Raw genomic sequence first — 72,089 nt, 5'->3', positions numbered from 1 at the left:
AATCCGAAGCTGGGGTCCCTAAGGCAGTTTGATGTTGTTTACACCTTCACTCTGGCAACCTCTGCGACAACACTGGTGGCAAGCTGTATTGGCGCTTGCCCTTTCCTTGGACTGCAACAGTGACGTGGAGGGGGGGAACAGAGTGAATGGGAAACAGCCAATTCTTCAAAACTTCCCGCCCAGGCTTGTGCCCTGGAGAGGACACAGTCCACCAGAGGCGCAAACTCATGATCCCCTGGGATCGACGGCTGCCTTCTTGCCCAATCATTGAAATGTTCTCACAACTAATGGACTTAATTTTAAGGACTCTTTATCCCATGCTCTCAATGTTTATTTATTATTATTTTTGTCTTCTGCACTCTGGTTGAACATTGAAGTTGGGCAGTCTTTCATTGATTCTGTTATGGTTATGAATTATTGAGTATGCCCACAAGGAAGTGAATCTCATGGTTGTATCTGGTAACATAAATGTACTTTGATAATAAATTTACTTTGAACTGAAATGTATCAGAATTAAATGAGAACTTGGGGAATTGCATTGGATCAAATGGGATTCAGATGTTAGTATTGGATTATCTGATTTGGATTGTTTGTGCATTACCCACAGAATGGAGAACTGTGACTAGTGGGGTGCCTCAGGAGTTAGTGCTGTACATACGGGCTCTGTGGTGAAAAAGGCACAACAGCACCTCTCTCATCTCAGACTGTTGAAGAAGGTTGGTATGGGCCCCCAAATCCTAAGAAATTTCTACAGGGGCACAATTGAGAGCATCCTGACTGGCTGCATCACTGCCTGGTAAGGGAACTGTATGTTCCTTAATCGCAGGCCTCTGCAGAGAGTGGTGCGGACAGCCCAGCACATCTGTAGATGCGAACTTCTCACTATTTAGGACATTTACAAGGCAGGTGTGTAAAAAGGGCCTGAGGGATCATTGGGGACCCGAGTCCCTCAACCACAAACTGTTCCAGCTGCTACCATATGGGAAACGGTACTGCAGCATAAAAGCCAGGACCAACAGGCTCCGGGACAGCTTTTTCCACCAGGCCATCAGACTGATTAATTCATGCTGATACAATTGTATTTCTATGTTATATTGACTGTCCTGTTGTGCATACTATTTATTATAAATTACTATAAATAGCACATTGCACATTCAGATGGAGACATAACGTATAGACTTTTACTCCTCATGTATATGAAGGATGTAAGTAATAAAGTCAATTCAATTCAATTCAATTCTGTTATTCATTATTAAGGTAACAGATTTGGATGTGAATGTACATGCATGGCCAGCAATGTTGCAGTTGCTACTAAATTAGTAGGTCTTGTGGATAGAGAATTAGGTTACAATGAATTATGAAGATTTCTTGGTCATTCATGGAAATACACTGAGGAATGGCAAGTGGTTTTCAACTTTGATCAATGTGAGGTGACGCATTATAGACATTCAAGCTAGGGTAGGATGTATACAGTGAATAGCAAGGCACTGACGGAGAGCTGCGGACAGAGGGGGCTGGGAGTACAAGAGCACAGTTTACTGAAAGTGGCTGCACAAGCAGAGAGTGGTGAAAGCAGCTTTTAGCATGCTGGGCTTCATTGAGTTCAGAACTGGGACGTTATGTTGTAGTTATATCAGTTATCGTTGAGTCTGCCCTTGGAATATTGTGTGTAGCGTTGGTCACCCTGTTGTGGGAAATATATTGCCAAGCAGGAGAAGGTGCGGAAGACACTTATGAGGATGATGCCTGGACAAGAGAGCCTGAGCCAGAGGGAGAGGCTGGTAATGCTGCCTCTTAATTCCTTGGAGTGCCGGAGAATGAGGTGTGAACTCTTAGAAGTTTATAAAATCAAAGGAGTATGGATCCGATTCATAGAATTTTTAGCAGAGTTGGGGAGTCCAAAACTAGAGGGCAGGGATAGAAGAGAGGAGGGAAGAGATTTAAAAGAGCTGAGAGGTGAGTTCTACACATAAGGGCAGTGAGTCCCTGGAATGAGCTGCCAGAAGTGTTCGAGGTGGGTACAACTGCAACATTTAAGAGACATTTGGATAGAAACATAGAGGGGAAGGGCTTGGAGGGTTATTGACTGATCACGGGCAACTGGATAAGCAGGGAGGGTGCTGTGGTCAGCATGGACTGGTTGGACTGGACGGTCTGTATTACTCTATATGGGTCCATGAAGACACTGTGCGTAAAACAATGGAGCTGGAGGGTCTCAGCATCTATGGAGGGAAAGTTTCAGCTTGAGACCCTGCATCTGGGCTAAAGGAGGGGAGGCTGCTGGTATCAGAAGGAGTGGTGCAACACCTGGGTTACAGATGGATCTGGATGAGGAGGGGGCAGTGGAAGCAGTGACAGTGGCTGGGAGGCAAAAGCTGGGGGTGACAAAGGGCTGCAGCTGGTGGGATCTGAAATGAGAGAAAGGGGAGCAGGGAATAAAGGAATGGAGGTGGGAGGGAGGATGGAGAGGGGCCTCAGTGGGAAGACGGTGAGGCTGATCGGCAGATGGAGTGGAGGGAGGAGAGGGGAAGAGATTACAGATGGGAATTGTGTTCTGCTGTACATCTGAGAAAGGAAGTGCCGTCTTAGGGGATGAGGTCCCAGTGTCTGGAAGCGTGCATGGGAGTGAGTCCTTCAGATCGACAAGAGACCGGGGGATGAGACCCATTGTTCGGCTTAGGCTGGAAATGAGACATTCAGTCTGGCAGAGATTGGGAGTGAGACCTTCAGTCCAGCAGAGATGGGGAGCTGTCAGCAACCCCACCTCCCCCGCTCCTTTCAAACACTTATATGTGCTCCTGTGTGCAGACCTCCCTTAGCACAAGTAGAAGAGAAGCTCTGTTGGAAGTCCAGAAGGTACAAATGTACAGAGGTGACATTTTCAAGTATCCCAGAGAAAATAATCATGTCAGTCTTTAGGTCCAATTATTGAGCAGCTTTCAGGTAGTGATGGCAATGGTGTGATCACACTCATGTGAATATTGAGTGGGGCAGTGATCTGCACAAGAGACATATTGATTCAGCTAGCCATACCGAGTGCTTCTCAAAAGATGCTTCTATCATTATAAACTGCCTTAGGTGGGAAGAGTAGAATGAAAAGGTCATTAAAGGAGATGGGAAAGAGTTTCTATCAGGGCCCAGTCCCCTTCAAGGTTTTCAAAACTACTAGAAACCTGACTACCCCACACCCTCAAGCAACTGAAGCCACACCAGAGCCTAAATGTAGCGGGAGCCAGCTTAACGCAAAGGGGTTGAGATTAGTGTTAGAAGACGCAGTGAAATTTGTCACTTTGGTACCAGGATACCAGCACATGCAGGTAATTTTTACTCTAACTGAAGTAATGGTGCCTGAATGGAGCTGACTTATAAGAAACAATTTAAAACTCATCTTCTTGGGAGATAACTAAGCAGGAGCAAGTTTAAACCAGTCAAAAATAAGATTACTGAATTGGTGGGAGCAGGTTATGGAGCAGGGGTAGCCATAGTCAATAACTTCAAAAAGAGCAGAATTAGAAACACAGATAGAGACTTTTGGGCAGAAAATACGGATGTCACTGGAGAAAATTATCAAAATCAGATACAGGCTAATCAGATTGGTCAGGATGCAGGTCAGGTGACTCCAGATGCAGCTAAATTTCTGAAGCCCCTTCAAGGTACACCGATTCTGATTATTGACTGCATAGACTTATCTTCTAAGAAGACATATATAAGCCATGATCAGCACAAATTTATTACAACTTGATGCATGTCAAGTACCAGATTGGCTATCAGATGAGCAGCTAAAAGAATGGCTTGGAGAAAAGGTATCCTTATGTCACATTAGAAGCGTTATTCCAACTAATATAGTACTGGGCACCTGTGACGATGGTAAAAGAAGGTTTTACGTTGATGCAGTGTTTCACATTGCTCAACATGGAAGTAACCTAACTTACCTTTTAAAAAGTGTTCACAATGTGGGCAAAGATCATGAGAAGACTTAGATATCCTTAAGTAACCCACCAACACACATTATTGTTATGAATATTACAGGGAACAGGTTAGATTTATCAAAATGCCATCAAGGGGGAGTCCACTGAGGTTGCCCAGAAGAAATAACAAGACAGAAACTTCTGTATTGTGGTTTCAGTACTTCTGAAAATTGTTCATTATCTATTTTGAGAGTAAATAATCAGTTTTTCTTGCAGTATGCATCGGTGGGACAGACATATTACATAGCAACAGCAGCCACAAGTTATGCCAAGGGAAGGAAGCAAGGTTCTTTGGGAAGTCACAAAACCACCATTGGACTTTAGATCTGTCTATTGGAGGACAAACTTTGCCTCAGCCTGCAGTAGACACGATATCAAAGGCGAACCTCATATTTCAATGCAGTGATAAGGATAAATATTTGTGGGACTATTTTGTTACTGATTCCACACTTGACTGCAGACTGGACATGTGTTGTGGAGTAGGCAAGGGAGATATTCCATCGATGACTAAACACACTAAAGTAATTAAAACGCACGCTGATAAGGGTAATGAAATAGTGAGTGACTCAGACTTTTGGGGTAAATTTTGGAACTGGGGATCAAATGTTTAAATACATCTATGGGTGAGGGTGGTACCCCATGCTGCTGTAATATTAATTTTAAGTACGTTGATAGTTGTATTGCTTAAAGTGTATCAACAGAAGGTGGAAGGCTGAAGTATTGCAAAAGGTAAAGGATGATGTTCTTATAAAAGAGAAGAGATGATTGTTGGTATAAAGAGTGTGTAAATTTCAATAAGTAAATATTACCTTTATCTTAATAAAATGGAAATGTAGCACACCTGCCGATGGTCCATGGCTGTCCTATGGGTCATCAACAGAATGAGAATGGTCCAAAGATAAATATCCTTGGATCAGAAGGAGGGAGATGTTGGCCAGAAACCTAGTAGGTGTGGAAACAGCCAGTTTGTGAATTCACATGTTTGTTAGGTGAGCTAATGGATACATGTCAGTAAATACAGATTCTCTCTGTGCCGAACTGATCATTACTACTAAGTGGTAATCCCTGTAACACCACTTACTGCTTCAGAGAGAAATCACTATGCACTCCCTTTGCAATCATGAGCTTCAGCCTCAAAGAATCTGATGTTTCCATCATTAGTTAATGAGAAGAGTAGTCTTGGCTCAAGACTGACCTTAAAGGAACATTCATTTTTAAATGAAGCAAACTGAAGCTGCAAACAACTTTGGTTTTATGCTGGAGTAGAAAAACTGTCAGTTCCTCCAAATAAACAACAGAGTACAATATTCTCAGTGTCATACTGGAGGGCCATCGTGGTTTATGCACTGGTCTTGAAAGTGTCCCAACTCAATTTTTGTCAGCACTGTCAAACTGGATTTAAGCGACATACGAATGTAGTGAGAAATCAAGATGAGAAAGAAACCAGTTTAGAAATTAGGCAACAAATTTGAAGACTCTGGATTTCAAGGGGTTAATTTTCAGAAAAATTGATAAATTAGTTCCACATACCAGGATACAGTAAAAAACTTGTCTTGCATACTGCCTGCACAGATCAATTCATTTAACAGTCCATTTAGCTAGTACAAGGTAAAACAATAACAGAGTGCAGTCTAAACTTGTAGTCTGTCCAGCCTCTCCCTGTACCTTCTGTCCCTCAAGTCATGGTAATGGCCTTGTAACCTTTTTCCATACAGTACACTTTCCTGTCCTGCAACAGGGTGACCAAAACCGAACATAGTACTCAACTGTTGAAGTGCAGCCTCAGCAGTATTCCGTTCATCTGCTCATGGTAATACACTGCCATGGATTGAGGATTGGAGAGATGGAGCATAGGGTGGGAATAAATAGATCATTCTCAGGTTGGCTGTGACTAATGTGGTATCACATTGGTGAGTGCTGGTCCCCATTTATTCCCGATCTCCATCAACCATTTGAGTGAGGGGAAGAAATGCTTGTGTTCCCTGTGGACTGAGATACCACGTTATTAAAATCTTTGAAGCTACTTAATCATTTAGTGAGTTCTAGAGTCAAACCACACAGAAATTGGGTCCTGCAGCTCAGCCGGTCAAGATGTGCATTCAATTCAACCCATTTGTCTGCATTTGGCTTAGGTTCCTCTGAACCTTTCCTATCCATGTAATTACCAGAGTGTCTTTTAAATGGTGTTAATGTACATGTCAGAACTACTGCCTCTGGCAGCTCATTGCATATACTGACTTCCCTCTGGCTACAAAACTTGCCCATTGGGTTGATATTTAAATCTGGATTGGGGAGAATTTGTTGGGTACATGCAAAAGGGTATTTTGAAACAGTACATGGATAGTCCAATGAGAAGTGGGGCCATCCTAGACTATCCATGTACTGTTTCAAAATACCCTTTTGCATGTACCCAACAAATTCTCCCCAATCCAAACCTGTTACACTAAGGAAGTCTCAATCCATGTTGAGGATGTTAAAAATGACCTGCTACAATAACCCACAAAATGCTGGAGGAACTCAGCAGCCCTGGCAGCATCTATGGAACAAGAGTACTCTCACAGCCATCTCTATGCAATACTAACATTTTCATAGTTCTATGCACTGGTGCAGGCACTAATTTCATCTCAGACTCAGCAGAAAACAGCTGATTGGGCAATCGAGGTCAGGTGACCTTGCAGCTTGCAAAGCTCAAGCAAATAAAAAGAGGGAGAGCTCTAGCGGAGCGGCCTGGTCGAGGGAAGTGCCTGGTGTGAAAAGTGCTAGTCTTCGGCGAGGAGGCTGAGGGAGGAGACTACGCCAGGCACAATTGGAGAGGGTGAAGACATGACCGCTAAGCTGATTCAGTGTGCTACGTGCATGATGTGGGAGGTCATGGACACTGATGGTGCCCCTGGCTGCTACAGCTGTGGAAAGTGTGTCCAGATTCAGCTTCTGAAGGAGCATGTTGCAGCACTGAAGAAAGAACTGGATGACCTCGGGTTTATCTGCGAAAACGAGGGTTTTCTGGACAGGACCTACAGTGAAGTCGTTACACCGAGGATACTGGAAGAGAGAAAGGGGGCGACGATGAGGAAGGAAAGGATGCTTGAAGTACAGGAGACCCCAGGGGATGTACCTCTCGTAAACAGGTTCACCCTCTTGGAAGCTGTCAGGACAGAAGATACTGCCAGTCTGAGAGGCGGACAGGTCTGCGAGCCGAAAATTGGTGCAGAAGCAGAGCCGAGACATCAGGAAGAGCCGTAGTAGTAAGGGACTCCATAGTAAGAGGTACGGAAAGGGGTTTCTGTGGCAACAGGCGAGATTTAAGGATGTTGTGTTGCCTCCCTGGTGCTAGGATCCAGGACATCACGGACCGATTGCAGGGAAACCTCAAGGGTGAAGGTGAACAGCCGGAAGTGGTAGTGCATGTCGGCACAAATGACATCGGGAATACGAGGAAGGACATTCTGCAGCGGGACTTCAGAGAACTCAGAAGAAGGCTGAAAAGCTGGACTTCCAGGGTGGTTATCTCTGGTTTGCTTCCAGTTCCTCATGCTGGAGAGGGCAGGAACAGGGAGATAATGGATCTGAATGTGTGGCTGAGGAACTGGTGCAGGAAGCAAGGATTTACATTCTTGGACCACTGGGATCTGTTTTGGGGTAGGGATGAATTGTACAAAAGGGACAGGTTGCACCTTAATAGGCGGGGGACCAGCATTCTGGCAGACAGCTTTGCCACTGCAACACAGGTGTGTTTAAACTAAGTAGTGGGGGGGGGGGGATGAACTGGAAATATAAGGATGGTGTTAAAGGGAAAGTGAAAATAAGAAAAGTTAAAAAGGACAACAGAATCAATGGAGTAGAAAGCTCAAGAAGAGATCATACAGTATGGCCAAGTGAAATAGGAATTGATAAGAAAGGAGAGGGGGGTAACGAATTAGAAGTATTATATATGAATGCACGAAGTATAAGGAAGTATAAGTACAGTGCAAAGGTCTTAGGTACTCTAGCTATATATATATATATATATGTAGCGAAAATGTTTGCACAGATCTATATATATTTCTCTCACCTCTTATGGGTGGTGTGTATGTGTATTTTCCTTCAATCTCTGGTTTTCTACCAGAGCCTGGTAGCTTGAGGGTTCAGCCAGTACACTTGCTGTTCCTAGTAGTGAACTTTTCTGAACCAAGATCTCATGTGTTATTCCTGGGATTTGATGGAGCCACTCTCCCAACCCAGAGACACAGCTCCAAGAGCTCCTATCACCACTGGGATTACTCTGGCTTTAACCTTCCCCATCCTTTCTGCCTGCTCTTTGGTATTTTTTCAGCTTCCCATATTCTTTCTTCCTGATGTTACTGTCATTCAGGATTGCCATATCTCTTACTATTGCTTACTTCTGTTCCTCTTTTAATATTACCATGTCTGGATGGTTGGCCACTACCTGCTAATGAGTCTGTATATGGAAGTCCCACAGGATCTTAGGTCTGTCATTCTTCACGACCTTCTCGGGGGGTTTTCCCATTCAGCTCAGTGCAGATGTTCCTGTACAAAATCCCTGCAAATTGGTTGTGCCGTTCAGTGTATACTGTCCCTGCCTGCATCTTGCACCCTGATACTATGTGCTGGATGTTCGCAGCAGATTCCTTGCACATCCAGTATGTTGGACTTTGGGTGGAATCCTCCATGTATTGTTAGTAGTTCAGGGTCTTGATGTCTGCGGCTTCCAGTTCGCTCTTTGGCCAGCACGTTATTGGAGCTGGGTATCTGCTGACTGGTAGGGTGAATCTGTTGATGGCTCAGATCTTGGTCTTCCCATTCACCTGGCTTTTTAGGACCTGTCTCACTCTTTGGTGCATTAGTGAGTCAGTCTCTTTCATTTTTGGCATAGAGCTTGATGTCATCCAGGAGGTGTCTGATAGTCACTACACCTGGACCCATGTCCACTCTCTGAGATGATCTGGCTGAGCAGGTTCAAGCCTGTGCAGAACAGCGGTGGGGATAGTGCATCACCCGGGTATATTCCACGTCTGATGGGCTCTTATGCTGTTGGCGTTGAGTTAACTTCTCGCATTGTCCTCCATTGAGCTCTTGAAGGTCGTTAGCATCTTGTTGACCTTGTATAGAGACAGACATTGCAGGATCCATGTGTGGGACATTGAGTCATCAATCCAGGCTGTGCTCAGGTTGGTTTGCCTGTTCTTGGAGTCTCACATGACTGCTTTGTCTAACAATAGTTGGTGCTTGGAGCCTCTTGTTCCAATATCAACCCCTCTCTGAGCAGGGGCTTAGGGACTTATACACACGTTCTTTCAGCTTGCTGGCTATGATACTTGATAGGAGCTTCCATGTTATTAACAGGCAGGTTATTGACCAGTAGTTTGATGGTGTTGCTCCTCTGTGAGGACCCTTCATTACGAGTACAGTCCTTCCTTGAGTTAGCCAGTCAGGGTGGAAGCCTGCTTCAAGCAGCTGGCTCATTTGAGATGCCAGCTCTGTAAGTAATGCTGTTAGTTTCTTCAGCCAGTCTGAGTGGATCAGGCCCTGGTGATGGCATTTTCTTCTTGCTTGCTACCCGTTTCAGGATATCTGCTGCTGTGATGCTGACTGGTTCTTCCTCTGGGAGATTTATTAATTATATCAACAAACTAAAAAAAAAAAGTTGAATTTCCCCATGGGGATGAATAAAGTATCTATCTATCTATCTATCTATCTATCTATTTTCCAAAGGGGTATTCTTGACAGTGATCTTTACCAGTCGATGACAGAGAAACAGAGCGTCTCTCCGATTGGTGCACATTAGCACAGGCTTCTTTACAATCAATGCTTAGGCCTCTCATTGGGCGGAATCCATGTAAAATTTCGGACTGTTTAATTGACGCCATGAGCATGGGGCCAGCTGAGAGAAGACAGGGTATAAAAGATGGCGGCTCTCGAGTAGAGGTATGTTGGTGTCGTTTGGTATCATGCGCGTTTCTCGTGGGAGGTTTGTTGGTTTATTGCTGTTGCTCTCTGGAGCAGTTTGCAGATCCGATGTTTGGCAAAAGTTTGGAAACCAGCGGTTTCCGTGGAGAGAAATGGAACCTGACGTTGAATCAAAATTGAGCTCCCACATCCATGCAATTGAGGTGCGAAGTGAATCTCCACTGAAAACTGTAACAGTACAATGTGGGGAGCGCAATATATTGGTTTGAGTGGACATGGATTTAATTGGAACAAAACACCTGGTTAAAGCTGCTGATCTGACTCTGGGAACAGCAGGTTGCCGACCAACAGCCATCTTCTCTCAAAATCACACTATTTTCTTTGATTATGGACTGCACGAGTGTGGCAGTGAACTCCAGGTAATGTGTCTTTCCAAACCTAGTGTTTCTGCTTTTGACTAGTCATATTTCAATATGAGCACATCTCCGAGTTCTGGTACTCTGTTTTTCTTTGAATGATATTCTACAGTATCACTGCTCTCCGCGGCCACTTTACCATGTGGCCTTTTACTGAAATTTGACTTCTTGTTAAACTTCGTGAGTGTTCTTGCGTTTAATCTGTACATTGAAAATCTTAATGTACACATTTGTAGAAAGCCCCAAGAGACTACGAATGCGTAATTCCTGGTGAATGGCTTGACAATTCCAACTCCGTCTGAGTTGGTTGAAGATAAAACCCGGCAGCATTAATGAAGATGCGTTTGGTATGAGTTCAGCTTAAAATGTAAAACACCAGCAGCGGCTTTGCTCCTGCACACTGCACAAATGCCTAAACACTACACCCTCATTTAATGTCTAGCAATTGTATTTTGGAAATTATTGCTTTTAAGGATTATAAGTAGCAGTGAGTGATTTTAATTGAAGTAATTTCTTTCAGATTGTTGAAGAACTTCTTGTCTACACCACCCACCTGGTTCATAAACCCCAAGCTCATGAAATGATTATTGTGTGAACTAATGGAGCAATCGCTCCTATTCAATGTTATTTCAGGTAACACTGCGAAGTTGCTGCATAATTCATGACCAAATGCATATTCTCCAGTCTCATCAATACCCTCTTGCTTCCTTCCAGGAAAGCTAACGTGAGCAGTAACCCAATCCACCCCACGTGGATCCTGTTCAGCTCCACCAGATCTGGGGAGGGGCAATTATCTTTCTCCCTGCGGCTAATGAATGGTATGTGTTGGGCATAGTTTCATGGGTTGGAGTAGTGGAGTGTTTGTGCAAGATCTCTAATTCTGTCTCGTCTCGTAGATGACTGGCTTACAGAGTGCACCTCCTCCACCTACTACCTGGGCGAGCTCATTCACATCGAAGCTTCTGTTTCTATGATTAACCACATGCCCCTGAAGCTGTACATTGACCGCTGTGTAACCACCCTGAGCCTGGACAAGGACTCCACCCCGAGATACAACATCATTGATCACCACGGGTAAGTGTCCTTTGGATTTCTCCAAATAATATTATTTATGACTGTTCCTCATGTCCATCTTGTTCAGGTGTCTCCTGGACAGTGTGGCCGAGGGCTCCTTTTCCACCTTCGTGTTGGCCGGGTCTGACCGTGAGGTGGACAAACTCTGCTTTGATCTGGATGCTTTCCGTTTCTTTGGAGATGAGCGTTCCCTGGTAAGGAATTAAACAGTGGCTTGTATATGTTGGCAAAGTTTCACGGAATAACCTTGTTCAATGTGTCCCTCAGATTTTCATCAATTGTCACTTGAAATTTGCTGCAGTTAGTCAGAGCGATTCCGTAAACAAAGCTTGCACTTTCCAGAAGACGCAGAACATGTAAGTTATTTTTCATCTCGGAGCTTGGTTCTGGTGACTGACCTTAATGATAATGACGGTTTCTTGGTCAGATGGACTCCACTGGAAGAAACAAGCCTCGATGTCTGTGCTTGTTGTCGCCTGGGGGATTGCGTAGCCATTGGAGAGGGTGTAGTTTCTCCCAGAGGACGGAGGGAGGCTCGGAATGAGGCTGGTAAGTTTTTGTTCCTTCTGGATATGGGGGGGGGGGGGGGGGGGTCGCTCTGTCTGTTACTTGACCAGTAGTTTGCATTGCAGAGAAATTCAATCCAGTGAAGTGGGAGGGCGAGGGGTCGCTTGGACCACTGGTCATTCTGGAGAACAGCGTGCCTGACCTGGCAACCCAACCCTTCAATCAGATCGAGCGACCTGGAGGGCAAACTTCACGTAGGGGTGAGTTCAAGGTTCTATCTCTGTCGCTTTTGATAGTTTCTCTCTCTAGCCTCAGCTTCTCTTTGTAGGTGTCATATATGAAACGGTCTTGATCATTACCCTGGCCATAACGGCTGCCTTTCTCGGTGCTGCCACTTCTATCATTTTGCTCTTGTGCAGGAAACGCAAGCAAGCTCTGTTCAACTACTTTAACTGCAGAATAAAGTGTGAATTGCACGATTCTTTCTCATACTGAGACCTGAGAATATTAATCAGTTTGCATTTAACCTTGTTGCAGGGTCTGTTTGACATAAAGCTCTACAAATGCCACTCCCCAGATATCTGTACTTTGATTTTGACGTAAACTTTTCCTGCTTATCACCTTGTCAGTCTTTTGTATCTAGCACGAGTTATTTAATGGCTTCAGTTTACACTAGTTTTAGTGTCAAATTTTATTTTTAATCGGATTAACTCTTGCTGCTGACCTAGACCTGGTCTATGGTAATCTGTCTAATGATATATTATACGCCCTTCCCATATTAAAGAATTATAGTGTGATCTATTAACTAGTAGATTGGGCAATACTTGTAAGCAAAATTAAACCAATGCCAATTTCAGTACCGATGGCTGCAATCTACCAAAACAATTAACATGTTAGTCTTAGTGCAGGATGTCAAATAGTTGGTAGGAGTCTTCACAGGTAAAGCCTCGTGGCATAATTAGAGGTCAGTGTGACTTTGTACAGGCATGTCATGAAAAGCTACGTTGTTCAAGGAGGTGATTGAAACTCTTAACTGTAGATGTCCACCTGAATTTTGGTAAAGAGTTTGACAAGGTCCATTGTGGAATGTTCATCTATAATATTAAGTTACATGAATTCAGTGGCTTGGTTATTTGATTAAAAATTGGCTTGTATATTGAAGACAGTAGTAATTAATAACATTATATTGGCTGGAGGTGTGATTGGTGATGTTAAGGGTTCCACTCTGTTTATGATGTATTTAAAAGACCTGAATGAAAATGTAAATGGGTCAGTAATGTTCATAGATGATACATAGATTAGTGGTGTGAATAATTTACAAGATTGCCAAAGGACAATGGAGTATATGGATCAGTTGCTGATGTAGATTGAGTGGCAAATTGAGCTTAATTCAGCCAAAGGTAGGGTGTTGCACTTTAGCAGATCAAATACAAAATATGTGTATGTTGTGCTTCAGTTAGGAACTGTTTTTGAATGCTTTCTTACAAGGTTACACAAAATAAAACTAGCTCTCAGTGTATCATTATGTCCATAACCAAACTGGCAATGCTCAGACAACTTGTTCAATTCAGCCATGTATGCCAAAATAGAAGGCCCTTTTTCATTCCACTTATGAAATCTAAAGCACTCCGTAATCAACAATGGTTTTGGTTCTAAATGTTCCTACATTACTTTCACAATATTGGCAAAGCTCATTTTGGCTGGTTTGGCTAGCACAGACAAACTGTTAAGCAAACTAAATGTTCATCCTCCTATTACACTCTCAAAACTGACACTTGCTTTGATTTGGATTTTTCATTTGCTTTCAAATAAAACTCCATTTCCTCCATATACAATATCCAGTTATCTGTTGCGTAATCAAATGCATCTATCTGATATAGCCAACTATTTCTACTTAAAATTTATCATAATTGGCCATATTCACTGCACTTCAATAGGTCTTTGATTTGTTTAAAACTTGCTCATCACCACTGTCATATTTTACAACTTAAAACAGAAAACTAATCAAAAGAAAAATGTGGCCAGACCATGACAAATGTGTACTTTTTTACTTTTAGTGAGGTGTGTACTTGCTGAAGTGGTGGCATAATATGTACCATTTGTGTACTTTTAGATATAACTCATAATTATTTAAGTAAACGAAGAATGATTTCAGGATAGAACCAGACTACAGCGCACAGTGAGGACTGCCGAGCGCATCATTGGAGCCTCCCTGCCCTCTATTGTGGACCTGTACTCTTCCAGGTTGAAGAAGAGGGCGGGGAACATCATAAAGGACTCCTCCCATCCTGCGCATGGACTGTTTGATCTGCTTCCATCTGGTAGGCACTTCAGATCCCTCCAGACTAAGACTAATAGGCATTGGAGAAGTTTTTTCCCTACTGCAGTCACTTTGCTGAACAGTTAACTGCCGGTTAACTGTTGGCTAACTATTACTTGGATTGCACTACCTGTATGTATAATCTATATTTTCATTTATATTTATCATTATTATTGTTATGAGCAGAGAGACAACATCTGCCAGAAGTAAATTCCTTGTATGTGCATAGGTACTTGGCGATTAAAGTCTGATTCTGATTCTGATTCTGATTAATCATAGAATTACAATATTGCTTAGTTATTAAATGCACAATATTATTGGGAGAGGTTAGAGGAAAATGATCAGATTGATTCAAGCTGGCAGGAAGATAACAGTAACTCAAATAACCACATATTACAACAGCAATATACAGAAGAGCATCTGATTTGCAGCACATAGAACCTTGAAGTGGATGGGCTGCAGTAGTAGGCCAGGAATATTCACTCATTGGCCACTATTGGGTATATGAGGTAACTCATAGTGGTCACCTAGTGTATATGGAAAGAGTAGAGAAAGTGGTTGAGGCAGGTACAATAACAATATTTAAAAGATGTTTGGACACCACCAAGAAGGGTTTAGAGGGATAATGGTCAAAGGTGAACAAATGTGATTGGCTTTGTCGGGCATCTTGACCGGGCTGGGGTAAGTGGGGCTGAAGAATCCATTCCATGCTCTTATGACTTTGAACTGAATCCCACTTAAGGGAAACTCTGATTAGACTGTCTGGTCCGGTCTGTCTGTGCACTGTGACAAGGGGTAGTCCTTCTGCATTCCTGTTAGCCCATGGAGGAAATTATCACTGAATTAACAAACCAATCTCTATAGGAAAATGCAAAAAATGTGACCAGGCAGGAAAGATTAGGAAAAGGCTGCATTAAATACTTCAAAGTAGATCAGGCTCATTCCTTGTATTTAAAAGACATGTAATGCTTTTCTATCCAATGCTTCTCATAGAAGCATAGGGAAAGATCTGTATACTATCAAAACCATACAGTGTCTCCATTACAATTGTCTGATGGCACAATATAGAGGGAGGCTTACTGTCTATAGCGTTCAGTGAAAACATCACCTGCTAGCTTGTACTTCCCTCCCTACCTTCATCTGTCTTTGTCCCCTTCCTATCCAGTCAGGGTTTTGGCGTGAAATGTCAACTGTTTATTCCTCTCCAAAGATGCTGTCTGACTTGCTGAGTTGCTCCAGCATTTTCAGTATGATGTACATAGTTTTGCTCATATGCAAACTGCTAGAGTTAAAGTATAAGTTTTCATGAAGAATGTACTTCTAGCAGTGATGAAATCACTTATTTCTTGGGAGAATTGATCAGTATTCTCTGGAAGAGGAGAGTTCATTGGTTGAAAATAAAGAATGTGTAAGAGTCCTGAAGAATAGTTTCAACCCAAGATGTCGACTATATATTAATTTCCATATATGCTACTGACTTGCTGAGTTCATTTTGTGTGGGATCTGCAGAATTTCTTGTGTTCAAGCTGAAATACAACAATGTTCCACTAGGTGGCGCTTTTGTCTATCTTGAGGGAAAAATATTGATTGGAAATGCTGTACAAGAGACCAACATGCAGGATATTTTTTAAATGATAAAATGCTGGGAAATTATTTCCCCCAGGTCTTGTGTTTTTAATCATGTTCAGATTCAGATGCAGATTCAGTTTATTGTCATTTATAAACCACAAATACAATGCAGTTAAAAAACGAGACAACGTTCTCCGGATGATATCACGAAAAAGCACAAAACAGACCACACAAGAAAAACCAGATAACGTTTGGTAATCCCCAATCCAGAGTCCGGAGAGGTTGCTGCATATCGATATCGTGCAAACATCTTAGCACATTCCCCGGAAAGGAACTACAAACCCATCAGACAAAACTAAAGCTACAAGACCTACACAAAACCACATAGATTACATATAGTTATGGTTAACATATAGTTTCAACCGTGCAGACAATACCATAATTGATAAAAGACTAACTGACAAAGACCACATATTTATAACACATAGTTTCAACAGTGCAAAGCAATACCGTAATCTGATAAAGAGCAGTCCATGGCACGGTTTAAAAGAAAGTCTCAAAGTCCCCAATAGCCCATCATCTCACGCAGATGGTAGAAGGAAGAAAAACTCTTCCTGCCAGGAACCTCCAGCGCCGCAGCTTGCCGATACAGCACTTTGGGAGCTCCGACCACAGCCAACTCCAACTCTCAAGGATGTGCTTTGTATGCCTAGAAATGGTCATCTCCCACAAGGGAGAAGCTAACTGCCTACACTTACTTTCCATGATTCAGTGCCCCATCAACATCCAACCTACTTTGCCCCTTGTGTCTTCTGGTGTGGTTATAGAGCATGCAGACAGGCCAGTCAGCTTATCCATGCCAAACAAGGTGCTCTCCTGCACTAGTCATATTTGCTGTATTTGGCCCATATTCTTCAAAACCTTCCCTATCCATGAACCTATCCAGAAAATGGCATCATCATTAACGTAGTCCTAACCAGCTCCATCATGGCCACAATCCTCCACTCCATCAATACATGTTCAAGAGGCTGTGACTCAAGAAGGTAGCATCCATCAGCAAGGACCCTCACCATTCAGAATATGCCTGTTTCTTGTACAATCATAAGCAAATATCCTCTCTTCTGATCTAATGATAGAAATAAGGTAATTGGTAGAGATGGTTGGTACCAGAGATGGGATGATCTTTCCTTGTGCACAGTTAACTCCAACTAGGGCAGTATTTCCTCCTTTGTGTTAATTTCCTTCATATCACTGAATAGCTTGGTACCATGCTCTGTCAAATTTGCACTTTATTTCAAGGCAGTTCCATTTAAGATTCAAGATTGTTTCTTGTCACTCTTCAGTACACGTGTAGAGGAGAATAAGACCAAAAGATATAGGAGCAGAAGTAGGCCATTTGGCCCATTGAGTCTGCTCTGCCATTCAATCGTGGGCTGATCCACTTCATCCAGTCATCCCCACTCCCCTGCCTTCGCCCCATACCCTTTGATGCCCTGGCTAATCAAGAACCTATCTATCTCTGCCTTAAATACACCCAATGACTTGGCCTCCACAGCCACTTGTGGCAACAAATTCTATAGATTTACCACCCTTTGACTAAAGTAATTTCTCCACATCTGTTCTAAAAGGACGTCCATCAATCTTAAAGTTGTGCCTTCTTATCTATAGACTCCCCTACCGTGGGAAAAAACTTTGCCATATCTAATCTGTTCAGGCCTTTTAACATTCAGAATGTTTCAATGAGATTCTCCGCCCCCCCCCCCCCCCACATTCTCCTGAATTGCAGGGAATACAGCCCAAGAGCTGCCAGACATTCCTCATATGGTAACTCTTTCATTCCTGGAATCATTCTCGTGAATCCTCTCTGAACCAGGAATGAAATGATTGTTACTCTGGATCCAATGCAGCATAAGAAACGCAATCAGTCTAAAGAACAAAGTCTAAATACACAAGATTAGCTTATAAACAGAGACCGATTGTATGCCCATAACATGACACTATGTACAAGAGCATCTGCACATAACCTACGTACAGGAATAATAAGTGGTGGGTTAATGGGTGGAGGTGTTGATCAGCCTGATGGTTTGGGGGAAGTGACTGTTTTTGAGTCCGGCGGTCCTGCCTTGGATGCTGTGCAGCCCCTTCCCTGATGGGACTGGGACCAACAGTCCATAAGCAGGGGTGGGTGGGATATTTCACGATATTGCTGGCCTTTTCCACCACTTTTCTGTATAAGTGTCCTTGATGGTAGGTAAGCTGGTGATGCATTGGGCAGTTTTAACTACTCGTTGAAAAGCCCTCCTGTCTGCGGCAGTGCAGTTCCCGGGCCACACAGTGATGCAGCTTGTTCGGATGCTCTCAGCTGAGTGTCTGTAGAAGGCTGTGGATGCATAGTCCAGCTCTCTAGTGTCCTCAGAAGGTAGAGGCATTGAGCTTTCTTGACTGAGGGCGGTTTTCTGGGACCACGAGATTGTGCAAGATGTGCACTCTCACTACTTTAGTCCATTTTTGTTCCACGTCTTTTAGGGGTTTGTATGATTCTAGCAAGACTAAATACCAGTGATTACATTATTGGTGAGTAATTATCACTTATTAATACTGTTAATGGTAATTCCATCACTATACTGAATACTGGCCAGTAATGAGCAAGGAACTGCCTCTCGTGGCCAGGAAATATTTGGGCAAATTTCCATAACATTGAGTGTTGTAATTGTACTGGAGTAATAAGGCTCAGAGCTGGTGATTAACTTAGAATGTGGAGCAGTACAGCAAAGGGACAGACCATTTGGCCTGCAGTGTGGTGCTGAACCAGTTAAAAAGCAAATCAAAACCACTCAATCTCTAAACCCTCCTACCTACAATGTCCTCATCACTCCACTTTCCATACATCCATGTGTCTCTCTAAATGTCTCCTAGAAGCCTCTGATGTATTTTCCTCTACCACCACACCAGGCATCCACCCCTCTGAGTAAACACTTGCCTCTTACATCCCCTTTGAACCTACCTCCTCTCACCTGCAATGCATGCCCTCCGGTATTAGACATTTCAACCTTGGGAAACAGATACTCCCTGTCTAATCTGTCTCATAATCTTGTAAACCTCAAGTAGATTCCCCTTCAGCCTCTTCCAGAGAAAACAGCCCAAGTTTATCCAACTTCCTGTGATAACACATGTCCTCTAAGCCAGGCAGTATCCCGGTAACCCTCTTCTGTACCCTCTCCAAAGCCTCAATTATTCCTATGAGGGGTGACCAGAACTGTATGCAATACTCCAGGTGAGGCCTAACTGGATTTTTATAAAGTTGCAACATAACCTCTTGACTTTTGAACTCAGTGCCTCTACTAATAAAAGCAAGCATTCCGTAAGCCTCCTTAACAACCCTATTGACCTGTGTAGCCACTTTCAAGGAGCTATGAACGTGAAGGATTGTGGGATTAGTTTGGAGATTGACAGTGTTTTGGAAACAGTGGGTACTGTCATTATTTAGACATCAACACAGTGCTGTGGGAAAGAGCTAGGCAGAGATACATACTTGGAGAGGGAAGGCCAGTGGTATTAGTTTGACACAGGACATTTGTGAGGGGGCAGGGCAGTGGGATTAGTTTGGAGATGTCACAGAGTTGTATGTAGAGAGCTGGTCAATGGTATTAGTTTGGGGACTGATACAGGGCTGTAGGTAGAGAGCAGGGCAAAAGGATTAGTTTGGGGGCCAACATGGGGCTGTAGAATGTGAGTTGGGCAGGGGGTTTAGTTTCTCATTGACAGAGAATGGTGGGAATTATGTTTTTGGACTGGCATGGCTGTTTGATAGTTTGACAATGGTATTAATGCACTGAGGGATGGAGGGCTGTGCGTGTGGCTGAGGTCAGTGGGAATAGTCTAGGAATTGATGTAAGGTTGTAAGGAGAGTATAGCATTGGGATCAGTCTGGGGTTTGATACACGGCTGTGGAGCCAGCACACAGCAGTGACCTTCATTTGAGGATGAAGATGAGGCTGTGAGAGAGAGGGTCACTTGGATTAGTTTGGGGATTGACACAGGACTGAGAAGCCTGCTAGGCATTGGCATTTGTTTGTGCTGAAGTAGTGGGTGGGGAGAGAGCAGGGCCAGAGGGATTGGTTTGGGGATTGACCTGAGGTTTTAGGAAGGGAGTGGGTCTGTGACCTTGGTCTGGGCTGGAGGGAGAGTGTGGGCTGTGTTGTAAGCTTTGGGATCAACATGATGCTTTGGAAGGGAGTTGGTCTGTGGGATTTACTTGGGGTCCGACACAAGGATGTGGGTTAGAGTAGGGAGGGGGACTAGTTTAAGGACTGACACAGCAAGTTCCTGTGTCTGATTTTAGGCTGATTCATAGTTCTGAGCGAGTTCCAAGTTCTGATTTCTGAGTAAGCGTGAAGACGAGAGATTGGGGTTGAGAGGATAATAAATCAGTCAAAATGGAACAGCAGAGTAGACTTGAAGGGTTGAATGGCCTAATTCTGTGCTCACCTCTTACGATCCAAGTTAAATTCTCATCCCTTTCTAAACTTTTTATCTTATTTATTCTGAAGACCTTCAAACTCCTGCACTTTTCCTCCCACTTTTCATTCTAACTTCTCCAAACCGCTGAACTGTTGAAACTACTATTCAGTTTAAAGTCAGACTTCAACCCATCCCTCTGACTGCAATTTTGCACAGTCAACTGACCATCCTTCCTCAGTCTCACTACACACTTTATCTACTTGTATACCAGCTGCCTCATCTGCCCTATCGCCTCACCTGGAAGGACTGTTTGGGGCCCTGAATGGTAGTGAGGGAGGAAGTGTAGGGGCAGGTGTAACACTTGTTCCACTTGCAAGGATAAGTGCCAGGAGGGAGCTCCTTATTACCCAGGCCGTGCTCTTTTCTCACTGCTGCCATCAGGTAGAAGGTACAAAAGCCTCAGCACTCGCACCACCAGGTTTAGGAACAGTTATTACCCCTCAACCATCAGGCCTCATGAACAAAAGGGGATAACTAACTCACTTGCCCATCCATTGAGATGTTCACACAACAAATTATCTCACTTTAAGGACTCTCTATCTTGGTTATTTCATTTTCTCATTATTTATTGCTATTTAATTATTATTGCTATTAACTGCGAACTTTGAATATGTCAAGAGGAGTCTCCTCTTTTGTGAATGTTTTCAAACATTTCTTTTTCTAAGGGTGAACTGGACAGTCCATCAGCATTCCCATGGTTAGTTGTTCTCTTGAAATTGATCTTATAACTGAGCCCATCTTAACATCCATGCTGCTGCTCTTAGTGAAACATACTTCTGTGGATTGAAAACGTACACTGGTGGTTGATGATCAGCAATGAGGGTAAACATTCTCCCAGACAAGTACTTGTTGAAATGTTTTACACCCCAAACCAGACTCAATGCCTCTCTGTCAATCTATGTGTAATTTTTCTCCATGGCAGTGAGGGAACGTGGTGCAATGGGGTATTCAATGGTAAAGCCATTATCCAATTCCATTTTAGTTTATTTGCTACAAGTATCTGGGAGTACAGTTGGACGAGAAGCTAGACTGGACTGCCAACACAGATGCCTTGTGCAGGAAGGCACAGAGTCGAATGTACTTCCTAAGAAGGTTGGCGTCATTCAATGTCTGTAGTGAGATGCTGAAGATGTTCTATAGGTCAGTTGTGGAGAGCGCCCTCTTCTTTGTGGTGGCGTGTTGGGGAGGAAGCATTAAGAAGAGGGACGCCTCACGTCTTAATAAGCTGGTAAGGAAGGCGGGCTCTGTCGTGGGCAAAGTACTGGAGAGTTTAACATCGGTAGCTGAGCGAAGGGCGCTGAGTAGGCTACGGTCAATTATGGATAACTCTGAACATCCTCTACATAGCACCATCCTGAGACAGAGAAGCAGTTTCAGCGACAGGTTACTATCGATGCAATGCTCCTCAGACAGGATGAAGAGGTCAATACTCCCCAATGCCATTAGGCTTTACAATTCTACCGCCAGGACTTAAGAACTTTTTAAAGCTATTATTAATGCTTTTTGAGATGGTGATTTAGATGCATATCACTTTTTTTTTTACTGAGTTAAGTATTGTATGTAATTAGTTTTGCTACAACAAGTGTATGGGACATTGGAAAAAAGTTGAATTTCCCCTTGGGGATGAATAAAGTATCTATCTATCTATCTATCTATCTATCTATCACTTCAGGTGTAAGCAATAGTCTTGTCTCTTGTTAGTTTTGACATCTTAAATCTCAAGGCTACCCAGTCCTGTGTCACTTTCATCATTATCACATTTTCTTTTTATTAACAGCATGCAGATCGGTGCTGTTTTTGAAATGGCAACTTGACTTTTATCTTTTTCTCTTCCCTGTGTAGTCTATTTATTTTTGTCTACCCGATGTGCTCTTTGAATGTGTCCTACTCGGTTGCATTTTCTGCAAGATTCACCTTTAAGTCTGTGTAACATGCTGTAGGGTTTCACTGCTCTGTAACATGCCATAAGGTTTCACTGATAATGTAATGGCTTCTCTGTAGCAGCAATGTTTGGGTTATGACTAAAGATGATGGGGTTTGGAATGCTGTTGTTCTTTCTTGTGAGCCTGGAAGAGAGATTTTTGTGGTCTTTTTGCCAGGGAGAGATGAGGAGAGAAGATGTGGATGGAGAGAGTTGGTAGACCGCCAGATGGGGCAGACTTGAAGCGAGGGTCCGAAGGACAGCGACGATAGGAGGAGGTCGATGGTGGACGATCAGCTTATCAGTGAGCTCCAACATTGCGCAATAGACTGTTTCATAAGATTGGACCCTTTTTCTTTTTTGTCGTTTTCTTTACTAACCATATAGTCAAAGTAAGAATTATAAAGCTTAATCGTTTAATCGCATATTATGTACTGTTTGTTATTTTGGGGTAATGATTTGTAACGGGACACATCACACAGCATCCACACAAACGAGATTTCTTAAGTTTGGCCAGGCCGGGGGCTATCACCCCCTATATTAAGGCATTAGCCGAAGCGAGAGTTACACCTGCATTGGTCTGGTGTTTTTCAGCCGCTGCCAGAATGGTAACACAATTTGTTCAGCCAAGCAGATTTGTGGTCAGACAATGTCAATTCTTTTTCATGCTCACTGTCCTTCCTGACTGCACTCAATTGCGTCTCTGGATGCTGTTTCCATTCACACAACAATTTCAACTGCTGTGTTAAATGTGAGTTGTACTTCATTGAGGAGCTGTTTTTGAAAGCATTTTTGTAAGATTCCACAAACTAAATGATCTGAGTGCATCATTTAGGAAGGCGGGCTCTGTCGTGGGCAAAGTACTGGAGAGTTTAACATCGGTAGCCGACCGAAGGGCGCTGAGTAGGCTACGGTCAATTATGGATAACTCTGAACATCCTCTACATAGCACCATCCAGAGACAGAGAAGCAGTTTCAGCGACAGGTTACTATCGATGCAATGCTCCTCAGACAGGATGAAGAGGTCAATACTCCCCAACGCCATTAGGCTTTACAATTCAACTGCCAGGACTTAAGAACTTTTTAAAAGCTATTATTAATGCTTTTTGAGATAGTGATTTAGATGCATATCATATTTTTTACTGAGTTAAGTATTGTATGTAATTAGTTTTGCTACAAGTGTATGGGACATTGGAAAAAAGTTGAATTTCCCCATGGGGATGAATAAAGTATCTATCTATCTATCTATCTATCTATCTATCTATCTATCTATTAAGCCATCACTGAACTGTCAATGCTCGGACACTCTCACAATGTGGTTGAAATGTACTTGCGTTCCTTTTGATTCCACTTATGAAACCTGAAGTGTTCTGCAATCAACAGGAGTTTCAGTTCTAGATGTTCCTGCATTACATTCTCAATATCAGCAAAGTTCATTTTGTCTGGTTTGGTTGGAGCAATTAAACCTGAATGCTTTTGCACTATTGCACTCTGTCATTCCGGCACTTGCTTTTCATTGGCTATTTAATTTGCTTCAAAATGCTCAGTTCATTCAGTATACATCATCCTGTTAACTTGTCTATGTAGCCAGCCATTTCTGCTTTGATTTTTATTTATTCTTATTATCAGCATCTCCATCATCACTGTTATGTTTTGTAACTCCAGAACCTAATCAAGAGGAAAATACAGCCGCAGGGAGATGCGTGTCTACTTACTTTACTTTCCTTTCCTTTAGTGAGGGTGCGCATATGACATGGTGGCTAAATGATGTGTGCCATTCATGTATGTCTCTCATGTAACCCATAATGAATTATGTAAACAAAGAATACTTAAACAAAATAATTATAATATTACTTAAATATTAAATACACTACAAATATGGAGCGAGGACTGGGATTTGGATGTTAGACTGTAATAGCGTTACATAAATCACCAGACTGCCGTGGCATGAGTGCCCAGTGAGTCTAACCTTTAGGCTGTTTCTCCTATGTACAAAATGTGGCATTGTTTATACTGAATTGCATAAATTAAATTCTGCTGCGTGCAACTTATCCACTTGTCCTTATTATGTATACCTCTTGTTATTTTTTATATGTTTATAGGCCATACAGAGTCTCCCACTTCACACCTTTCCACTTTTTACTGGGATGTCAGCGGTGGTGAAGGAAGGACTCGCGACAGTGCGTTCTTCCCTGGTGCTTGGGGAGCCTTTGCAAGATAAGAGGAAGGATTGGCTTGTGCCAACGATGGAGGAGGCTGAGTCTACAAATCTCTGCATCCTCATTCAAGCCTCCATATCAGGTGGTAATGGAACCAATCAGAATCACTCACTTTAGGAAATATCCTCTGCACATCCACTCTATCCAGACTTCTCAATATGTGATAGGTTTCAATGAGATTTCTCCTTCATTCTTCTAAATTCCAATGAGTACAGGACCAGAGCCATCAAATGCTCCTCGTATGTTAACCATTTCATTCCTGAGATCATTGTTCTGAACCTCCTCTGGACCCTCTCCAATGCCAGTGTATCCTCACTTAGATAAAGGGCCCAAAAACTGCTCACAATACACTAAATGTGATCTGACCAAATCCTCAGAAAGACATCCTTCCTTTTTGTGTTCTAGTCCTCTCTATCTCTCAACCTGCCCAGAATCTGTCCCCTTGCCCTTTTATTATTGAAATGAATATAATTGTGATATTTAAATATTTATTACTGAGTGTGAAATTTAATGGACCAATGTATTACTTTCCATTTAAACTGGCAGATTACAACCTACAAAAGTCCTGATCTCTTGAGGGGGAGATACATGAAAATGAGAACCAGCACAAGATTCAGGCAGAAACTATGGCTTCTAGTGAAGAGGCGCTTGGAGTTGGGAGGATGGATCTTCCCATCAAACAGCTGTAATGTCTCGTGTGCATTACAGATGGTGGGCAACAAAGAGGATGGCAGCCCACCATTGGCACGGCCACTGAGTGCTGCATAACCTAATGGAGATCTAGAGCCAGTCCCAGAAAAGCAGTGGTTTGACATGAATCTCGTCCCACTCAGATGTAGAGGGCGAGGATGTTCCTGCCACTGTTTGTTCCCCTGACACCCTCTGGGATCAATAATTGAGCTTTCCCAGCATCCAAAACAGATCCTCCAGCCATCGTGGCTTTCTTTCAATGCACTTTAGTGCTTTTTAAAACCTAGAAGTTAGGCATTTGAAATCCACTGCAGCGACAGCTGACAAAGGAGCTAAACAACACGCACAATACGCTGGAGGAACTCAGCAGGTCGGGCAGCATCCGTGGAAACGAACAGTTAACATTTCGGGCTGAGACCCTTCGTCAGGACACAGTCAACATTTCTTCAAGCTTAGTAGTGATGCCTTACTGTGAATTATTTTACTGTAGACAATTTGTTGTTAATAAATGCTTATTTATGTTTCACTATACTAAATAATTTCAGTATAAACATAGGTAAAGCAGCTGCCCTTTTGAGAAGAGATGTTTGTTAGTGTTGTTTTGCAATTGTCAGGTTCACTGAGATACAATAAAAATCTATCGATTGGTTTTCCACCAAGACAGTTCATTCCATGAGTAAGTATATCCAGACAGTAAAAAGAAAACAAACTGCAGTGTAAGTGGACTGTACTGCAGGGTGATAAACAAAGTGCAAGGGTCTTGACGAGGTAGATAGGGAGAGTAAAATTAATCTTTTAGTGTGTGAGAGGTGTTTTCAAGAGTGATAACAATGAATTAGAAGCAGTTCTTGAGTCTGGTGATATGTGGTCTTAGGCTTTTATAATCTTTTGCTGAATGGGAGAGGGGAGGAGAGAGGCACTGGGAAATGTAGACAGAGGCAATGGTTGGAAGGGTGGTTTATGTGAAGCACAGCTCTGTGTTCTTAACTCTGTCGTGTTTTGGCCTGGCACAGAGTAATTACCATATAAAGCTAGGATACATCAGTATATGATGCTTTCTATGGTGTATTGGTGAAATTTGGTGGGAGTCAATGGCATTACACCAAATTTCTTTAGTCTTCAGAGAAAATAGAGGCACTAGTGCTCTTTCTGGCTGTAGCATCAACATGGCTGGGCCCGCAGAAAGTGTTGGTCATCTTTACACCTAGGAACTTGAAGCTCTCAATTAGCTCTACCCTCTTTACAAAATTATAAGCAGCATTGATAGGGTTCATAGTGCAAAAAATTTCCTATGATGAAAAACATCTAAAACCAATGGGCAGAGTTTTAAGAGTCAGAGGAAATCTGTGGAAAATGGAGGGTGGTTGCAATCTAGAACTTGTTGCCGGAGTAGTTGGTGGGGATAAGTACTGTCATATTTATACAGCACCTAAAGGAGCTCTTGAATGGCCAAGTCATAGAAAGTTACAGACCAAGTGCTGGTAAATTAGTATCGTGAGCTACTTGATAGCTTATATTGACAAGAGTTGTAAAGTATCTGCTTCATATTATGTTAGTTTATTTGTGGTAACATTACTTCAGGTGCCATGTGTGTGAGTTATACAGTATGTACTGTGTTGTACTACTGAAGAAGAGTAGCCATTGGCATGCATTCTTCATGATTGCATCAGTATTTTGGGCTCAAGACAAATCCTTAAATGTTGACACCCAGGAACTTGAAGTTTCTCATGCTTTCCACCACTGACCCCTCAATGAACACTGCAAATGTTCAGTGCAAGGTGTAACTGTGACACCACTCAACCAGCCAATTTATGTCACTTTTTATACCTTCTTGTCCCCAGCAGAGATTTTGCCAACAATAATGGTGTTGTCAGAAAATTTAAAGAGCTGTACCTAATCACACATTCATGAGGGTAGAGAGTGTAGAGCCGTGGGTGAAGCACATTGCCTGGGACCTCTGAAGTGGTGAGCAAAGAACTGGTGATGGCACCAGTCAGCTCCTCTTGTGCTTGAGAAGCAGCTGATGGCTACAAGGAGAGGAAGGATGAGCTCTCTCTCAGACTTTACGAGTCTTCATCATTGGTGAGGGAGGGACTCAGGAGCGCATCAGTGAATTTCTGCGTGAGGTAGAGTTTGCTTTTCTTCCACCTGTGGTTACCAAATAGCTTCCCAAGGTTGGGATTCAAGTTTGCTCTTTGGTTTGGATGTGGGGAGCAGCCCGATGACTGGAGGTGAGACCATGGAATTAGGCCAATTGGCCCATCAAAACTGCTCTGGTATCCCTTCAAGGCTGATTTGGTATCCCTGTCAAATCTGTTCTCTTGCTTTCTCCCCATAGCTTTCCACACACTTACTCATCAAGAACCTATCAAACCCAGCTTTAACTATACCCCATGACTTGGCTGCCACAACCATCTGTGGTAATGAATTCCACAGGTTCATCACGCTCTGTTCTAAAAGGATGCCATTGTATTCTGAGGCTATACCCTCCTTTCCATCTCTACTCTATCTCGGCCTCTTACTAAAAGAGAGGAGGGAGAATTAATGAAATAAACACCTGCACAGAGGCTGAAACACCCCCATGCTAAAACAATGCCCTCGACAAAGACCGGAGTTGTATTGAGAACACGTCGCTGCAGTATTGAAGAAAAGAGTACACGGTCCATTTTGCAGGTGGTGTAGGCAGCTAGTAGAGAGCAGAGATATGATTTGAGTTGCTTGGGACCAGGTTTGCAACCAGATGTAAATTGCGTGTTTTCGGGCCAAGTTTCGATGTCCATTAGAAAACTAAACATAGAACGTGTCGCCATCAGCTGTTACATTCACGCGAGTTACCGATTCCACTGGTCTCGTTACAAGAGTGAACTAGTGGCTTTGGGACTAATTGGAAAGGGGGAGAACTCTGCAGATATTCAAGTCCCGTCTATCGCTATAGTTCGGGTCAGCGGAAGCTATTTTGAAGTTCCCAACACAGATTGTTTCTCAATCTGACAGCAACAGAGGGAACGTCGCCCGAGTGACATGGCTTTGGCTCAAACAACGGTGTAGTTAAGCGGATGAATATCAGAAATGTATCTGTTGTCAATGTGAAGAGTCAAATGAAAATTGTAAAGGGAACAAAACATTTTTTTTGTCCTCAGCGCCAACCAGGTTGGCTTTATATCAACTAACATACAGTATTTCACTACCCAGGAGAACATTATTAATTCTGATCTTTACCAATCGACGCCAGAGAAACAGCGTCGCTCCGATTGGTGCACCTTAACACAGGCTTCTTTACAATCAAGGCATAGGTCTCTCATTGGGCGGAATCCACGCGGAGATTCGTGTTGTTTAATTGACTCAATGGGTAACAGAAGAGCGTATATAAAAGGTGGTGAGTTTTCGATGTTGGTATCGTTTGACAAGATGTGTGCTTTTCACGGAATGATGGTGGGTTTGTTGTTCCTGCTCTCTGGGGGCAGTTTATGGCTTCGGTATTTGGCAAGAATTTGGAGACCAGAGGAGTCTGGTGAAACCTGGCGTTGAATCGAACTTGAGCTCCCGCATCCATACAGTTGAGGTGCAAAGTGAGTCTCCACTGAATACTGTATCAGTACAATGTGGGGAGCACAATATATTGGTTCGAGTGGACACGGATTTATTTGGAACAAAACACCTGGTTAAAGCTGCTGATCTGACTCTGGGGACAGCAGGTTGCCGACCAACGGCCATCTTCCCTCAAAATCACACTGTTTTCTTTGATTATGGACTGCACGAGTGTGGCAGCGAACTCCAGGTAATGTGGTTTATCAAATCCAATATTTCTCGCTCTGATTGGTTGTGCTTTATTAATGTTGGAACTTGTCTCCGAGTTCTGTCCCATTTTGTTCTTTGCATGGTATTCTATGTCTTCACTAATCTCAGCAGAGGATTTGCCGTTCAGACTTGTATTAAAGTCTGTCTTGGTCAATGAATATCAGTTTGTTAAACCTTCGTCTTGAGTAGAACTACAGAAGGATTCAAAATTCAGAACGGTTTGTTGATCCCGCGACCTTGCATTAGAATGCAAACCATGTACAATAGCTTTGCTTTCTGCACCGTAGTTGCACGAATCTATCCAATGTATGGATACAGCACCCTCGTCCAACAACGTAACTCGAAAACTAGCTGAAAGTGTGAGAAACAGCAGCGACTCCAATCGTTATTGATAATTACTCACTTACATTTGGTACCTTTCAGATGGCTGAAGATTTCCTTGTCTACTCCATGCATCTGGACCACAGACCCCAGGCTCGTGGAACGATTATTGTGCGAACCAATGGGGCAATCGTTCCTATTCAGTGTCGTTATTTCGGGTAATGTACTGAATGTATTGCGGAATTCGGGATCAAATGCGAGTTCTTTAATCCCTCCAGGAAAGCTAACGTGAGCAGTAACCCAATCCATCCCACTTGGATGCCGTTCAGCTCCACCAGGTCTGGGGAAGGACAACTATCTTTCTCCCCGCGGCTAATGACTGGTATGTGTGTTGGGCGCAGTTTCTTGGGCTGGACTACTGTAGCGTTCGTGCACGATCTCAAACTGTCTTGTCTCTTAGATGACTGGCTTACAGAGCGCGCCTCCTCCACCTACTACCTGGGCGAGCTCATTCACATCGAAGCTTCTGTTTCTATGATTAACCACATGCCCCTGAAGCTCTACATTGACCGCTGTGTAGCCACCCTGAGCCGGGACAAGGACTCCACCCCGAGATACTACAACATTGGTCACCAGGGGCAAGTGTTATTTTTGGTTTTCCTAACTAATAACATCTCAGTGTATTGACTGTTTCTCATGTCCCTTTTTGCTCAGGTGCCTCCTGGACAGTGTGGCCGAGGATTCCTTTTCCACCTTCGTGTTGGCCGGGTCTGACCATGAGGTGGACAAACTCCGCTTTGATCTGGATGCCTTCCGCTTCTTCGGAGATGAGCCTTCCCTGGTAAGGAGTTGAACAGTGGGTATTAAATGCTGGAGGCGATTCGCAGATTAACCTTGTTCAACATCTGTCAGATCTTCATCAGTTGTCGCCTGAAAGTTGCTGCAGTTGATCGGAGCGATTTCATGAACAAAGCTTGCACTTTCCAGAAGACGCAGACCATGTAAGTTATTTTCCATCTCGGAGCTTGTGGTGCTCATTAATGAGTTGATAAGTGAAGTTTTCTTGGTTAGGTGGACTCCATTGGAAGAAACGAGTCTCGATGTTTGTGCCTGTTGTCGCCTGGGTGACTGCGCAGCCATAGGGGAGGGTGTAGTTGATTCAAGAGGTCGGAGGGAGACTCGGTCTGAGATTGGTAAGTCGTTGCGACCTCACATCCAGGAGGAACTAATGTCTGTTTCTTGACCAGTAGTTTGGCTTTGCAGAGAAGGTTGATCGAGCGAAGCGGGAGGGCGAGGCCTCGCTTGGGCCACTACTCATTCTGGAGAACGGAGTGCCCGTCCTGGCAACTCAACCCTTCAATGAGATCGAGCGACCTGGGCGGTAAACTTCACGAAGGGGTGAGTTCATGGTCCCACCTCTGCCACTTGCGGTAGTTTTCCTCTCTAACCTCCGCTTCCTTTTATAGGTAGGATTTCTGAAACGGTCTTGATTGTTACCCTGGCCGTGACGGCTTCCATTTTCGCCGCTGCTATTTTGATCGTCTTGTTCTGGTACAAACAAACTCTGTTCAACTAGCTTTCAACTGTATAATAAACTGTTCTGTTCTTTCTAGTGAACTTTGACTGCCTAATTGGGACACTTTGGTTGGTTAATCAGTTAGCATTTGAACTCTACGGTCTCCGGGTATGTTGCGGTTGACGTATACTGTCTCTAGAAAAGTCAGCTGGTGGTGGAGCACTTACTAGGCATAAAGTACTGGAAATACTACATGTAGCACTTTCCCATCGAACTGTCGCGTACACCAGTTGACATACTTGTGCTGCTTGTCATCTGTCAGGTTGCCTAGAGTGTTATTTAATGACTTAAAGTTTGTGCGTTTTTTAACTTTAATCTGGTACTGGGGTATTAGACTGTTTGTCATTCATTGAATGACAACTCGTACTACCTGAACTGGTATTTTGAACAATACCTGAAAAAGGAAATTAAACTTGATGTCATGGTTATTCTGCATATCAATTTCAATATTAAGCTGCAATCTGCTCAAGTAAATTAAAATGACAATCCACTGAGTACAGGATATCACAAAAAAGCAGCATCCATTGAAGACCTCCATTACCAAAGCAATGTTTTTATTAACAGTATTGGGAAGGGGGTACAAGAGACTTGGTCCTACACCACCAGGTCCAGGAACAGTTGTTACCTTGCAATCAGCAGGTTCCTGAACAAGAATAACTAAATGTCAACACCGACTCAAACTATAGACTCACTTTTAAGAACTTTACAAATTGTGTTTATTTGCATTATTTGACTTTTGCACATTTTCCTCTGGTTTCCATGAATTCCATTGTATTTTAATTTCAGTTTAATGCCTGCAAGGAAATGTATCTCAAGGCAGTGTATGGTGACATTTGTACTTCGAACTGTGTGGTGGACTTGAGGTCCAATGGACAAATTCAACACCTATTAATGGGTTCAATTCAACCAATTCCCATCTTTCACCTTTGAGCACAGGTGAACACTATAGAAGACCAATACAAGTTCACACTTTGGGGGTATGTGGCAGGTGCTGACAACATTATCAAATTTAACAATTGTGGATAACTAAACCTATTTGTCAGAATTAGCTAGTTTTAATTGGCCATCTAACTGTGGCATTGACTTACTTTTCCTCGGCATTGATGTGGCTGGACCATTCTCCTTTCCTAACGTGTTTTGTATCTTCTGCTGTCTTGTTTGCTAGCTAACAACAAAAATGCCAGCTAGGTAATCTGTCTCTACTGTTCCCTCAATTTCCTATTTTCTCAGTTATAAGGCAGAGTTCATCTGAGACTTGATTCTGCATTCATTTAATTCTAATTTTGCCCTTCAGGCTGCAGAAGTTCAGTTGGGGAAATAGAGTGCCAGGATTTAAACTCCACACAATGATATAAAGGCAACACATTTCCAGGTTGGGATGGAGAGGAAACTAAATTTTAATGTTCCCATGCATCTAAATCCTTTGCAGTGATGCAAGATGGACTGATATTTGCTGAGGCAAATACTTTGTTTCTCATGACATGAAGTATAAAGGCTGGGAGTGTTAGCTTTCAGGCAGGCAGTACATTCTAATTTTTGATCATATTTCTAATCTTTGATTAATCAATGCAGACTTGCCTGACAACTATCACTGTTTATTTCATGACTTTAGAATAATAGGATGTTTAACCAGGTTGTCTTAGAGCCTTGTGGTGGGGAAGAAGTTGTTCTTGAATCTGGAATTGTGGGTCTGCAGATGCTTGATTGCTCCATTAAGGCATGGCCTAGATGTGGGTCATTAATGATGAATGTTGCATCATTGACATTGCCTCCTTCTGATGTCACTAATGGTGGAGAGCACTAGCTAACCGAAATCGCCGCTTTCTGGAATTCCCATGCTTGATGATGATGCCACCATTGACTCAGGCCTGAGGCCAGCATTGGGCATTTTCACGCTTTGTAGGGTGCGGAATGAAAGACCGTGTGGCGTGCCACTCCTCGCACAGAAATTTTGCAGTATTTTTCTTTACTTTGAGGTTGAGTTGTGAGCTTAACACCCAACCCAGCATGGTTGGAAAACTTGGGAACAGCCTGACTAGATTTGAACTTGGGAATCTTCATTCTGGAGTCTGGTGCTGATGTCACTGTGCCACCAGCCAACCATGCTAAGCCACGATGTAAACTACTGTAGAAGCTTGTTGGTCTTCAATGACATACTGACTGTCCTTAAACATTAAAAATAAAATGTATTGTTGCATTGTCATGTTTGCATTTATGCTGGATCAGGGTGGATCCCCTCAGACTGACGGCCAGGATCCTGATGTTTCCACTCCAGACCCATTGAGGATGATAATTCACTTGGCTTTCCCTTTTCTATAGTTGGGTGGGGGGAGATAGTCCATCATACTTTACTAATGTTGGGTGCAAGATCATTTGTTATACCACTTATTCAGATCTATCTCACCCTTGTATGTATTTTAAATTTCCATAATGCTACTGCTTGAAAGCTGTCATTGGTGAATTATCAGATGGTATTAGAGCTATGCTTGGCCATACTGTTAAAGATCTAGAGCAAATGGAATACAGGATTGAACAGCTAGTCCTGAAGTGCATCTCTCCCCCCACCCCCACCAACTGCGGAAGTAAAATGTCCAAGTGCAGAGGGCAATAAGTGTTCTAGGATCTGAGCAATGTTTTGAAGGGATGATGAGTTGTAATCAGTAAGTAAGAGCTTGAGATTCATGGTAGGTTTTTCATGTGGGCCACAGCAGATGGACAACCACTCAAGAGCCATTTAACCCATTGAGTCTGCTCTGCCATTCCATAATTGTTGGCTTATTATCCCTGTCAACCCCAAACCCTGTAATCTTTAATGCCTCTACTCATAAACTCCCTCACTAAAGGAAACATCTGTGTTCACTCTATCTAGGCCTTTAATATTCTGATGCATTCTTTTAAAAGAGTGACACATGAATCAGCCTGTTTCATCAATGATATTCGTTTGTGATTGGAGAATGTTGGTTGCAAATATCACTTTGTCAAATCATACACCAATATAACTAATCTGTGTACATATGCAGAAACACTTTAGCAAAGCTCAGACATGGGCTGAAAAGTGGCAAATTACACACAGTGCAAAATATGAATATCTGAGCAAGGATATGTGTACGAAGGTGATGGAATAGTCTTCACTTGCTATGTTCAGTTCTGGCAGCAGCCAATTCAGTGATTTCAGAGCACAACAGCTAGTTTGATGCCTCATCTGCCATAAACACTTGACAGTGGGTTACATTGTAGTATGAAGCATGTCTGGAATGCACTGTAATTCATGTCTCTTCATGGCTTCATCTCTTCAGTAAGGATGTAATAGTGGGACTTCAAGGCATTGGTCAGACCAGTGTTGGGCCTCTTTATCTACAAAAGGATGTGCTGGCATTGGAGACTCTCCTGCTTCTACATTCTTATTCTGACTTCTGCCCCCTTCCTTTCCAGTCTTGTTCCTGAAACTTCAGCTTTATTCCTTTCAATTAATGCTGCCTGACCTGAGTTCCTTCAGCATTTTGTCTTGTTCCCGCTTTCCATCATCTGCAGAATCTCGTGACCTGTATTGACAGGCAATATTGGCCTGCAGGCTTTCATCTGTCAGCTTTGAGTACAGGATATGTTGCAGATGTACAAGATATTGAGTCTGTACATGGTATATGTTGTACAGTGCTGATTACCCTGTTGTAGAAAAGATGTCATTAAACTGGAAAGTGTAAGGAGATTTGCTGGAATGCTGCTTGGACTTGAGGGCCTGAGTTACAGGAAGGGATTGAATAGGCATTACTCATTGGAGTATGGGATTGAGAGGTTACATTAGAAAATGTAGAAAACAATGAGGGACAGACAAGTTAAATCCAAGCAGTCTTGTTCCAGGTGAAAGAAAATTAAATGCTAGAGGGCACAGAAGGTAAGAGGAGATGAGGTTCTAGAGAGGCTACCTCTTCAGTGTGGTATATACAATATATGGAGTGAGTAGAGTGTGCAGGAATAGCAACAAAGACTTAAAGATGTTTGGACAAAAATTAAAGGTTTAGAGGGATAAAGGTCACAGGTAGACATGGGATTAGCTTGGGTATCTTGGTAGGCATAAAGCAGTTGGGCTGAAGAACCTATTTTCATACAGTATTGAACAAAGATCCCACTAAAGGAATCTCTATCTAGGATGACTGGTCCATTCTCCATCTGTTGTGTCTCCATGATATGGGGTGATCCCATGGGGGAAATTGTCACTCAATCATCTAGCAGATCTCTAGTAGGAAAGGCAAATAATATGACCAGACAGGAGCAGTGAGATTAGTAAACAGCTGCATTAGATATTGAAAATGAGAGTGGGCTCCTTCAATATATTTAAAAGAAATACAATTCTTTTCTATTCTTAGCTGTTGTGATATTTGTCATGGTAGTGTAGGACAAGATTTGAACATTATGAAAGCCATACATTTATACTAAATACAAAGCTTGTATTCATAGCAAATACACATGGGCCCTCTGCTGTTCAGGAACATGCATGTTGCATCCTAGTTGCTGTGTGATGTACAAGCCAGCATAGAAGGACATGGAGAGCAAGCTGTTGCCCAGGCATCAGGCTTGCTGCCTTCATACATCTGAAGACTCCAAAGGAACAGTTTGGCGCTGGCAGTGTTGCAGAGGTAGCTAGTCTGTGCTGTTTACCTGACAAGACTGGCTTTGAGGTGCCAGTAACATGCTTTTGCCCCTTCTGTCAGTAGAGATGGTTCCACCAAGCCACAAATGAAGGGCAGGACCTGGACTTGATTGTCAGAGGCTATTTGAGATGTATGCCATTAGGAGCATTTCACAGGTAGTGTCAGCTGAATCCCACTACCTGCCCTGGCTATGACAACTTGTAGAAAGAAATAGAATAGAACAATTGGAAAACTACACATAACCAAAGATAAACAATTGATATGCAAGAGACAACAAATCACGCAAATACAAAAAGAAGACAAAATAATATTGAGATCATGAGGAGTAGTGTCCTTGAAAGTGAGTCCACTGGTTGTGCAATCAGTTCAATTTTGTATGAGTGAACTTGTTCACTCCGGTTTGGGAGCTTGATGCCTGAAGTATAATAACTGGTCTCGAACATGGTGGTGTGGGACCTGAAGCTCTTGTGCCTCTTTCCTAGTGCTGGCAGCAAGAAGAGAGCATAGCCTGCATGGGGGGAGGTGGGGGTGTCCTTGATGATCAGAATCAGATTTAATACTGCCAGCGTTTGTCAAGAAATTCATTAACTTTACAGCAGTAATACAATGAATTACATGATAAATATAGAGAAAAAACTGGATTACATTAAGTATGTCTATTAAATAAGTTAAAATAAATATGGTAGTGCAAAAATAACAGAAATTTAAAAAAATAGTGAAGCAGTATTCATGGGTTCAAAGTCCATTTTGAAATCAGATGGCAGAGAGGAAGAAGCTGTTCCTGAATTACTGTGTGTATGAGTTCGGGCTTCTGTACCTCCTCAATGGTAATAGTGTGAAGAGAGCATGATGTAGGTGGTGGGGGTCCTTAATGATGGATGCCACATTACTAAAGCACTGCTCTTTGAAGATGTCTTGGACATTATGGAGGCTAGTACCCATGATGGAGATGACTAATTTTACAAGTTTCTGCAACTTATTTCAATCTTGTGCAGTAGCCCCCACCGTACCAGCCAGTGATGCCAGATGGCGCTCTCTCCTGTGACAAGCACTCTTTGTAGGTGTGCTCAGTGGTGGGGAGGGCTACATGTATGATGGATGGAGCTGTGTCAACTAATTGTAGGCTTTTCTACTCAAGGGCATTTGTTTTTTTTAATGTTCCTCATCTTTTTGCTCATAGAAACTGCTGGAGTTCAATATAAAGTTTCAAGCATAAGTCTCAATTTCTGGCAATAGTGAAATCTCTTGTTGCTTGGGAGAATTGATCAGTATTCTCTGGAATAGGAAGAGCTGAGTCCATTGGTTGAAAGTAGCAGTGTGATCACTTGATTTGAGTATAATGTTCTCAGAAGTGGTGGGCACTACAGCAGCCTCCGCTCTCGCACCAGCAGACACAGGAAGAATTTCTTCCCTGAGGCTGTGACCCTGCTGAACCTCACATCACAGCGCTAAATAGTATTGCACCCATATTGGACTGTCTCAGTACTTTTATATTTGTATGCTGTAGCACTTTTTATTCGCAGTTATTTTGTAAATAACACTTCTTTTGCACTTCTGGTTAGATGCTAACTGCATTTCATTGGCTTTGTATCTGTACTCGGCACAATGACAATAAAGTTGAATCTAATCTAAAATCTAATCTATTGGTGGCGGCAGAGGATGATCTGTGATCCACATTCCAGTGCAGGGTGGCTCGTGAAAGTAGCAGCTGTGGTTAGTGGTTCAGTCTCATTTCGCAGCTGCCACCTTGAACGTAAAGTGAATGTATAAGCCAAAATACAACAATATTTCAGCAGGTGGGGCTATTGTCTATCTCTGCTTGTTCTGGATAAAATTATTGCTTGGAAATGCTTAACCAGAAATGGAAATGCTGAGAATTTTTAAATGATAAAGTACTGGGAAATAATTTTCCCCTGGATATTTTGTTCCCCTGAGTCCCAAGGATTACCATGAAATGATGATTTCCCACAAAGGAGAATTCTAATAATTTACCCTTGCTTTCAATAATTCAATCCCCGTCAACATCCTACTTATAAACATAAAAGTTGGCCACTCTGCCCCTTGTATCTACTCTGGTAGAGGTATAGAGCAGGCAGACAGGCCATTCAGCCCAACGCATCCATGTCATCTAAGGTGTCTCCCGCACAACAGCGGCTACATTTCATTTAGGAATTTGAGGAGACTCTCGCAAACTTCTGCAGATGCACCGCAGAGTGCATTCTAACTGGTTGCAACACTGTTTGGTACGGAGAGGTCAATGCACGATTGGAAAAAGCTACAAAAAGTTGCAAACTCTGCCAGCTCCGTTACAGGCCCTAGCCTGCCCAGCATCAAGGACATCTTTAAAAGGCGATGCCTCAAAAAGGTGGCATCCATCATTAAGGACTCCAATCACCCAGGATATGCCCTCATCTCCCAGCTACCATCAAGGGGCAGGTACAGGTACCTGAAGAAACACACTCAATGTTTCAGGAAAAGCTTTTTCCCCTTAAACATCAAATCTTTGAATGGACAATGAACCCATATACATTAATTCACTTTTTTCTCTCATTGCATTACTTAATTTTATATATATATATATTTACATTCCACATCTGATGGATACTGGTGCTATTGTATCAGATGTGGAATATACCCGGGTGATGCACTACCCCCACTGCTGCTCTGCAGAAGCTTGAACCCCTCAGCCAGATCATCTCGGAGAGTGGACATGGGCACAGGTTGAAGAGTGGAGTGACCACCAGCCACCTCCTGTACATGGATGACATCGAGCTGTATGCCAGAAATGAAAGGGACATCGACTCACTAATCCACCTGACAAGGGTGTACAGCAGAGACACTGGGATGTCATTTGGACTGGAAAGGTGCAGCCGGATGGTAGAGAAAAGAGGGAAACTCATCAAGACTGAAGGAGTCGACCTCGTGAAGGTCACATACCAGTCACACAGGACAGCTACAAATACCTGGGGATTCTGCAGGCACATGGAAGCCACGATGAGGACACAAGGAAGGCTGCAACATCCAAGAACCTCCAAAGCGTCAGACATGTTCTAAAAAGCCAGCTGAATGGGAAGAACAAGATCAGAGCCATCGCCACATTTGGCCTACCAGTCATCAGATACCCAGCTATAGTAGTGTGCTGGCCAAGGAACAAACTGGAAGCCACTGACATCACAACCCGGAAACTGCAAACAATAAATGGAGGATTCCACCCAAAGTCCAATGCCGAGCAACTGTACACCCACCGGAATAAAGGAGGGTGGGGACTTGGAGGAGTCAAGGTCACAGTCCTGGAGAAATGCGAAACAGCCATGAGTACGTCAGGAATATGGCTCCTAAGGACAGCCTCCTAGGAGAATACTTCAGACAGCAGGCAGGGCACATGGAAATGGCAGTGGGTGAAGCAGAACCAGTGGACTAGAGGCTATGGCAGGTCAAGCCACTGCATGGGATGTACCATCACCAGATATCAGAGGTGGCTGACATAAGCAAGTCCTACTAATGGCAGGGCTGAAGGACATCATAGAGGCGCTGCTCATGACTGCACCAGAACAGGCGCTGAGCACAGCAGCAAGTGTCTATCACACCAGACAGGCCACAAGATGCGGACTGTGCAAGGAATCTGCCGAAACCATCCAGCACGTGGAAGCAGGGTGCAAGATGCAGGCAGGGACAGCAGGGGTGGCACAACCAAGCTGCAGGAATTGTGCGCTGAGTATGGATTTGACACTACAAGTCCAAATGGGAAACACCCGAGAAGGGAATGGAGAGTGATAGAACTAAGATCCTGTGGGACATCCAAATACAGACTGATAAGCAGGTACTGGCCAGCCAGCCAGACATTGTAATACTGAACAAAGAAAGGAGAAAGCAATAGTAATAGATCAGGCAATCTCGAATGACAGGAACGTAAGGAAGCAAGGATATGAGAAGCTGGAGATACCGGGGCTTGTAAGAACAGACAGAAAGAATATGGAATTCTGAAGCCAGAGTAATCCTGGTGCTGATAGGAGCACTTGGAGCTGTGACACCTTGACTGGGAGAGTGGCTCCAAGAAATCCCGGGAACCACATCTGAGACCGTGGTCCAGAGAAGTGGACTACTAAGAACAACAAAGATATTGCACCAAACCCGCCAGCTGCCAAGCCTCTGGAAGAGGACCTGAGATTGAGGGAGAATGCACATGCATACCACCCATAACGGTTAAGGAAAAAGATAGAGGTAGTGTTGTTCCTTTTTATGCTTGGTGGCACATCGGGTGGCATTTTTGCCGTTTCCATAGCATTTGACTTCTTTACAAGACCGAGTTCCAGCTCGGTGCTCGGCCCAGTGCAAATGGAAAGCGTGCAAGGAGCTGTCCGGCTTCAAATTCACCTCACGGTCTGGTACTGATGCCACTACACCACTGGCCGGCGTCTGTATGCAAATTGTAGTAATTTATATTTTGATTTGTATTTCCATGTACTACTGCCACAAAATAACAAACTTCATGACTTCTGCCAGTGATCTTAAACCCAATTCTAATCCAGATTCTGTTTCTAATGAGCAGGTGTAGTTAATAATCTGGCCACTGAATGCACACTTAGTAATTTTCTGTGGTCTTTTGGCATGACATGCAACAAAAAGCCTTTCAAAAATGATAAAGAATAAAGAAATCTCAAGTTCAGGTGGTCTTTCATTAATTCTACTATGATTATTATTCTATTATGGATTTATTGAGAATCTCAGGGTTGTATATGATATGTATGTACTTAGATAATAAATTTAATTTGAATGTTGAAATGCATAATTTAAATTCTGCTGTGTCTAAGTTATCCTCTGATCTATCTAGGTCCACTTTCCTGTTCTTGTGTATACTTTTTAATATTTTTAAATGTTTATAGACCCCAAAGTGTGTCCAGTATCACACTGCCTCACTTTTTTCTGAGACTGCAGCAAAAGTGAAGAACGGACTTGTGTGTGGGTTACTCGCTGGTGCTTGAGAAACCATTGGTGGATATGGTTTGTGCCCATGATGGAGTTGGCATCTAGCCTCTGCATCTCCTTTTGAGCCTCCATACCAGATGGTGATGGGACCAGTCAGAACCTTCTACTTTAGGAAACATCCACTCTATCTAGACTTTTCACTATTGGATAGGTGTCATCAGATGGATAAGACCATAAGATATAGGAGCAGAATTGGGTCATTTGGTCCCTTGAGTCTTCTCCGCCATTTCATCATGGCCAATCCATTTTCCCCTCAGCCCCAATCTCCTGCCTTCTCCCCATATCCCTTCATCCATGGACTAGTCAAGAAGCTATCAACCTCTGCCTTAAATATACCCAGTGCCTTGGCCTGCATAGCAGTCTGATTTCACAGATTCTCCACTCTCAGGCTAAAGAAATTCCTCCTCATCTCCATTCTAAATGGATGTCCCTCTATTCTGATGCTGTGTCTGCTATTCCTACACTCCCCCATCATAGGAAATATTCTCTCCCCATATACTCTATTGTCATCTTTCAACATTCAATTGGTTTCAATGAGATCCCCCCCCCCCCCACATGCTTCTGAATTCATGTGAGTACAGGCACAGAGCCATCAAACACTCCTCATAAGTCTTTCAATCCTGGAATTATTTCTGTGAATGTCTTTTAAACCCCCTCTAATCTCAGCACATCCTTTCTTAGATAAGGGGCCCAAAACAGCTCACAGTACTCTGAGTGAGGCCCCACCAGTGCCTTATAAAGCCACAACATTACATCCTTGCTTTTGTATGCTAGTCCTCTCACCATCAATTCCACCTGCAAATTAAACTTTAAGGAATCCTGCACAAGGACTCCCAAGTCCCTTTGCACCTCAGATTTTTGAATTTTCTCTCCATTTAGATAATAGTCTATGCTTTTATTTCTTCTACCAAAGTGACCACATACTTCTCAACACTGGATTCCATCTGTCACTTCTTTGCCCATTCTCTTAATCTGTGTAAGTCCTTCTGTATCCTCACAGCTTCTTCAAAACTACCTATCTTTGTATCATCTGTAAACTTTGCAATAAAGCCATCAATTCCTTCATCCAGATCTTCCACATACAACGTGAAAAGAAACAGTCCCAACACTGACTCCTTTGGCATACTACTAGTCATCAGCAGGCAGCCAGAAGAGGCCTCCTTTATACCCACTCTTTGCCTTCTGCCAGTCAGCAAATCTTCTATCTATTCTAGTACCTTTCCTGTAATACCATAGGCTTTTATTTTGTTATGCAGCCTCGTGTGTGGCATATTGTCAAAAGCCATCTGAAAATCCAAATAAAACATCTACTGACTCCTTTGTCGATCCTGCCTGTTATTTCCATAATGAATTTTGACAGATCTGTCAGGCAAGATTTCCCCTTTAGAAGATCATGCTGACTTTGACTTATTTTATCATGTGCCTCCAAGTACCCTGAAACTTCATCCTTAATAGCAGACTCCAACATCTCCCCAAGCACTGAAGTCAGGCTAACTGGGCACTAATATCCTTTCTTCTGCCTCACTCCCTTGTTTAGAAAGTCAAGTGACACTTACAATTTTCCAGTCCTCAGGAACCATTCCCGAATCCAGTGATTCTTGAAAGATCATTATTAATGTTTCCACAATCACTTCAGCCACCATTTTCAGAACCACGGGGTGTAGTCTATGTAGTCCAGGTGACTTGTCTACCTTGACTTTTCAACTTCCCAATCACCTGCTCCTCAGTAATTGCAATGACTTTCACTTCTGCCTCTGATATTCTTGCATTTATGGCATTCTGCTGATGTCTTCCACAATGAAGATAGATGCAGAATACTTATTAAGTTCCTTTGCCATTTATTTGTCCCTTATTACTACCTCTCCAGTGTCATTTTCTAACTTGGATATCCACATTTATCTCTCTCTTAATCCTTGTATATCTGAAAAAAACTTTTTGTATCCTCTTTTGTATTATTAGCTAGCTTGTCTTCATATTTCATCCTTTCTCTATTTATGATTTTTTTCAGTTGCCTTCTGTTGGCTTTTAAAAGCTTCCCAAACCTCTACCTTCCTACTAAATTTTGCTATATTGCATGCCCTCTTTTTAGCTTTTATGCTAATGTGGTGAACGCTGACTGCTCCTGTGGCTCCTCCCACAGACCCCGGTATAAAGGCGATTGGAGGCACTGCTCCCCCCTCAGTCTCCAGGATGTTGTGTGGTGGTCACTTGCTGCTTGTGCTTTCTTCCAGCCAATAAAAGCCTACCTTAACTCACGTCTCCGAGAGTTATTGATGGTGCATCAGCTGTCTTTGACTTTTCCTGTCAGCCAAGGTTGCCCCACCTTCCCTTTAGAATACTTTTTCATCTTTGGGATGTATCTTTCCTGTGCCTTCTGATTTTTCCCCACAAACACCAGCCATTGCTGTTCTGTATTCATACCTGCTAGTATCCCCTTCCAATCATCTTTGGCCAGCTCCCCTCTCATACTTTTGTAATGCTGATATATCTGATTTGAGCTTCTCAAAAATGCAGGGTGAATTCTATCCCATTATGATCACTGTCTCCTAAGGGTTCCTTTATCTTAAGCTTCCTTGTAAAATCTGGGTCAATACATAACACCCAATCTAGAATTGCTGTTCATCTGGGTCAATACATAACACCCAATCTAGAATTGCTGTTCATCTGGGTCAATACATAACACCCAATCCATCTCATAGGCATTCTACAAATTCCATCTTGGGATCCAGCATCAACTGAATTTTCCAACCTACCTGCAAAAGAGCCACCTCACAAATTCTGCATACTTGCCTGTCCTTTCAATACAATGTTTATGCTTGGATGTTAAGCTTCCAATTGTGATCTTCTTTCAGCCACAACTCTGAGATGCCCAGAACATCATACCTGCCAATCTCTAACTGCACTGCAAGATCATCTATCTTATTCTATATATTGTGTGCATTCACCAGACTTTCTGAGTTGGGTCCCCTGTTACACTTTACTCATCCCACTGACTGTAATTTTGCCCTATCATAAGACCACAAGATATAGGAGCAGAATTAGGACATTTCATCATGACTGATCCAATTTTCCTCTCAGCCCCAATATCCTGCCTTCTCCCCGTATTCCTTAATGCCCTAACCAATCAAGAACTTATCAAGCTCTGCCTTAAATATACATAAAGACTTGGCCTCCAAAGCAGCCTCTGCAAAGAATTCTACAGATTCACCACTCTCTGGCTAAAGAAATTCCTCCTCATCCACATTCTAAAAGGACACCCCTCTATTTGGAAGTTGTGTGTTCTGGTCTTAGAATCGCCACATACATTCTATCAAAGCCTTTCACCATTTGATAGGTTTCAATGAAGTCAACACTCATTCTTCTGAATTCCAGTAAATACAGGCCCAGAGTCATCAAACACTCTTCATATGACAAGCCATTCAATCCTGGAATCATTTTCATTAACCTCCTTTGAACCCTTTCCAGTTACAGTACATCTCTTCTAAGGCAAGGGGCCCAAAACTGCTCACAGTGCTTCAAGAGAGGTGTCACCAGTGCATTATAAAGTCTCAACATTACATCCTTGGTTTTATATTCTAGTCCTCTTGAAATGAATGCTAACATTGCATTTGCCTTCCTCACCACAAGCTCAACCTGCAAAGTGACCTTTAGGGAATTCTACACTAGGAATCCCAAGTTGTTTTGCAACTCAACTTGTATTTTCTCTCCATTTAGAACCCTTTCATTTCTTCTACCAAAGTGCACGAACGTACACTTTCCGACACTGTATTCCATTTGCCACTTCTTTGCCAATTCTCCTCATCTGTCTAAGTCCTTCTGTAGCCACTCTACTTCCTCAAAACAACCTGCCTCTTCACCTATCTTCCCATCATCTGCAAACTTAGCAACAAAGCCATCATCCAAATCATTGACATATATTGTAAAAAGAATTGGTCCCAACTCACTTCCCTGTGGAACACCACTTGTCACTGGCAGCCAGCCAGAATAGGCTCCCTTTATTCCCAACCTTTGCCTCCTGCCAATCACTCACTGCCTTATTCATGCTAGAATCTTTCCATGGGTTCGTACCTTGTTAAGTAGCTTCATGTGTGGCTTCTTGTCAAAGGCCTTCTGAAAATCCAAGTACACATCAACTGATTCCATTGTCTAGCCTGCTAGTTATTTCTTCAAAGAATTCCAACAGATTTGTCAGGCAAGATTTTCCTACGGAAAATAGTCAGGCAAGACTATGGCCCATTTATCATGTGCCTTCAAGTTCACTGAGACCTTATCCTTAATAACTAACTACAGTAACCTCCCAACCACTGAGATCAGATTAACTGGCCTACAGTTTTCTTTCTTCATCCTCTCTCCCTTCTTGAAGAGCAGAGTGACATTTGCAATTTTCTAGTTTTCCAGAACCATTCCAGAACCTGGTGACTCTTGAAAGATCATTACTAATGCCTCCACAATCTCTTCAGCCACCTCTTTCAGAACTCTGGGATGTACATCATCTTGTCCAGGTGACTTATCTAACTTCAGACCTTTCAGTTTCCCAAGAAACTTCTCCCCTTTTAGGTTAACTTCACACACTTCATGACCCCTGACACCTGGAACTTCCACCATACCATTGCTGTCTTTCACAGTGAAGACTGATGCAAAATACTTATTTGGTTTGTCTGCCATTTCATTGTCCCGCATTACTAACTCTTCAGCATCATTTTCCAGCAGTCCGATATTCACTCCGACTTCTCTTTTACACTTAATGTATCTGAATAAACTTTTGGTATCTTCTTTAATATTATTGACGAGCTTACTTTTGTATTCCATCCTTACCTTAATGATTTTTTTAGCTTCTGTTGGTTTTTAAAAGCTTCCCAATCCTCCAACTTCCCACTAATTTTTGGTCTATTATATAGCTTCTCTTTGGCTTTTATGTTGGTTTTGACTTCTCTTTTAGCCATGGTTGTGTCATCTTTTTAGAATTCTTCTCCCTCTTTGGAATGTATATATCCTGTGCCTTCCGAATTGCTTTCAGAAATTCCAACCATTGGTGCTCTGCTATCATCCTTGCCAGTTTTCTTTTCCAATTAATTCTGGCCAGCTCCTCTCATGCCTCTGTAATTCCCTTTGCTCCACTGTAATACTGATATATCTGACTTCACCTTCTCCTTCTCAACTTTCAAGGTGAATTTGATCATATTCTGATCACTTTCTCCTGGTCCCTAATCAATTCTGGTTCTTTGCGCATCATCTTCCCGTCCTTCCTTACAATCTCATTACACAGTGGTGAAGCCCAGCGACTGCTTATCAGTGGTAAACAAAACAAAGATTACAACTAAATACCTTATTAATAACACTTTTTCTGGTTAAATTTATGGTAAACAATCACCGCAAACAGCAGGGAGTTGAATGAAAGTGAGGCTGAGTTAAGGGTTGAAGCGAGCTAGTATGAGGTGAAAGCAAGATGAGGTCGAGGAAGATTCAAGCCGAGTGGAGGCGAGGCAAAGTCAGGGCGAGTGGAAATAAGGCAGAATCAAGACCCATCTACCTAAACTGAGGTTTGATTGATCTAGGCACTAGGTCATTTTGGAAAGTTCAGAAACATGGAAGCAGGATCGAGACTCAAAGCATTTCAAAGCAACTGGGCCTGGGTCCTAGACAGAGGTAGATTGATAGATACTTCATTAAACCCAAAGTAAATTACAGATTAGAGAGCTTAAGGTGAAGAAACCCTTAAGGGAAAGTAGCATTACAAGTGTACAGATATAAATATTAGAAGAGAAGTAGAAAGAATAAAATTAAGTTACCATAAACAGTCTAACAGGAGGGAGTCATCACTTCCCCAGCTATCGGTTGACTCATTATAGAACCTAATGGCCAAGGGCAAGAATGATATCATATAGTGCTCTTTGGAACAGCACAGTTGCCTTAGTCTATTACTAAAAGATTTCTATTTAGTACATCTATTTACACCTATTTCATGCCTTATGAAATCTCCTCAAGAAGCTGAAGAAGTACAGACGCCAGCATGTATTCTCCATGAGCGCATCAGTATTTTGGTCCCAGATCTCCTCAGATTGTTGACACCCAGGAACTTAAAGCTGCTCACCCTTTCCACCACTGACCCCTGGACGAGGACTGCGTCTAGTTCACTTATCCGACTCTTAAATACACCCCTCAAATGCTAAAAGATGACTTTTGTTTCTCACTCTTCAAGCTTTGTAAAGATGCTAACTGTAAGTTATTTTACTGTAAAAAAATTTCTAATAAATTCTTATTGTATTACCATACTAAATAATTTCAATATAAAATAGGTAAAGTAATTGTCCCTTTGGTGAAGGGATGAACTGATAGATGTTTGCTAGTGTTAATAAAAGGCTTGAAAAAATAAAAACTTTTGTCTTCTGGATTGGTCATTTGATTGAGGCAGTAAAAAGAAAACAAACTGCAGAGAAAGTGGACTGTACTGCAGGGCGATAAACAAAGTGCAAGGGTCATGACGAGGTAGAAAGGGAGAGTAAAATTCATCTTTAGCGTATGTGAGGAGTACTCAATAGTCTTATAACAGTGAGTTGGAAGCCGTCCTCGAGTCTGGTGAAATGTGCTCTTAAGCTATTATAAACTTCTACCAGATGTGAGAGTGACTGGGATGGGAGGGGTCCTTGATTATGTTGGTTGACTTCCTGAGGCGTTGTGAAGTGTAAAGACAACGTTTGTGTGAAGGAGTGGGCTGTGTTAATAACTAATACTGTGCTTGGGATACGGAACAGAGTCAGTGTGCATCTGTACAGGATGCCTCTTGGTGAATCAGTGATACATCAGATTTCCTTAGCCTTTGGAGAAAGTGCAGGTGCTAGTGTACTTTCATGGCTGGACCAGCGGAAAGTGTTGTTTCTCTTTACACAGGGAAATTTGAGCTTTTAATTAGTTCTGCTCTCTTTACAGAACTGAGGGGCAGTTTGTGTTGGGCTCTGAAACAGTGCTGTCTGTGAGGGAAGGTCTGTACTATTAGTTTGGGACGGACACAGGGCTGACGTTAGAGAGTGAGGCAGTGGGATTAGATTCTAAGCGAGTTGGGCAAAGGGTTTAGTTTACTATTGACAAAGGGCAGTGGAAATTATGTGGGGCTTTGTGATTAGTTTATGGACTGGCACGGCTGTTGAGTCACAGTTGGGCAATGGTATTAATTTAGGGACAGATCCTGGGCTGTGGGTTTGGGAAGGTCAGTGGGATTAGACTAGGGATTGACATAGGAAGAGAGTGTAGCAGTGGAATTAATCTAGGGTTTAATGCAGGGCTGTGGACAGAGAATAGGGCAGTGGGATTGGTTTGGGGACTGACACCGGGCTTTAAGGGGCGTGCGAACCTGTGGAATTCATCACCTCTAGCTAAAGAAATTCTTCCTCATCTCTGTTCTAAAGTGACATCCCTCTATTATGAGGCTGTGCCCTCTGGTCTCAAACTCCCTCACTATAAGAAACATCTTATCCATGTCCACTTTATCTAGCCATTTCAATATTTAATAGTTTTCAATGAGATCCCCCCCCCCACTTATTTCTCTTAAACTCCAGCAAGTACAAGCCCAATGCACTCAAATGCTTTTCATATGTTAACACTTCCATTCCTGAATTTATTTTCATGAAACTTTCCTAACCCTCTCCAATAACATAACAGCACATCTTTTCTTAGATAAGAGGCCTCATACCGTTCATAATACTCTGTGCAGTCTGACCAAAGCCTTTAAAATCCTTCTCATTATATCCTGGCTTCTCTATTCAAGTAATTTCAAAATAAATGCTACCATTGCATTTTCCTTCCTTACCACCAGCTCAACCTGTAAGTTAACCTTTAGGGATTTCTGCATGAGGACTCCCAAGGACCTTTGTACCTCTGATTCTGAATTTTCTTCCCGTTTAGAAAATAATCTGCTCCTTTATGCATTCTACCAAAGTACATGGCCATACACTACCCTACACTATATTCCATCTGCCATTTCTTTGCCCAGTCTCCTAATCTTTCTAAATCCTTCTGCTTTCTCAGTATTACCTGTCACTCCACCTATGGTCATATTGTCCACAAATGTGGCCACAAAGCCATCAATGCCTTCAGCAAAATCATTGATATATCCATATAACCATATAACAATTACAACACGGAAACAGGCCATCTCGGCCCTTCTAGTCCGTGCCAACGCTTACACTCACCTAGGCCCACTGGCCTGCACTCAGCCCATAACCCTCCATTCCTTTCCTGTCCATATACCTATCCAATTTTACTTTAAATGTCGATACCAAATCTGCCTCATCCACTTCTACTGGAAGCTCATTCCACACAGCTACCACTTTCTGAGTGAAGAAATTCACCCTCATGTTACCCTTAAACTTTTGCCCCCTAACTCTCAAAACATGTCCTCTTGTTTGAATCTCCCCTACCCTCAGTGGAAAAAGCCTATCCACGTCAACTTGATCTATCCCCCTCATTATTTTAAACGCATCTATCAAGTCCCCACTCAGCCTTCTAAGCTCCAAATGTTCCCAACACCGGCCCATGTGGAACACTACTATTCACGAGCAGCCAGCTAGAAAAGGCCCCCTTTATTTCCATTCTTTGTCTCCTGGCAATCAGCTAATCTTCTATGCGTGCTATTATCTTTTCTGTCGTACCATGGGCTTTTATCTTGTTCAGCAGCCTCATGTGCAGCAACTTTTCCAAAGCCCTTCTGAAAATCCAAGTGAAAAAACAAGGTTAGGGACTAGGTCAGAATCAGGAGTTGAGCGTTGGTCAGGGACAGGGCTTGGATTAGCGATGAGGGTTAGTGTTATAATTTGAGGTATTAGCCAGGATTTAGTGATAGGAATGAGTTAGTTCCATGGGTCAGCTATAGGACAGGAATGGTATTTAGAGTTAGGGTTACTGTTAGTTTAACAGGTTACGGCTCTAATCAGAGACGGTTAGGGATTGGGGTGACGGCTACATGTTGAGGCTTGGATGAGAGACAGGGTTTAGCGGTAAGGATTTTTATTACAACAAGATTTGGGTCAGAAAGTTCAAAGTTCAGCATAAATTTATTATCAAAGCACATATATCACCATATACAACCCCAAAATTCATTTTCTTGCTGGCACACTCAATAAATCCAAGAACCATAATGGAAAGTTTAGTTTGGGCTGGAAAGAACGTGTGGGGATGTCCTAAGTTTTGGGACATGCACATTGGGAGAGTGTAGGCCTGTGGAATTAATTTGGGGATCAACACGGGCTTTGAGGAGAGAGCGGGCAAATGGGATTGGTTTGAGGACTGATACAATACTGGAGGGAGACTGAGGGTGTGTGTCATAAGCTTTGGGACTGACGTGTAGCTTTTGGGAGAGAATTGTCCTGTGGATTTTGTTTCGGGACTGTTAGAGTGGGCATGGGATTAGTTTGAGGACTGACAGAGTGAGTTTCTGGGCATAATTTCAGGCTGAATTTGCAGTTCTGAATGAATAGCTTCTGAGTTCTGATTTCCGTTCTCATCAGGACCTCATCACTTTCCCTACCTATGTTGTTGGTACCAATGTGTACCACGACTTCTGGCTGTTCACCCTCCCACTTTAGTATGCTGTGGGACCTGATCCAAGATAATCCCAACCCTAGCACCTGGGAAGTAACATGCTATCGGGATGTCTTCTTCATCCGTAGAATCTCCTGCATGTTTCTCTAACTATAGAATCTCCCATCACCACCTGCACTCCTTTTCTTCCCCTTCCCTTTTCAGCTACAAAGACAGTCTCAGTGGCTTGAGACAAGGTTTTCTGCTTTTCCCAGGTAGGTCATCACCCCAATATTATCCAAAGCTGTATACTTATTTTTGTGAGAGGACCACACGTGTACTCTGGAGTATCTTGCTGTTCCTTATCCCTCTCCTGACAGTCACTTGGATCTCAGCTGGAACTGCACGAATGCTATGCGAGCCAAGTTTTCTTTTATTGTGGCTCACCAATGTGACAATAATAAACCAATTTACCTATGATTTTATACACCTCCACATTCACCTGCACTCCAAGGAGGAAAAAACCCAGACTGCTCAACCTCCTCTGTACCTCAGTCCCTCGAGTCACAGTAACACCCTTAGAAAGCTTCCTGACCAGCTGCATCACTGGTATGGGAAATGCAAGGCATCTGATTGCAAATCCCTACGAAGGATTGCGAGAACTGCTGAGAGGATCAATGGGCCTCTCTTCCACCCAGTAGAGATATTGATCAGGGGCTCTGCGTACGTACCCTGTTAACATTTTTAGTGATCCCTTCCCTATCCTTGCAACAATCTCTTTGACCTCCTACCACTAGACAGGAGGGTACTATTGCATTCGGACAAGATCTGTTGGGATGGGAAACAGCTTCTTTCCCCAGGCTGTAAGACGACTGAACTCCCTGCCACTACTCATTTCTCAAGTATGAAGCACCAGTAGTTTTATACTGTTTACTTTTTAACTTGTATATGCAGCTTATTATTTGTTAATTTATCTGTGGTAATATTATTATGTGTTATATGTACTGTGTTGTACACCTGAGAGCAGAGGAACTGCTGAAGATGTAGAGCCACTGGCATGCAGACCCTCTCAGATGTTGACAGCAAGGAGCTTGAAACTGGTCACCCCTTCCACCATTGACCCCCTCAGAGAAGACTGCTGATGTTCAGTGTAAGGTCTTGCTGTGACACACTCAACCAGCCAATCTATCTCACTCCTTATGCCGCATTCTACCCAGCAGAGACTTATAAAAATGAAAACATAGAAAACCTACAGCACAATACAGGCCCTTCAGCCCACAAAGCTGTGCTGAACATGTCCCTTACCTTAGAACTACCTAGGCTTACCCATAGCCCTCTATTTTTCTAAGCTCCATGTATCCATCCAGGAGTCTCTTAAAAGACACTGTTGTTGCCCCCTCCACCACCGCCGCTGGCGGACCATTCCACGCACTCACCACTCTCCGCGTAAAAAACTTACCCCTGACATCTCCTCTGTACCTGCTTCCAAGCACCTTAAAACTGTGCCCTCTCATGCTAGCCATTTCAATCCTGGGGTAAAAGTCTCTGAATATCCACATGGTCAATGCCTCTCATCATCTTATACACCTCTATCAGGTCAGCTCTCATCCTCTGTCGCTCCAAGGGGAAAAGGCCGAGTTCACTCAACCTATTCTCATAAGGCATGCTCCCCCAATCCAGGCAACATCCTTGTAAAGCTCCTCTGCACCCTTTCTATGGTTTCCATGTCCTTCCTATAGTGAGACAACCAGAATCAAGCACAGTACTCCAAGTGGGGTCTGACCAGGGTCCTATATAGCTGCAATATTACCTCTCGGCTCTTAAACTCAATCCATGGTTGATGAAGGCCATTGCACCTTATGCCTTCTTAACCACAGAGTCAACCTACATAGCAGCTTTCAGCATCCTACGGACTCGGACCCCAAGATCCCCCTGATCCTCCACACTGTCAAGAGTCTTACCATTAATACTATATTCTGCCATCATATTTGACCCACCAAAATGAACCACCTCATACTTTTTCTGTGTTGAACTCCATCTGCAACTTCTCAGCCCAGTTTTGCTTCCTATCAATGTCCTGCTGTAACCTCTGACAGCCCTCCACACTACCCACAACACCCCCAACCTTTGTCTCAGCAGCAAATTGACTAACCTATCCCTCCACTTCCTCATCCAGGTCATTTATAAAAATCACAAAGAGAAGGGGTCCCAGGACAGATCCCTGAGGCACACCACTGGTGACTGACCTCCATGCAGAATATGACCCGTGTACAACCTCTCTTTGCCTTCTGTGGGCAAGCCAGTTCTGGATCCACAAAGCAACGTCCCCTTGGATCCCATGCCTCCTTACTTTCTCAATAAGCTTTGCATGGGGTACCTTATCGAATGCCTTGCTGAAATCCATATACTGTGCACAATATCTATGGCTCTACCTTCATCAATGTGTTTAGTCACATCCTCAAAAAATTCAATCATACGGCATGACCTGCATTTGACAAAGCCATGCTGACTATTCCTAATAATATGCCTCTCCAAATGTTCATAAATCCTGCCTCTCAGGATCTTCTCCATCAACTTACCAACCACTGAATTAAGACTCACTGGTCTATAATTTCCTGGGCTATCTCTACTCCCTTTCTTGAATAAGGGAACAATATCCACAACCCTCCAATCCAGAACCTCTCCTGTCCCCATTGATGATGCAAAGATCATCGCCTGAGGCTCAGCAATCTCCTCCCTTGCTTCCCACTGTAGCCTCGGGTACATCCCGTCCGGTCCCGGCGACTTATCCAACTTGATGCTTTCCAAAAGCTCCAGCACATCCTCTTCCTTAACATCTACATGCTCAAGCTTTTCAATACGCTGCAAGTCATCCCTACAATTGGCAAGATCCTTTTCAGACAATGGTTCCATCATCAAATTTATAGAACTGTACCTAGTCAGACAGTCATGAGGGTAGGGAGTGTAGTACAGTGGGTGAAGCACATTATCTGGGATCTCTGCCGTGGTGAGTGAAAAATTGACTGCATCAGCCAACTCCCCTGTGTCTGAGAAGCAATTGGTGGTGGAAGAGAAAGGTGTGTGTGTCTCTCTCTCTCACAAACTATTTCTCTTTATCTGTGACCTCAGCATTGGTGCAGGAAGGACTCACAACTTCATCCTTTGTGAGGCAGTGGTTTCTCCTTCCTCTTCCCATGGTCACCAATGGCTTCTCAAGGTTGGGGTTCCAGTTTGCTCTTGGGGCTGAATGCGAGGAGCAGCATGACAGCTGGAGATGAGGGATGAACACGACCATAAGGCATAAGAGGAGAATTAGGCCAGATGGCCCATCGAGTCTGCCCGGCATTCCATCACATCTAATTTATTATCCCTCTCAACCCCATTCTTCTGAGGAAAAACTTTTTCACCCAGAGTTGTGGATCTGTGGAATGCTCTGCCTCAGAAGGCAGTGGAGGCCAATTCTCTGGATGCTTTCAAGAAAGAGTTAGATAGAGCTCTTAAAGATAGCGGAGTCAAGGGATATGAGGAGAAGGCAGGAACGGGGTACTGATTGTGGATGATCAGCCATGATCACAGTGAATGGTAGTGCTGGCTTAAAGGGCTGAATGGCCTACTCCTGCACCTAATGTCCTCTTACTAATCAGGAACCTATCAAACTCCACTATCAATGTCCCGCTGTAACCTCATATATTCAATGACTTCGCCTCCGTAGCCATCTGTGGCAATGAATTCCACAGGTTCACCACCTTCTGGCTAAATAAATACCTCATCTTGGACACACTTTTATTCTGAGACTGCACCCTGTGGTCCTGGACTCTCCCACGTTTTCTCCACGTCTACTCTATCTAGGCCTTTTAATAAAAGGGAGGGTGAGGAATTAATGAAATAAACACGGCACTGTGGCTGAAACACCGCCATGCTAAAACAATGCCATCAACAAAGACCGGACGCGAGGAAGTCTGCAGATGCTGGAAATTCAAGCAACACACACAAAATGCTGGTGGAACACAGCAGGTCAGGCAGCATCTATAGGGAGAAGCGCTGTCCACGTTTCGGGCCGAGACCCTTCGTCAGGACTAACTGAAAGGAAAGATAGTAAGAGATTTGAAAGTAGGAGGGGGAGGGGGAAAATGCGAAATGATAGGAGAAGACCAGAGGGGGTGGGGTGAAGCTAAGAGCCCGAAAGGTGATAGGCAAAAGGGATACAGAGATGGAGAAGGGAAAGGAACATGGGACGGGAGGCCTAGGGAGGGGAGCACCAGACCGGCCGGAGTGTATTTGAGTCACGTTGCTGCACTATTGAAAAGACTACACGATCTATTTTGCAGATGGTGTAGGCAGCTAGCAGAGGGTAGCGATATGATGTGAGGTGCTTGCCACAAGCTCGGAACCGGCTGTAAATTGTTGCGTGTTTTCGGGCCAAATTTCCGTTACCGGTTAAGAACTTCATGCACAGAACATTTCATCGTTAGTACGTTACTTCCTCGAGAACTGTCGACTCCACTGCTTTCATTACAAGAGTGAACTCTTGGCTTTGGAACTAATTGGAACGAAGGAGAACTCTGCAGATATTCAAGTCCCGCCTATCGCTATAGTTCATTTTCAGTCAAAGTATCTTAAAATTCCCAGGACAGCTTGTTTTTCAGTCTGTTCCTGACAGAGGGAACGGCATCTGAGCAAAATAGCTTTAGCACAAACAACAGTGTAGGGATATCAGAAATGTACCCGTTGTCAATTTGAAGAGTCATGTGGATCTCAACAAACTGCAGTATTTCTCCATCCAGGAGAGCACTGACCTTAACCAAATCACAACAAAGAAATGGAGCGTCACTCCTATTGGTGCACTTTAACACAGGCTTCTTTCTAATCAAGGCATAGGTCTCTCATTGGACGGAATCAACGTAGAAATTCGAGTTGTTTAATTGGCTCCAGTCGGCTGACCGAAAACCGGGTATAAAAGGTGGTGGTTCTCAAGTGAAGGTGCGTTGGTGTCACTTAGCATCATGTGCGGTTTTCGGGGAAAGAGGTTTTCTTTATTGTTGCTGCTCCTCGTTGGGGCAGTTTATGGCTCCGATATTTGGCGAGAATTTAGGGACCAGCGGTTTCCATGGAGAAAAGTGAAGGCGGGTATTGAATCGAACTTGAGTTCGAATGTCCAAACAGTTGAGGTGCAAAGTGAATCTCCACTGAATACTGTATCAGTACAATGTGGGGAGCGCAATATATTGGTTCGAGTGGACACGGATTTATTTGGAACAAAACACCTGGTTAAAGCTGCTGATCTGACTCTGGGGACAGTAGGTTGCCGACCAACGGCCATCTTCCCTCAAAATCACACTGTTTTCTTTGATTATGGACTGCGCGAGTGTGGCAGCGAACTCCAGGTGATGTGGTTTTTCTGTCTGTGATTAATTGTATTGTGTTAATGCTGGAACATATCGCCGAGTCCTGTTCTATCGTGTTCTCTACTGCTTCACTACTCTCTGCAGTCGCTTTGCTGTTCAGCCTGCTATGAAAGTTTGTCTTGGCCAATAAATGCAAACAAGTTCAACTTTTTCTTAAGTAAAACTAAAGAAGCATTCGAACTGTCCTTGCGTTTAATTTGTGTATCAGTAAGTGGTGCTAAATTCGTACTTTCCTGGAGGGCGCAATACAAGTGCATATATCAAACCGTTAGCGAATACTGTAGCTTGACGATTGTAACGCCATCTGAGTGGGCTGAAGACAAAACCTGGTGGCATCAAGTAGGACAAGTTGGTTGATTTAGCGAGCTTGTGTTAAAATGCAAACCACGTGTAGCAGCTTTGCTGTTCGGCACCGTACTTACACGAACCTAGTCAATGCCTCGATACAGCACCCTCGTCCAACAGCGTAGTTCGAAAATTAGTTTTTTGAGAGGACGAGGAATAGCAACGACTCTAATCGTTATTGAGATAATTGTTCACTGTTGAACCTGGTATCTTTCAGATGGCCGAGGATTTCCTCGTCTACACCACCCACCTGAACCACAGACCCCAGGCTCGTGGAGCGATTGTTGTGCGAACCAATGGGGCAATCGTTCCTATTCAGTGTCGTTATTTCAGGTAACGTACTGTGTGACTTTATTGCGGAATTCGTGGTCAAATGCGAGTTCTTTAATCTCTCCAATGCCCTCTTGTCCCTCCAGGAAAGCTAACGTGAGCAGTAACCCAATCCATCCCACTTGGATGCCGTTCAGCTCCACCAGGTCTGGGGAAGGACAACTATCTTTCTCCCTGCGGCTAATGACTGGTATGTGTGTTGGGTGTAGTTTCACGGGCTGGAATAGTAGAGCGTTTGTGCAAGATCTCTAATTCTGTTTCGTCTCTTAGATGACTGGCTTACAGAGCGCGCCTCCTCCACCTACTACCTGGGCGAGCTCATTCACATCGAAGCTTCTGTTTCTATGATTAACCACATGCCCCTGAAGCTCTACATTGACCGCTGTGTAGCCACCCTGAGCCTGGACAAGGACTCCACCCCGAGATACGACATCATTGATCACCACGGGTAAGTGTCCTTTGGATTTCTCCAAATAATAATATCTGTGACTATTTCTCATGTCCATCTTGTTTAGGTGTCTCCTGGACAGTGCGACTGAGGATTCCTTTTCCACCTTCGTGTTGGCCGGGTCTGACCGTGAGGTGGACAAGCTCCGCTTTGATCTGGATGCTTTCCGTTTCTTTGGAGATGAGCGTTCCCTGGTAAGGAATTAAACAGTGGCTTGTATATGTTGGCAAAGTTTCACGAAATAACCTTGTTCAACGTGTCCCTCAGATTTTCATCAATTGTCGCTTGAAAGTTGCTGCAGTTAATCAGAGCGATTCCGTAAACAAAGCTTGCACTTTCCAGAAGACGCAGAACATGTAAGTTGTTTTCCATCTCGGAGCTTGGTTCTGGTGACTGACCTTAATGATAATGACGGTTTCTTGGTCAGATGGACTCCACTGGAAGAAACAAGCCTCGATGTCTGTGCTTGTTGTCGCCTGGGGGATTGCGTAGCCATTGGAGAGGGTGTAGTTTCTCCCAGAGGACGGAGGGAGGCTCGGAATGAGGCTGGTAAGTTTTTTGTTCCTTCTGGTTGTGGGGGGGGGGGGGGGTCGCTTTGTCTGTTTCTTGACCAGTAGTTTGCATTGCAGAGAAAGTTGATCAAGCGACGTGGGAGGGTGAAGCGTCGCTTGGACCACTGGTCATTCTGGAGAACCGTGTACCTGACCTGGCAACCCAACCCTTCAATCAGATCGGACAACCTGGAGGGCAAACTTCAGGTAGGGGTGAGTTCAAGGTCCCACCTCTGCCACCTGTAGTAGCTTCTCTGACTAACCTCTGCTTCCTTTTATAGGTGTGATATCTGAAACGGTTTTGATCGTTACCCTGGCTCTGACGGCTGCCTGTCTCACCACTGCTGCTTTGATCGTTTTATTATTGTACAGGAAACACAAGCAAACTATGTTCAACTAGTTTTCAACTACAGAAAAAAAAGTGTGATTGCTTCATTCTTTTGTGTTTATTCTCTGGTGTCCATTTGGGACATAGTCTGCAATTAGCCACAATAGTGTCTCAGACACAAGTACCGGAAATGCTACATACTTTTGTAACCCAGTCGCTTGCTTTCGTTTTGACATAACTTGTGCTGCTTGTCACTTTTACTAACAAAGTTTAATTGCTTCACTTTACAAGAGTTTGCGTGTCTTTTTTTCCCCCTTAACAGGTTGACTCTTGGCTTTTGAGAATAATACTAAGGTCTTGTGCTTGGGCATTAGACTCCCATCAAACGTATGGGAAACGAATAGTATTGCCTGAAGTAGTATTTCAGACAATACCCATAAAGGAAATTAAACCAGTGTCATGGTTTTTCTGCATCTCAGTTTCAATATTGAGCTGCAAACGGCCGAGCAATTTAACATGACTGGCCACTGAGTTCTGGATGTGGGATGGTTGGTGGAAAGCTGGTCTTCACAGGGAAAGCCCTCCCTAGCACTGAGCGAATTTACAAGGCGTGCTGCCACAAAGTGACATCCATTAATGCTGTTTTCACTTCTACCATTGGGAATGAAGTACAGGAGCCGTGGATCCCACACAACCAGGTTCAGCGACAGTTATTAACTTGTATCTCACACACAATGCTGGTGGAATGCAGCAGGCCAGGCAGCATCTATAGGAAGAAGTACAGTTGACGTTTCAGGCTGGGACCCTTCGTCAGGACTAACAAAGACAGTAAGAGATTTGAAAGTGGGAGGGGGAGATCTGAAATGATAGAAGATGGGGGAGGGATGAAGCTAAAAGCTGGAAAGTTGATTGGCAAAGGGGATACACAGCTGGAGAAAGGACAGGATCATGGGATGGGAGGCCGAGGGAGAAAGGGGGAGAGGAGCACCAGAGGGAGATGGAGAGCAGGCAAGGAGTGATTGTGAGAGGTGAAAGGGGGAAAGGGAAAATAATCAATAAATAAGTGGAGGGGGCCCATTAATGGAAGTTGGAGAAATCAATGTTCATGCCTTCAGGTTGGAGGCTACCCAGACACAATATAAGGTGTTGTTCCTTCAACCTGAGTGGTTTCGTCTTGACAGAGGAGGCCATGGATGGACATATCAGAATGGGATGTGGAATTAAAATGTGTGGTCACTGAGAGATCCTACCTTCTCTGGTGGACAGAGAGCAGGTGTTCAGCAAAACGGTCTTCCAGTCTGCGTTGAGTCTCACCAATATATATTGTTACGAACCCTGTAACTGGGTCACTTACCAGCAAAGATAGAGAGGTCTGTTGAAGTCTGATGGTACTATTTTTAACAGTATTGATAAAAATACACAAATAATATCAATGCAAACATACAGATAATATATGTCATCAATACTAAATCTAAAAGTGCAGGTATAATAATCAAAAAGAAATTAGCTCTATCATTGTCTAGGGGATAATGTATTTCCATTGGACAATATAAAAGTCACTCAGTTCATTCAGGCTGCAGCTTTTGGTTGGAGAGAGAGATATTTTAGAACTTGCCAGCTTTTCTGTTTTATGATTTCGATCCTTAGAGTTCCATTGGGCTGACCTCTCCTTTAGCTAAGCAGTCTTCCGTGGTAAGGCCCCAATCCCGGGAACAGGGCAAGGACGCACGGGAGCCTTCCACTGGCTGTCGCTATTAAACGCTGTCACAGGATTTCTAGCGTTTCTCCTGGTGCGTCTGAAGGGGTTGTTCCCCAGACCTTCTTTTATCCTTACTCACGGGGTCTCAGAATTCAATCAGGTTGGGATGATGCAATCCCTCAACCAGCCCACTCTGGTCATTCCCTGAGGGCTTCAATGAATAGTACAGTACTCAATACACAATTCCGTCTCCAAGAGACAATGGCTGTTATCAATGGTTCTGCCTTTCAGAGGCCAGGACACATACCAAAAACCTGTGTATTCTGCGTTGTCTATGGCAACTGCTGGGGCTGTGATCTGGCGTCTTGCTCTCTCTCATTATTGCCATGATGTGTATCTCTCTCATTTCCTGGGTCCCAGACCCGAATTAATAGCGATCTTGCGATTCTCACAAAGGAGGGGGCTACTTTGTACCCTTTGGCCCCTCAGAGTTGTGGCACATTCGTAACAATATAGAAGGCCACAGTGGGAACACTGGACTCAGTATATCACACCAGCCGACTCACAGGTGAAATGTTGCTTCACGTGGAAGGACTGTCTGGGGCCCTGAATGGTGGTGAGGGAGGAAGTGTAAGGGCAGGTGTAACACTTTTCCACTTACAAGGATAAGTGCTGGGAGGGAGATTGGTGGGAAGGGTTGGGGTGGACAAATGGACAAGGGAGTTGCGTAGGGAGTGATCCCTGTGGAAAGCAGAAGGGGGGGGGGAGGGAAAGATGTGCTTGGTGGTGGGATCCTGTTGGAGGTGGAGAAGTTATGGAGAATTATATGTTGGACCCGGAGGCTGGTGGGGTGGTAGCCATCAGGTTCCTGAACAAGTGTGAATAACTACTCTCACCTCAGCACTAAACTGGCTCAACAAACTATAGACTCATTTTCAAGGGCTTTAAGCTTGTGTCCTCAGTTTTATTTATTTGCATGATTTGACTTTTGCACATTGCTTTTAGTTTGCCACATTCTATTGTATCTTTGTGTTAATGCAAAGAAATGAATCTCAAGTCAGTGAATAGTGACATATGTACTTCCATAATTTGAACTGTGTGGTGGATTTGAGGTCAAAGGGACAAATTCAACACCTATGGATGAACTGTTTAATTCAACCCATTCCCCTTGAGCATAGGTGAACAGCTTAGACTAATGCAAGTTTAGTTGTTCATTTGGCAGCGTGCGGCAGGACCTAGTACATTAAATGTTACAATTTTGATGACCGAACCTTCTGTTTGAAAGGCTTGGGCTCACTGTAATTGACCATCCAACTATGGGATTGATTTGTTTTTCCTCTCTATGGTATCGCTGGGCCATTCTGCATTCCAACTGAGTGCCTTTTTTTTATTTTCTGTTGCCTTTGCTGTTTTGCAAAACAAATGCTAGCCAGATAGGCTGTCTTTATTCTCAAAGTTCCTATTTGCTATCAGTTCCAAAAGCAGTGTGAATCTAAAACATGATTCTGTTTACATCTATTCTAATTCAACCCTTGAGGTTGGAGGAAAAAGTGTGGTTTGTGAAATAGTACTGGAATTTAAACTCTGCAATGACAAAGTTCCTGTTTCGGTTGGAGAGGATTGTAATATTCTCATGCAGCCAAAGCATTTTTTTGGGACAAAGCAGATGCAGTGTAGGATGCTTGCCTTAATATCTCATCCTTTTTATCCCTCTTGGTTCAGTTCCTTCCTACTTGCATCCGTAACACCTGACTTCAGCTCTTCAATGACTTTAAGTTCCCTTGTCCCAGTCATCTCAATTTCACTTCATGTCCAGTCCCTATTTACTTCTACCCCCATCAGGAGGGCCTTAAAGCTATCCACTACTTTCTGGGCAACAGACCCAACCTGTTCCCCTCCATCTGGTGGAAATGGCCATCTCTCAATTTCTCCTTTGGCTCCTCCCACTCTTCAAAACCAAGGTGTAGCCATTGGTATTAGCATAGGCCTCAGCTATGCCTGCCTTTTTGTTGGCTACATGGAATAGTCTGTTTCAAGCCTACACTGACATTGCTCCATAACTCTTCCCGTATCCATGGTAAGTTCATCATCTCTGCCTTTAAATTTAGTTGGTCCATTCCTACCACCTCTCCTCTGTTTTGATCTGCCTTCATCTCTGGAGACAGTCTAGCTACTGATCTTTTACAAACCCACTGACTCTCACAGCTATCTTGACTGCTACTTCCCTCCCTGTCACTGTTTTTATATTACAATGCCATTCCTCTTTCTCAGTTCCCTTGTACCCACTGCACTTGTTCTCAGGATAAGGCTTTTCATTCCAGAGCAACTAAGGTGTCTTCCTTCAAAGAAAGAATGGGGTTTGCCTTTCTCCACCATCAAAGCTGCCCTCACCTGCATCTCTTTAATTTTGCATACATCTTCCCCCACACCATGGATAGGGTTCTTCTTGTCCCCACCTACCATGCCACAAGCCTTCAGGTCCACCTCAAATGGGATCCCACCACCAAGCACATCTTCCCCTTCTTCCCACTCTCGTCTATTTGTTCCTCCCCACTGATCTCCCTCCCTGCACTTGTCTTTGCAAGCAGAACAAGTACCACACCTGCCCCTGCACTCCCTCACTCATACCATTCACGGCCCCAAACAGTCCTTCCAGGTGAGGTGACACATCACACGAGTCTGTAGAGGTTATCTACTGTATCTGGTGCTCCCAGTGTAATCTCCTGTATATTGATGAAACCCAACTTGGATTTGGAGACCATTTCATCTGGCACCTTCACTCCATCTGCCACACAAAAAGTGGAATTTCCCCAGTGGTCACCCATTTCAATTCTGCTTCCCCTTCTGACATGTCAATCCATGACCACCTCTACTACCAGAATGAGGCAACATTCAGGTTCGAGGGGCCACACCTTGTAGTCGGTCTGGGTAGACTTCAACCTGATGCTGTGAACACTGATCTCTTGAACTTCCAGTAGCTGCACCCCCATCTCCTTCCCCATCACCCCCATTCTTTCCATCTCACACCTTACCTGCCCATCACCCTCCTTTTCTTCCATGGTCTTCGGTCCTCTCCTTTCATATTTCTCCCCTCCCCCCCCCCACCCCCAGCCTCGCCAACTCTTTATCTTTCACCAATCAACTTCCCAGCTCTTTACTGCATCCCCTTCCCCTCTGCAGTTTTCACCTATCTCTACTACCTTGTACTGTTCTCTTACCTTCCTCCATCTTATTCTGACTCCTTCCCCTTCTTGAAGGGTCTCGGCCCAAAGTGTTGATTGTTTATTCCCAGCCATAGATGCTGCCTGACCTGCTGAGCTCCTCCAGTGCATTATGCATTGCTGTAGATTTCCAGCATTGCAGTAACTCGTGTCTATGTATTGTGGTTGCCACCTAGACAGGATTCAAGTTTATTCTCATGCCACAGATAGCCAGAGTATAAATGGCATGAATGTTTTGCTGCAGCAGCACAGTACATTAAAGTTTGGTGATATTTCTATTCTTAAATTAACATGTACAAGCTTGCATAACAAAATAAACAGCTATATTGATGATAGTGTGATTTGAGGGAACTATAGTCTGAGGCAGAATTAGTTTTCTAGGTTGGTTCAAGTACCTGATGGTAGTGGGGAAGAAGCTGTTGTTGACTCTTAAATTCTGGGTCTGCAGGTACTTCATTGCACCACTGATGCAAGGGCATAGCCCAGATGTTGAATTTTACAATATTATGACATTGCCTCTTGTTGATATCATCGGTGGTGGGAAGACCTTAGCCATGCAGTCATAGATATAGAGGCTCTTGCAACCCTAAGGTGCAGCCGTGTCCATAATCGATGAGAAGATGAGTTTTCTGAGCTGTGCTGATTCTAGTCCTCCCTCTCTCCCCTCCCTCACCTGGTGGAAGTTTAGACAAAATCCCAATGCAATAGTGTGGTGATGCTTTAGGGGATGATGAGCTGCCTATAGTGAACAGGAGCCTAGTATGTTCGGGTTATTTACCTCTCAGATTGGAGAGCCACTGGTAGACTACAAGACATGGGAACAGAATTAGGCCATTTTTCCCCATTTGAGTCTGCTCTGCAATTCCATCATGGCTGATTTATTATCACTCTTCACATTCTCCTGCCACCTTCCGTGGCCATTGATGCCCTTACTAATCAATCTTTGTTCTAATTATACCCAATAACTTTGTTTCCACAGCTGTCTATGGATTCTGAGGCCGTGCCCTCCAGCCATTGACTCCCCCACTACAGGAATCACCCTCTCCTTCTGGGCCTTTCACCTATTCTAATACTCTTTTCAAAGAGTGACATAGATCAGCTATTTTTCCCAGTGATATTTGCTTGTAATATAAGGGAGATGTTTGCTGGTTTCAAAATACAATTTCATTCACAAGTCATACTCCAAAGTAACTGATCAAAATACACATGCAGAAACACCTCGACAATATTCAGTAACGAGCTGAAAAGTGGCAAATAACAGATGCACCACAAAGCTAAGTAGTTCTCTCTCTCTCCACCACCACCCCCCCCCCCCCCCCCGGAGGTCAACCTTCAAATCTGTTAGAATGACCTATCAATAGTTTTACATTGACCATTGTCACATTACAGTACAAATCATCTCTTTTTTTCAGTTAAACCTTTATTACTGTGAGAGTGTTATATTGTGCAAATGACCATTCACATTCTTCTGTGTCTTTACTTCAAATTTGATGGTTGGTGAGATTTGGTCAAAAGCATGAACTAACAAACATACTAGATTTAGGATGTATCTATTCAAATAGTTAACTGCTTCTGGAACACATAGGTAGTATCAAATTTAATGATAATGTACAAATTCCCTGAGGAAGAACTTTCAGTTGACATAGCAGTAATTTTTGAAAGACTAACAGCAGGGCACATTGCAAGAGCTGGTTACACCTTTAAGATTGGAATATTCTTAGACCTCCTCTGATTCTCAATGATATTCCACAACAATGCACTCATTCTATCCATATAGCTGTTACCAAGAAAATGTTTCTGCCACTAGGAATAAAGAGTGGATGTTTCAGGCTGAGATCCTTCATCGGGATCATTTCAAATGCCATTCCTTTTTTTTCCTGAGGAGCTAGGTCTTTACTCTTTGGAGAGAAGGAGGATGAGAGGAGACATGATAGAGGTGTACAAGATATTAAGAGGAATAGATAGTGGATAGCCAACGCCTCTTCCCCAGGGCACCACTGCTCAATACAAGAGGACATGGCTTTAAGGTTAGGGGTGGGAAATTCAAGGGGGATATTAGAGGAAGGTTTTTTTTACTCATAGTGGTTGGTGCGTGGAATGCACTGCCCAAGTTTGTGGTGGAGGCAGATAAACTAGTGAGATTTGAGACTGCTAGACAGGTATATGGAGGAATTTATGGTGGGGGAATATATGGGAGGCAGGCATTAAGGGTTGGCACAACATTGTGGGCCGAAGGGCCTGTACTGTGCTGTACTATTCTATGTTCTATGATGAAGGGTCTCGGCCTGATACGTCAACTCTTTATTCATTTCCATAGTTGCTGCCTGACCTGAGTTTCTCCAGCATCATTATTATTCAACCAAATTCCTTTTCTCTTGAGCCATTATGCCCTTTGTGTATTCACTACTTTCTATTACTGTCCCCTTTGCATTTTCTGTACATATTAAAAATTTCTTTTCTCTAATTCTTCCCTATTCTGATGAAAGGTCCTTATCCTAAAATATTTTGTTCTCTTTTGATGTTACCTGGCCTGTTTTACATTTCCAATACTTAGTTTCCATTTCATATTTTCAGCCTCTGGAATGATTTGTCTTCATATGAATAGAACCTGCATCTTTTACATCCCTTGTCATTCCAAACTACACTCTGCAGTGGCATTGCAGACTTTTTAAGTGGAATATTAGCACATTGTCAAAGTATTTGAATTTCAATTCACTTTATTTTCCGTGAGGAACTTTGTGCAGTGGTAAGGATGACATCACAGAATTTAAGATGCACAACACCATATATTTAAACACAATATAAAATACTCCCAATAGATAATAAATACTAAAAATTGATGCTTGTGATTTAAAATGCAAATACACATAATAAAACTGTTTTTACTGTCAAATGTGCTTCACACACTATACATTCAAAATCAGGTGTTGATGAGGCGAATGGAAGAAGGCACAAAACTGGGAAAAAGCTCTTCTGGTGTAGATGGACTGGGACCTGTAGTGATGTTCAGATAGCATGAGAGTGTAGTATGTGTGAGGAGTATGTGTAATGTCCTCTACTATTTGTTGGGCCTTTATTGTCCATCTCTTACGGATGCTGCTGTGTAATTCTTGTTCCTGGCCAATGATTTTACTACTTATTCTGACAATCCTGGTGAGTGGGCTGGGGTTGATGATGCTTTTTGCTCTGAACCACATTGTGATTTTGTAGGTTAATATTGATTCAATGAGAATTGATGGCTGGGCCTGAAGTTTCCTCCTCTTCCGAAGGGAAAAATAGCAGTCGCTGCACTTGGAGATTATCAACCCACCGTTGGTCTTAAAGGTGATTTTGTTGTCTATAGTTGTGCCAAGGTACTTGTATTCTCCAACACGCTGTATCAACTGGCCACTTACTTCCAGGATGGGACAGTGTACTGTTTTCTACAGTCTGTTACAATTTCCTTAGTTTTATTGGGGTTCAGGTCCAGATAGTTGTTGGTGCACCATCCAGCAAATGTGTTGATTTCCTCATTGATGCAGTCATCAGAGTTGGTAGTGTCAATGATGACTATCATCTGAGTACTTGATGTACTGCATGCAAGTACTGTGTGAGCTTCTGCAGTCGTCCGTGTACAGTGTGAATAAGACTGGTGAGATAACCGAGTAAACTGGTAAAAGTGAACAGGCGGAGACAATTTTCTTCTGTGTTTTGGTGCTCTGTTTGTTCCTCATCTCCACTCTCACGTCTCCCAAGTATGAAAAGAAATAAAATAATATTTGATCAAACCATTACCTATTGGTGCCCTTTAGTATCTAGTGTAGTATTTGATTCTATCATACTTATAATCCAGGACAACCTTTTGTTGGAGACACTGACAGCTTGTATTTCCCAAGTAGTGATTAAGTCTTTAAGGCACCGAGTAACTTCTGATGATGCAAGACTGTTTAAGTAAAATAAAGTGTACATGAAACTCATTTTGACATACATATAACAAATATGTTGCTTTTGTAACCTGTTGCTTGTGGTAAACAGCACATTTTTGTGAAAATTTAGAGGCAAACTTACTATGTTGACACTTTGGACACATTGTACCAAATAGTCTTATTTCTCTATACTCCACTACCTATAATTGTTACCTCTTTAGACATGGGAAACATTAATGTGTGATCCAGACATTAATCGGTATCTCCAGGATTCATTCACCATCTAACCTTGGCATATTATTAGGATATGCATGGTGCACCATTAGAAAGTGGGGAATCACCCATCACCCAGGTCATGCCTTGTTCTCATTGCTACCATCAGGAAGGAGGTACAGAAGCCTGAAGGCGCACACACTCAATCCAGGAACAGCTTCTTCCCCTCTGTCACTTGATTTCAGAATGGACATTGAACACATATCTATCTATCTATCGATCTATCTATCTATCTATCTATCTATCTATCTATCTGTTCATGATGTATGCTTGTGATATTTAAGCTGACTCTAACCCTTTGATTTTGATGTGTTGCTGTTTGATCACTGTCAATAAAAGATCCTAGTTTTGAGAATGTTATTTCTTGTGTCGCTGGGCTGAGCTACCACTGTTTTTGTGGAATTATTATGAATAAACTCTGGTCGCTGTCTTCACATGGCAGTTGTATTGATGGTGATTGAGTACTAATTGGGCATTTGCTTAAATGATACAAGTAACATGAAATCTCTGAGCCCATCAAAATAAACTTAAGTTTAAGAGAAAGCACCAGGAGCCCGTGTTATAAAGGCCCAGATGCTTGAGAAAAAACAAAGAACTTTAAGTGATTAATGGCTGTCATTATCCAATTCTAGTTGTCCTAAAAACCTCGGAGCCCAAAGAAATGATTACAATATCATGCACAACCAATTTCCAGACAAAGTGTAATGTCTTTGATAAGCTAAGGGGAGCTGCGCACATTGACCAAGAAGAACCTGCAACTTCTATCTATCTCCCTCTCACCATAGATGCCTTGCAGTAATTAGGATAAAGGCCACAGTTCTCTCTTAGATCAATTAGATCTAACGCTGTGCCTTTGAGTGCTCTCATTTACCTCTTCCTAAGCTTTTATCTTTGATTTTCTGGCTTCACTGTAGTCCCTTCCAAATGGTAAGGCTTTAAAAAGGAAGATCTCATATGGAATAGTAATGGGACCATAACTAAGTATCACTTGATCCATCACACAGCCACAGTGTTTACGTATAAGGCAAAAGAATTCAAAGCAGAAAGGTGCCTTTTGGCTCCTTGAATGTGCTCTTTTGTTTAATGACATAAAAAAACTATTTTGATTTCAACCTTAACTCCCATGCACCATCAATCTTCAGGCCATGCCGCTCTGGGACTTGTAGCAATATTATTTTGTGCTTTACTGGAATGGTGTTTAGTGTATCATAATTATGTGTGCTCTGTCTGACTAAACGTACAGTGCTTTACAGCTTGGCCCCAGAGGACTGATGCTTTGTTTAGCTGTATATATATTAGCTATATACTTGAAGGACAACAAACTGAACTTAAACATTGAACACAACAGTGCAGTAAAGGAACAGGCCATTCAGCCGCAATGTTGTGCCAAACCTCATAAATTAATAATCAAGTGGCCAACTAAACTAATCCCTTTTGACTACCCAATGCCCATAACTTTCCATTTTCCTCACATTCATGTGTCTATCTAAATGTCTCTTAAACGTCCCTAATGTATCTACCTCCACCACCATCCACACAGTGCATTTCAGGCACCCACCACTCTCTGTGTGGAAAAACTTGCACACAGACTATAACTTGAAATGCAACTATAATTTGAAAAGTTCTATAAAGTTGCAATATAACTTCCTGACTTTTGATCTCAGTGCCTCAGGAACAGCTTCTTCCCCTCTGCCATCCGATTCCTAAATGGACATTGAAGCTTTGGACACTACCTCACTTTTTTTTAACATACAGTATTTTTGTTTTTGCACTTTTTTCAATCTATTCCATATATGTAATAGATTTACTTGTTTATCTATTATTATTATTTTTCCTCTGCTAGATTATGTATTGCATTGAACTGCTGCTGCTAAGTTAACAAATTTCACGCCACATGCCAGTGATAATAAACCTGATGCTGATATGTATAATCCATCCAGAGAATATAGGAAAGACAAAATCTTGAACAAATGTTCAATTATTTTCTAATATTAATCAAATTGCTTTTCTGATTTGCTTTTGATTAAAAAGTCAGTCATTCTTGCTGCAATCACAGTGGCCCTTTCACAAGAAGACGTTTCACCTTTCCCTGCATTTATAAAGTTCGTAAAACCTTTTACTTTTAAATATAAGTTATTTCACATTCTGCTTTTATGTCAACTGGAATGGTCACCTCAAGAGAAAAAGAAAAAAATAGAGCTTACTCTGACCTAACGTCATCATGTTTCTTTTAAGCTGCTGTTTGTACTGGCGGGCGCGCTCACAGCATTCTGCACAGGCTTTCCCAGCTTCCCCAGCTGCAACTGAAACCTATGAAGTCGTGCTTCATACCAGCATTGCAGCACTTACACAAAAAACCGTCCGTGAAATTCTTCACTGAACTTAAAAGCAAAATATACAGAGGTCGTGAGATGGTGTAAGGAATCTAAGGGGGCTGTCATGTGAATAAATATTAAGCTGAGTGGGCCTGAGTTCTCTGGCGTTTAGAAGAATGGCAGCTGAGTGCAATGTAACGTAACATTCCGGGCAGCTTGACAGGATGTGCTCAGTAAGAGGTCTGTAGATCTACGGGGACAGAATTTCAGGGTAAACATGAGGAAATCTGCAGATGCTGGAAATTCAAACAACAACACACACAAAATGCTGGTGGAACACAGCAGGCCAGGCAGCATCTATAGGGAGAAGCGCTGTCAATGTTTCGGGCCGAGACCCTTCGTCAGGACTAACCAAAAGGAAAGATAGTAAGAGATTTGAAAGTAGTAGTAGTGGGGGGGGGGGGGGGGGGAATGCGAAATGATAGGAGAAGACCGGAGGGGGTGAGATGAAGCTAAGAGCTGGAAAGGTGATTGGCAAAAGTGATACAGAGCTGGAGAAGGGAAAGGATCATGGGACGGGAGGCCTCAGGAGAAAGAAAGTGGGAGGGGGGAGCACCAGAGGGAGATGGAGAACAGGCAAACAACTAAATATGTCAGGGATGGGGTAAGAAGGGGAGGAGGGGCATTAACAGAAGTTAGAGAAGTCGATGTTTGAATTTCAGGGTAAACAGTCAGCCACTAAGTGTTTGCTCTATCAAGTGTGCTGTGAAACTTCAGTCAATAAGAATATTCAGGCCTGGGATTGATACACTTTTGGATACAGAGTATCTCAGTTTATGGGGATTTTGTAAGAATATTAAGTTGGTGTATCTCATGAAAGATGCAACAATACCCGTATTTGGTGTGCTCTTCCATGGCTTTATTGGCAACAATCTTTTTCTCAGTGTATCTATTTTTCAGGGTCCGAATGTCACTGCAAAGGCAGCATAGCTTGTGCATCCTAAACATCCCTGGGAAAATGGTGGCGTGGCGGAACATGCTTTTACAACGCAGCAGTAATTCTGGTGGGTGTTGTTAGGCTCCAAGGATTCAGGATTTGAGTTCCAGTAGTTAGACCCAGTGATGAATAAGCTCCTTCAGCGTATTTCCAAAGCAGGATAGTGTACAATTTGGAGGGGAACCGGTAGTTGGTAGTGTTTCCAATCCTTTGGCAGTAGAGTTCTGTGTTTACAAGGTGTGATTGGACTGCTGTATTTTAGATAGTATGCCAATGCTGGAGGAGCCCAGTGTTTACAATGAGGTGCCAATAAAGCAGGCTGTTTAGTCCTGGATGGTGTCAGCCCTCTTGTTGTTGTTGGAGCTCCACTCATCCAAGGAAATGGAGTTTTCCATCATGCTCCTGACGAGCTTTGTGAATGCTGGAGAACCTTCGGGAGTTAGGTGCTAGTCACTTGTGACACTGTTCTCTCCACCTTCCCCTCTATGCAAGGAGAAAAAAATGCCTCAATTTTCCATTAAATATCAAGAGTAGGCTGGACTCTCTCACTCTTTTATTGGAGACAGTGATTGCCACATCATTTTTGTGATGAAACTTCACTTGCCGCTTATCAGCCTATGGCTGAACTTGTCCATGAATGAACAAGTTAAGCTGGACGTCTAAAGCAGTATTCAGTCCTTCATTTATTCAATCTTTATTTGAAGTATCATGGAGCCGTCTCAGCTGTCAAAAACCTCCCCCAGCACATTTTCAAGTATGTTATACTTTCTCTTTACAGTATATTTCAGTATACCATCCAAGTATGGCATCCTAAAGCAGCCAATGAACAGCAGAACCAACCTCGACTGAATGAGGGGATGATAAGAGAATAGTTATAAGAACAGGCCCAGGATGATACATCTCACAATACACAAAAGGTCTCAGAATTAAGTACATTTTTCTCCTTTATATGTTAAATATTACATTAAAACTCACTTTTGTATCATTACATTTTAATTGAATTATCATCATTTGAAAAAAGGCTGCTCTATAAACAGTCTCTACAAATGTGACTGATGTCAGTGAACCATTTGTTAAATTGAAAATCATACATTTCTCTGCCTTGACCACCCGCCAAAGGTGTTCAACGACGCTTGTGTGTGTTTGGCTGTTGACACTTCAGCTCCACAATTAATGTATGAAACACTTATATGAATGTTAATTTGCATCCCCATCAATCCATTATTATCAAATAGAATTAAATTTTACAGACACTAATGCACATATTAACTATATTCATTGTCACATATGGAAATATAAGGATTCAAAGCATAAAGCCATTTGACAAAAAGTAGACAACATACAGGCATTGCTAATGTGTGTCCTCAGTCAAAATGAAGACTGAAACAGCCAGATGCAGGATGAAACTGTGTGCGGGTATAATTCATAATTCATATTACAAGTGTAACAGTGGGAAGAAGTAGACATCATTTCTATTGTACAGTCGGCATTACAAAGCATTTTACAGCCAATGAAATACCTCTGAAACTGGAAACACAGCAGTCATTTTGCATCCAGAAGCAAAATAGTTCAATTAGTTGAGTGGTGTCTTGACAGCAACTTTGTACTCAACATAAGCAAAATTAAGAAACTGATAGTAAGAGTTTAGGAAGGGGACCAGCACCAGTCGTTATTGAAGGGTCTGTGGTGAATGAGCAGCCTCAAATTTCCGGCTGTCTACATCTTGGATGATTTATCCTGGGCCCAGCACAGAGGTGCGACCATGAAGATGGTGAAATGGTTCAAACAGGTCTGCTCTAGAGACCAGAACTAAACCCGAATATGTTAGTGGAAAGCAGAGCTGAGAATAGTCTGTCTGAGGCATAGAAGAACAAGAAAACAAAGAGTTTTGAAATTGGCCTCATTTTCTGACCTGATGGCATGACCATTGATATATCATTCAGTAATTTCTTCCCTCTCTCTCCATTCTCTTTTTTTTTTACATTTCCCATTCTGGTTCCCCTCTCACCCATGCTCTTCTCCTCACTTGCCCACTATCTCCCTCTGGTGCCTTCCCTCCTTCACTGTCTTCCATGCACCACTGTCCTCTCTTATCAGATTCCCTCTTCTTCATCTCTTCCATATAGCACCTCACTGCTTCTTACTTCATACGCCTCCAACATGTACTCACCTTCCCCCTCACCTCTTTTCCCCGATCACCTGCCAGCTTCTATTCATTCCCCTTCCCCTCATCTTATTCTGGCTTCTTCCCCCCTTCATTTCTAGGCCTAATGAAATGTCTCAGACAGAAACATCCTTCTCTTTATTCCCCTGCATG

At 43.0% G+C, this 72,089-nt stretch overlaps 2 protein-coding genes across 2 annotated transcripts; both read left to right on the top strand.

The window, feature by feature from the left end:
* The first annotated feature begins 24,350 nt into the window (after positions 1–24,350).
* LOC140739668 (zona pellucida sperm-binding protein 3-like) lies at positions 24,351–30,236 on the top strand. Its single transcript, XM_073068040.1, has 7 exons — positions 24,351–24,507; positions 28,577–28,890; positions 29,334–29,449; positions 29,510–29,613; positions 29,692–29,869; positions 29,946–30,072; positions 30,144–30,236. Exons 1-7 carry the CDS (start codon positions 24,351–24,353, stop codon positions 30,234–30,236), a joined length of 1,089 nt encoding a protein of 362 aa, XP_072924141.1.
* A 24,664-nt stretch (positions 30,237–54,900) lies between these two features.
* Positions 54,901–57,644, top strand: LOC140740405 (zona pellucida sperm-binding protein 3-like). The gene is made up of 9 exons (XM_073069540.1): positions 54,901–55,339; positions 55,923–56,038; positions 56,122–56,225; positions 56,306–56,483; positions 56,551–56,677; positions 56,751–56,839; positions 56,911–57,032; positions 57,113–57,241; positions 57,316–57,644. The coding sequence occupies exons 1-9, from the start codon at positions 54,959–54,961 to the stop codon at positions 57,432–57,434; spliced, it is 1,365 nt and encodes a 454-aa protein (XP_072925641.1). The 5' UTR covers positions 54,901–54,958; the 3' UTR covers positions 57,435–57,644.
* The last annotated feature ends 14,445 nt before the right edge of the window (positions 57,645–72,089 follow it).

The sequence above is a fragment of the Hemitrygon akajei genome, chromosome 16, assembly GCF_048418815.1.
Source record: "Hemitrygon akajei chromosome 16, sHemAka1.3, whole genome shotgun sequence".
NCBI lineage: Eukaryota > Metazoa > Chordata > Chondrichthyes > Myliobatiformes > Dasyatidae > Hemitrygon > Hemitrygon akajei.
The sequence above is the reverse complement of the archived record's forward strand: the minus strand, read 5'-3'. Positions and strand labels throughout refer to the sequence as shown.

Excerpts from the sequence above, each read along its gene's own strand:
- LOC140739668 (XM_073068040.1), top strand. The coding sequence starts at position 24,351 with ATGTCAGCGGTGGTGAAGGAAGGACTCGCGACAGTGCGTTCTTCCCTG. Across the intron at positions 29,450-29,509 it reads ATTCAGTGTCGTTATTTCGG|GAAAGCTAACGTGAGCAGTA; the intron begins GTAATGTACTGA and ends TAATCCCTCCAG. Across the intron at positions 29,870-29,945 it reads TACAACATTGGTCACCAGGG|GTGCCTCCTGGACAGTGTGG; the intron begins GCAAGTGTTATT and ends CTTTTTGCTCAG.
- LOC140740405 (XM_073069540.1), top strand. The coding sequence starts at position 54,959 with ATGTGCGGTTTTCGGGGAAAGAGGTTTTCTTTATTGTTGCTGCTCCTC. Across the intron at positions 55,340-55,922 it reads AGTGTGGCAGCGAACTCCAG|ATGGCCGAGGATTTCCTCGT; the intron begins GTGATGTGGTTT and ends GGTATCTTTCAG. Across the intron at positions 56,039-56,121 it reads ATTCAGTGTCGTTATTTCAG|GAAAGCTAACGTGAGCAGTA; the intron begins GTAACGTACTGT and ends TTGTCCCTCCAG.